Source organism: Pantherophis guttatus, chromosome 3, assembly GCF_059756535.1.
Source record: "Pantherophis guttatus breed Tessera chromosome 3, ASM5975653v1, whole genome shotgun sequence".
In the NCBI taxonomy this organism is placed as follows: Eukaryota; Metazoa; Chordata; class Lepidosauria; order Squamata; family Colubridae; genus Pantherophis; species Pantherophis guttatus.
The window spans coordinates 80435489-80507577 of NC_142065.1; the positions used below are offsets into that span (position 1 = coordinate 80435489).

The following is a 72089-nucleotide window of genomic DNA, read 5'->3' on the forward strand; positions in this document are numbered from 1 at the left end:
AAACCAGAAGTAAATACTGGTTCCAGCAAAAACTTTGCAAATCTCAGTCATGTGGCTGCAGGATGCTGCATTTGGCCAAATATGTGGGCCAATTACCAAAAGCCCAAAATGCAATTACACGATCATGGTGGGGGGAATGCTCAAACTTCAAATCCAGGTCGTAAATACATTTTTTGGTTCTGTCATAACTTTGAACGTTTGCTAAGCACTGTAAGCAGGCTAGCAGATATAAGGCTATCTGTACTATATCCAATTGAACACCCAAAGCTCTCAGATCTGGGCAGGAAGAATCTGGAAGGGCAACAAAGAGTTATGGAAAACAATGACCTGCTGCTGCCAGATATGGCAATCCTTACTGTCTCATAGGAGATTCATGGACCTGAGTGGGTCTCATTTTGAAAAGCTTGAAGTTCATAGAAGTTGAAGAAGCCCATCTTTCTTTCTTTACATGGGAAGGTCCCACAACTGACAAGCAGAAATTCAATCCTGCATTATGTTTGAGCTGTTTTGAGCATGGATGTGTTGCTTTGGTACTGCAGACAGGAGTCATTTTAGCTGTTTTCCATGTTCGGAAACTCTTTTCACTTGTAATTATGTCCTTCTGTTCTCTGTTTAAAAATGCTTGCAATAGTAGGAATAACGTATGAAGTATACCTATAGTAGTTGAAATTGTGACAGACATGGCTCTGGAACCTAGAATTACAAATCAATGTATAAAAGGGTTACGCCATCCCAATGGAGCCCAGGGAGATCTGTATGTTTGGATATTGCTTCAAAGAAAATGTTTTTGTTTTTCAAATAATCAAATTCCTGATGGATAGGCACAGGATTGGCAGCAAAGCTCTGTTTTCTAAAAGGCATGACTGAATCTCACAGCAAAGCCATTTCACAAGACTTCTATTAATGTCAGTGCCAGGGTTACCTCTAGGGTGATTTTGTAAAATAAACTAGCACATCTCAGTAAATTTACCTTGTAGGCCTATATTTTTCAGTATATACTGTAAATATTAAACAAAGTTATCAGCTGTCTGTTAGGGGGTGCTGCTTTTGGTTTAAGAAATGTTTCAGTAGAAAGGGTGAAATGTGGAAAATTTGGCATGGGCCACAATTTTTAAAGAATTTTGAGAGAAACAATGATTTAATTAAGCAGCAAGAACGGCGGCAGTCTCCATTATCTTTTAATAACCTTCTGGGGAGTCATTAAGCGTATCAAAGGAGAGCAAAACAAACTGAAAACAGCAACCTTTTACAAATAAGACTTCCACCATTCTGTCTCTTTTCACTTCGTCTACCTCTTTCCTACAAACAAAGAGTATGTCAAGTGAAAGTCAATGGACCAGGTTGCTGTCAATCAAGCCCATACTGTTTGTAAATCTGGGACATCTTCAAACACCCATGCCGATTATTTCCTCAATAGAAGGGAATATTTGTAAGTCAGGTTCAACTGTGAAGTCCTTGGTGCCTTCTGAGCGGGGTTGTTTTCTTCAAAACTTTTCATTACCCAACTAAGTATCATCTTCAGTGCTAGAAGAGAGTGGGGTTTCTTCTCTGTTTATATACGGTGGCTTTCCCTGTCAATGTTGGGGAGAATTTCTTGGTAGTTTCTTGATTAGGTTGTTGTTTACTGTTTGATTATTTGCCTGAGATGGTAATTCCTCGATTGGAATATTGTTTACTGCTTGATTAGTGATCTGGTATTAATCCTGGTGTTAATCCATGTTTATCTGGGTGTTGAATGCTAGCAAGGTGTTTTTGTTTCCTTTTTAACATTATCTGTTTTGAATTGTGTGTAAACGTTGTTTATCTCTATGTGCCTATTGATGGCTGATTTGTCTTTTTGATGGCTGATTTGTCTGAGTGCATATTCAAATATAGCAAATACCTTGAATCACGGATCTCTTCAACCTCTGCCTTACTACCAACCTTTGGTTTGAACAACTAATATACCAACAAATCAGAGCAACACCCATGGGATCACCACTCTCAGGAATCATAGCAGAGACAGAAACAGTAAACAACAACCTAATTAGGGTACTACCAAGAATAAAACCACACTACTACCAACACTGACAAGGAAAGCCACTATATATAAACAGAGAGTAAACTCCATCCCCTTCTAGTACTGAAGAATTTACCTAGTTGGGTGATAAAACATTTGCAAGAAAACATCCAAACTCAGAGAGTACCAAAGACTGCACCATTTTTTCCTTATAATACAAAAGTTATTTCATAAGTTGTCATCAGCCTAAGGATTTCTTCAATTTACTCAAGTATTTTTTCATGAAAGATACATCCTGGCATTGAAGACTATTATTAAACTAAAAATATCTGCTAACATTCATCTAGTACCAATGATAGCTCAGTATTTATCATGCTATTTTCTGGGGCTAGGGTATAAACATGGGATGGCTCCCGATTTCTGATCTGAGGTTACAATGAGATACAATCTGCCTTACCATTTCAAGTTTTTGGGTTTTTTACCTGTTTTCAACCTATTTCAAAGTTCAACCGAAAGCCTCTTCCTGTGATTTCTGATCAGAACCAAACTGATATTCTAGAAACATTACGGACTTCAATTCCCAGAGTTCCCTAGCCAATAGATATTCGTTTCCTGCAAGAGGAACCTGTATAATGAAACGTTCCCAGTAGAGTCATTAACTGATGACCATCGAACTTGATTTGCTTCCCTGAGGATGTGAAGACATTTGGGAGTGTTCTTGGGGGCAAGATAATAAATGTTGTCCTGCATCCTCACACTGAACTTTCTCTACAGAAAATAAGAACAACTGATCAATTGGGTAATTGGAAATAAACACACCATCAACAGCACCCTTTGCCACCTCCATATAAAGTGCATTGAAACAACACTTCCAATTTGGAGAAGGAATTACAATTATTACCTAAAGATGATCCTTTCAGATAGTTTTCAGATATTTTTAATTGTGACACATTTGGAAAAACTATGTATTCCTCCTTCCAAAAACGAAGACATAAACAAGCATTTAATCTGATTTAAATGCAGATACAGCTAAAAAAGATATAAATGATTCTAATATCCAATTCATCCTTCATCAAATTAACATTTGATTTCTGGAAGAAACATAACTGGAAATCATCTGAAAGTGGCACAGTGTTTGAAATGTGAGAAACAGACCCACAATCTGCTATATATAATAGGCACCCCTGACCTTAATTCATACAAGTATGTTACATAATTATTAAATAATTTCAGGTTACAAATTTCACTTGAATATGAGCTATCTTTGGCCAAGACGATGAAAATTGATCGATATACAGCTCACATATCTGAAGGCTAATTTGATGCAGTGGTTAAGGTGCTGGCCTAGAAACCAGGAGACTGTGAGTTCCAGTCCTGCCTTTGGCATGAAAGCCAGCTGGATGACTTTTGACTAGTTACTCTCTCTCCAGCCAATTCAGATTAGAGGATTGTTGTTGTGGAGAAAATAAGAGGAGGAAGGAAGAAATATTGTGTGCGTTTGCCACCTTGAGTAACTTATAAAACTAATAAAGGTGGGATAAAAGAAAAATTCAAATAAACAAAAATAAATACTTTGGGTTTATAAATGACTTTGGGTTAATCACTCTCTCAGCCCTAGGAAGAAAGATTATTTTCATAAGATTGTCACAAGTCAAGACTGACTAAAAGGTGCACACACATACAAGAAAATCTGTATCCAGAGATATGGCTCCTGTGGCTGTAGAAACTATTCATCAGTTTTTGTTTTGTCAGTGAGGTTATTTTACCAATCACCCCTGATATTTTTTCCATTGGTATGAAATGGGAAAACCAAACAGAGCAGTATGAAGTCAGGAAAAATAATTTATGTATAATAAAGCATCAGAAAATCGATCCAAAGCCGTACTTGCACAATTCCTTTATTAAGTCCAATCAAAATGATAGCAAGGGGTATGCAAGCTTTCAAGGTCACCAATTTTCAGGTTCTCTTCCTTCTGCAGAATATTCTGGGGAACTTGGCAGCTCACACACTCTTTTGTGTCATTGCAGTTTAACCTGATAAAGGTATTAACCAGCCGTATGTTTTGGATTTATTTTTTGTGACATATTATTTTCAGAAAAATCAAATTCATTTGGAAATACTACCAAGGAAAATTGGCCTCGGATCATGCTAGCATTCAAGTCTTTTAGGATGTCAGAGTTGGAATGGCAGCATTTTTTTCTGTCCCATGCATGACTGGGGTAAGTATAAACATCACTAACAACCAAACATGAATAAAAATGATATAGTTCTTAAACAATTCTCACTCTGACTTTCAAAAATACTGAAATCTACTGGGTTACAATTAAAGTAGTGCTGTTAATACACCAGTGGTGACATGTAAAATTTGTTACTACCGGTTCTGTGGGCGTGGCTTGGTGTGGGGGGGGTAATATGACTGAGTGGGCGTGGCCAACCTTTTTTTAAAAAAAACTTTTAGAACCATTTTTTCTCCAACCTCTTTGGCTTAAGAGGTTGTAAAAAAATGCTTTTAAAGCCTCTGACGATCCCAGCTGACTTGCCTGATCGGCAGAGGCTTTCTTTTTTTTTTTTTTAAAGCCTCTGACGATCCCAGCTGAGCCACGCAATGATCAGAGGCTTTTTTTTTTTTACTTTTAAAAGCATTGTTTCGACCATTTTTTCTATAGAAAAAATGCTTTTAAAAATAAAAAAAAGCCTCTGATGATTGCACGGGTTAGCTGGGCAATGGGGGGGGGGCAGGGATTTTTGCCACTGGTTCTCTGAACCACCCGCCTCTATCGCTACTGGATCGGGTGATCCGGTCTGAACTGGGAGCATTTCACCCCTGTAATACACTCAACAATCATGATCATACTAGATCAACTATTTCTTTCTTTCTTTAGCAAATTTAGCAAAAGATTAGACATAACATCTAACTTATCATGAAATGTAGTTTTCTTCCCTTCCCTTTAAGAAAATATATAAGTACTGTTTAAAGGTTAAAACCCTTCCATGTTTTTCATTAGAAATTCTATAACTTTGCAGCAAAGTAGTACAAGCATTTTTTTTTTCATAGCTCAGGAAGAGGGTTCAACTTCATTGTTTGGGATGAGTAACCTTTCTGTGACTGAGACTTTTAAGTGAAGCCAAGATATTTAAAATAACAGTGCGGGGCCAAAATGAGCAAGAGCTAAATTTAAATGTATATACTCATCCCCATGCTATATTTTTCTGCTTCAGTCTCATTAAAAATTCAATTTGGTGGTTACATTTGAAAGAGTCCGGGAATCACATCCTGGGTTTGGGGAAACTTTGTAGACTTGGGTCCATTGACAGATTATACTCCGATGTGTCTGAAGCAGCCCACAAAGATTTAGAAATGATATTACCTGAAGCTATTCTGAATTAAAACAACTTCAGTTGGATGACTTTTGAATTAAGGGAAACGAATCAATGGCTACATCTGAGTATATACAGTATACTCAACTCTTTAGTTTTAATATAATTTCATACTTCATTATTTTTCAATGACCTTATGTTCATACTTGCATTTCTACTCCAATAGTCATATATATCTCCCAGGGAATCTCCATGTTGGAAGTTAGACATATGTGCACATGCAAAACACATGACTCACTCATATTTTTTGTATTTCCATATATTACCATTACCGTTTTTACTGTTGAGACCCAACAGCTGGTTTGCAGAATGATGGGAAGGAGGCCATTTCATTAATGTACAGTTAATTTTGTTCACTGATTTATTTTATTCCGCAAATCTGCTGACAAAGTTTTTAAACAACAAAGCAATTATTAAGCGTTGCAGTGGGGGAGTGTGTTGTGAGTTTGCATTGAAAAATGATGAAATCAATGCTGTAGTCTACAGTGCAATAAAACATATCTGTTATCCTTTGATTAGAATTCAGCAGAAGGAAGGAAGGAAATTAAAATAAGGGCAATTAAGATCTTTCTTTGAGTGCCTGATGCTAATATCTTGCAACTAGTCTATTGCTTTGAGATTAAAAGGGACCGTGTTGATGACTCTTCCATTGAATAATAAAATGGAAGTTGGATATCACTGATTAACCATTAGGTTTAAATATCAGTTATTTTATTATTGTGCCACTGACAGTTACAATTAAATTATGCGAAGTGTAGGAAAAGAGTGGAAAATTTTCAGTGTTTGGCCCAGCAGGACCAATGGCAGAGCAAGATATGTTATCTCTTGTACTATTATAAATAAAACATAATGAAGATCATTAGTCCATAAAAGCATTGTTAATACAGGTAGTCCTTGACTTACAACAGTTCATTTAGTGAATGCTCGAAGTTACAACGGCACTGAAAAAAGTGACTTATGACCATTTTTTATACTTACGACCGTTGCAGTGTCCCCATGATCATGTGATTTACATTTGGATCCTTGACAACCGGTTCATATTTATGACGGTTGCAGCATCCGGGGTCGTGTGATCGCCTTTTGCGACCGTCTGATAAGGAAAGTCAATGGGGAAGCCAGATTCATTTAACAACCATGTTACTAATTTAACAACTGCAATGATTCACTTAAGAAATGTGGAGAAAAAAGTTGTAAAATGGGGCAAAACTCCCTTAACAAATTTCTCACTTAGCAACATAAAGTCCGGCCCATTTGTGGTCGTAAATCAAGGATTACCTGTATTCAGATGATCAGTGAATAAACTCTGGTTTAACTATATGTACACCCCATATATACATACATATATTCTTTACAGACATTCAGTTTGATGACTGTCAAGGACTATAATAAAAATGACACATACCTAGAAAGATTTCCTAGAATTCAACCAGAAAGCTTGGAGCATAACAGCGCCAGCAGTTCCAATAAAAATTTACCGCTATTGTATTTACTTTTCTTATGGTCACCCTGTGGAAGGATGAAGTTCAAAAAAGATAAGACGATGGTCAGGGCGATTTGTACAAAAGGGGCTGTCATGTTACATGCCATTGACATGGCTACCATATTGCCTTTTTTGACTCCTACATGGATTTTGATCTTTATTATTATGTTACATTATAATGTATACAACCAATATAAATATGAACCGGTTGCCAAGTATCCAAATCTTAGTCATGTGACCATGGGGATGCTGCAATGGTCGTAAGTGTGAAAAATGATCATGAGTCACTTTTTTCAGTGATGTTGTAACTTCAAGCAGTCACTAAATGAGCTGTTGTAAGTCGAGAACTACCTGTATATAGAAGCAACTCAGGCAGATTCACTGAATCTACGGGCGGTGACTGGGGAGAGTATACCATAAGAATCAGGCTTGCAAAATTCTGTTACTATACAGGGGTCTGCAACCTTAAACACTCAAAGAGCCATTTGGACCCATTTCCCACAGAAAAGAAAACACTGTGATCCACAAAACCTGGGTGGGCGTGGCCAACTCCATGTCACTCACTTCCACCAGTCACATGACCCGCCCCCCAGCCACGCCTACCCAGCTGGTCATTAGAGCAGAGAACCAGTTGTTAAAAAACACCAGGAACCACAAAACCCTTTTGACAACTCTCTCTTTCCCTCCCTTCCTTCCTCCCCCCTCTCCTTCCCCCCTCTCTCTGTATCTCTCTGTCTCTGCCCTGGCCGCTTCTCCATCCACCAGCATCACCCTTACCTTCTCAGGCCAGGCAAGGAGTGACTGGGAGGGGAGGGTGAGGGGCAGGGCCAGTTAGTGCTGGGATCACCTGACAGGGAGCCACAGCAGAGGGCGCAAAGAGCCACATGCGGTTCCAGAGCCACAGGTTGCTGACACCCGCTATAGCCAATCTGACTAGAACTTTTAGCCTTCCTGTGGAGTTGATTTCCTGGTCTGATCTACTTAATGGGATGGACAACAACTCATTTGGGGCTTAGACTACACTTGACTGTGGAGTGGTGTATGAGAACTCATGCTCCAAACTATAAATGGAGACAGGAAAAAAAAGAAGAAGTAGGCAGCACGAGCTTAATGATGATAATGATAATAATGGTACAGTTAAGATGATTAATGCCCATGCATTTAATGATCTTCTCCCTCTGCCACATTAAAAAAATTAATAGTAACTTTTGAAAAGGCTTTGAGAGCCACAGCCAAGATTTTTGAGGCTTATGTTATGCACCAATGATTTCAGATAAGATGGAATATTCCGACAAGATAGATGGTGTAGGTCCTAATAAAATTTAAAATATGGCTCCTTGAATGAAAATGCAAGCATATGGGGCAGCCCTACCACTAAGTAACAGCTTCATGTGGCAAATGCTGAAGGGCATAGTGTAGTAAGATAAAAGAGGACTATTTATTTATTTAGTGTATGGCAAATACATGGACTTATAGTAGTTCAAATGTTAATATCGAGTCCACCCAGCCATTCAAGGACAGGGCGGTATGTTGAAAAAAATCAGACATTGGGCTATTCTGTGTATCTTGTTCTGTTCTCATTGTCTTCATATGCAATAGACATCATTGTTGAGTAAGACCCAACTCCAATCTGTTTTTCTGGCAATGGGGAAAAGAAACAATGGACAGCAAAATGTTTTGGCCAGCCCCAAAGGCAACTGTAGTGACTACATATATTATTCCAGATGACACAATCATTGCAAAATGAGTGGAGCATAGATTTGGGGCTCTGGTCCTTCTGATCCTCTCATAACCAAAAAGCACTTGTGCCAAATGAAATTTTTATATTCCTTTTTCTTTTAAACTTGATGTGTTTGATACAAAGAGGAAAAATAATTACATGCTCTTTGTGGGAGGTTTTTTTTTAAATCTGAAGCCAGGATCCTTCAGATTTTTTTAAAATCTGAAGCCAATGCTTACATTTTTCAAAATTTACTTTAGGGACCATAAACACTCTGAAGCTGCATTTGATGTTTTCTCACACTCATGGTGACATAGTATCTCTGAACTGATGCCCAACATGGCATGTGTTTTCTATTTTTCTGTATTGCTCATTGTTTTAACCCTTTGGCCATAGGCGATTTAATAGCATCTTACTTCATGCATAAACTTGTGGCTACTGCGGTATTTTCAGTAAGAAGAGATCCAGATGTTAACACTTTCATTAACACTACAGAGGTTCTCCATTTACAATGCATAATTCTCTGGAATTATTTGTACATACTTCTGACTACATTAAACCAAACCAACTAGACAAATTTATTTCTCTGCAAAGCCAAGTTCTTCATTAAAGTTACTGCCGGTTAGAGAGTTTGGTTTTATTTTTAGATGTCTGTAATGATGATTTCAGTGCCATTATTTTTCCCCAAAAAATTTAAGTAAATCATGCAAAAGTCAAGAGCTTTGGTAGCTTTGGTAGTACAGTGGTCTAAGGCACCCTGTTATTAAACTGGTTATTAAGACCAGCTGCCTGCAATTACTGCAGGTTCGAATCTCGCCAAGGCTCAAGGTTGACTCAGCCTTCCATCCTTTCTAAGGTAGGTAAATTGAGGACCCAGTTGTGGGGGCAATAAGCTGACTTTGTATAAATATACAAAAGGATGAAGGCTATTGCTGAGCACATTGTAAGCCGCCCTGAGTCTCCGGAGAAGGGCGGCATATAAATCAAATTAAAAAAAAAGTAGATATATCTAATAATAGTAGTACACCAACCTTATCTGGTGAGCTACATAATTTTCCACTTTGGGAAGTACAAGATGATCTCCATCTAATATAAGATGGTGTTGTTGATGGTGTCAATATAATTCTTCGGAATGTTTCTGACACAACTTGAAGCCAGCATGGGAAATTTGTGACTTATAAACCCATAAGGTTAAGGATTTCCCCACCTCTCAATTCGCCTTATTTTTGTGACCAAGAAGGAAGGGAACAATCTGTTTCTGTCCTGAGTAAGATTCTGCCTTTCTGTGCTGAAAAGGAAGTTAGCAAAGATCACTTCCTCATCCTGAAGCCTTGTTCATTAACATCATTTAAGAGCAGAATATTATAACCCTTTGGATTCTCTTCTCCACCCATGTTCTAAGCTCTGATTTCATGTATGAATTATTCTTAAATTACATCAAAAATTGGGACACTCTGCTCATGTAAGAGGGTTTGTCCCTTGAAAAACACAATTTTCCTGCTGGTTCACTGCTGGTTTCTGATGTTGCTTGAAGAGACTGAGGGAGAGGCTTCATCAGGAAGGTTCACTTGTGAGGACATGTCCTCCCAAACGGACAGCTCAGATCTAGACAAGGAAGGTGTGTGGATGAGTGGTTGCCTAAGCCAGGACAAATGAATAAGCCAGAAATACATTATATGAGCATGCAAGTAGAAATCTTCCTCCCTCCCTTCCTTCCTTTTAGGAATATAGCCGCCTACTTGCTCACGGCGACTCTAGGTGGCTTACAGAAAATAAAAACACAATTAGAAGAAATAAAAATAATCAAAAAATAGCTTACTTACTTACTTACTCTCTCCTCCTTTCTTTTCTTCCTAACCACAGCCATGGCAAAAGTGCATAGGGGAAGTTGGAAAGAGTTAGCCCCCAGCTATCATCATTACCATCATTAAGCTTTATGTCTGTAGTAGATATTTTAAAACTAGGCCTTGCTAACAGTTTCAGAATAGGAGTAAATTCATACCTTGTTCTGAGTCTGGCCTCTGTACAATCCTTTTTTTTTTTTTTTTGCAGCCTGGCCCACTAGCAACCTTTAAAGGGAATGGGGTGTGAATAATTAAAACTCTGTACAGGAAATAAGGAAAGCTTTAGGTGACACCAGCCCTTTTCTTAAAAATAAACTTTTCAACCAATGTTTTATCTTTTCAAGAAATAGAAAAAGAACTAGGAAGTGATTGTGGGAAGGGAAGTTACAATATTTTAAAAACAAATGGCTTAAATCTATTGGAATATTGTCACAGTTATCCAATTAGCATATTGCACCTATTATAAATCTGGTTAGTTCTGTGATGATGGAAGAAGCTGAGGAAATCCTGTGGGATCATTTTTAGGTTGGAGGCTCAGACCAGTAAATATTTTTTTTTTAACTAACCTGGCAGAAACCTACAGAAATGTGCAGGGAATCCTAATACAAGTTGAATTGTCTTGACACTTCAATTAAATTGTAACCTTCAAGGGAAAAAAGATCCCCAATGGCCAATTTTAGTTTTAAAAAAAAAACAAAACCCTCAGAGATCTTCTCAGGTTGTAGCCATGTCCACCCAGCAACTCAGCCACTGCATGATGCAGTTTGGGACTGAACAACTCTAAATATCTTAAATATCTAAATTGTTTCCTAGGTTCCTAATTTAAAACAGATTTTGTGTAATTATTTGATGTATTGCGTACCAAGGGTGGCTGAGATTATAGACAGAATCCAAATTCTCCACCTTATCACATTGAGCAGCAAGATTGAAGAGAACTTCTACCAAGGGTGAAATCCAGCAGGTTCTGGAGAACCGGTAGCAGAAATTTTGAGTAGTTCGGAGAACCAGCAAATACCACCTCTCGTTGGCTCCAGAGTGGGGTGGGAATGGAGATTTTGCAATATCCTTCTCCTGCCATGCCCACCAAGCCACGCCCACAGAACGGGTAGGAAAAAATTTTGGATTTCTCCCCTGACTTCTACCCAGATAGATAGTTACTCTTTCTCAACCCAAACCACCACATATAGTTGCTGTTGTGGAAAAATGAAAAACTATAGTTTTTATAGTTAAACTTTATGCAATCAAAAATACTAAAATATATTATAAAATAAAATAAAATTTGAGGGTGTATTCATGGGCCAATAAATTCTTATAAAAGCCTAAGAAACCAAAACAAGCCAATGTCAGACATTTTATTAATATAGGGGCCAAATTATTTAATATGTTTTTAAACTGTTTTTAAATTTTATGGATATGTGTGTTTTATTGTGGCTGTGCACCGCCCTGAGTCCCTCGGGAGAAGGGCGGTATAAAAATTTAAATAATAAATAAATAATAAATAAACCTTGTTTTTATAGTTGTTTTTATAGTCATACATGAGCTACAATTTCAATGGCTGTGTTATTCCGCTAAGAAAATATTAATAGTGGACATTAGCATGTACTGAATGAGGATGAGGCCTGTGCCACTGAGTTGCTGTGAATTATGGGCAATACCATGTTGACTTGCAATGCAATTTCTGGATTAGAGATCCTAATTTAAGTAGAATAGAGTGAGCATGAATGGGGTAAGTTTTGGCTTTTGTTCATTGCATACTATCCAAAATCTACCAAAACCTGACTGGTATTCTCTTTATCATAGTGGAAAATGCTGCAGGTGGCATGAACAGGACTAAGGCTTGTAACATAATCTGCACCTTCTCTATCTTACTAAAAAGTATCACTAAAGGTCAATGCTTATGAGCTATCTGATGACAACCATGCCAGTGGTGGGTTGCCCCCAGTTCGGACCGGTTCGCAAGAACCGGTAGTAAAACTGGTGGGAGGCTCTGCCCACTGACCCGGACGTCATCATAGGTGATCTGTGCATGCGGGCGCGATGCGAACCGGTAATAAAGGTAAGTAGAACCTACCCCTGAACCATGCCATATACTGAAGAAGATTGCAATACCTACATATCAATGTCTTCCGTAACTTCCAGAAAGCAAACTTGATATTTATTAAATGCCAATGACTAAAGCTTTCAAAGCCTATAATAAACAGCTTCTATGTGCTAATAGTTCATTACAATGTTCAATGCCCATGGAAACAGGTCCTGCTGGAAGATGATATTGATAGAGGAGAATATTTGTAGCTCAGGGTTGAACTGATGTTGATATCTAGTTTGGTAATGAAACATCTGCAAGAAAACCACCAAGCTCACAGAGCACCGAAGACTCCACAGACAATGATATTATTATGATTAATCACATAGTCAACCAGATGTTTAGGCTGGATTTGGCATTGTTGTCCACCTATTGAATCCTTCTCAAGGATCTGGAATAGGCAGACATTGTTTAATAATATTAAAAAATATCGGTGCAGGATGCAAGCTGTTCCAAGTAAAGTGGCTTTTTGCAATTGACTGATGATGTGCAAATGGTGTTCCATATGTTTTTGAATTTATTATGATGATGTTTGGAAGCACAGTCAACCAGATGTTTAGATGGGCTTTGGCATTTTTATCCACTTAGTGAATCCTTCCCAAGGATCTGGGATAGGCAGATGCTGTTGTTAAAGATACAGTTGCAGGATGTAAGCTGTTCCAAGTAAAGCTGCCTTTTGCCATTAATGTATTATATTCATTATAATTATTATTACAAATCAAATTCAATGATGCTTATATTGGAAAATATAGCTGTTACTCCTTTTCCAAGATATTTATATTCCATAAATTCCATTGCTAGGATAAAATTTTACCAAGGGCAAGAAGAATAGATATATGATACATTTAAGATGCTCGTTAGTTCAGAGATAACCTTCCCATCATTAGTATGCAGATCGATAGATGTTGCAAACATATAACAACAGACTTTTGCCGGTGGGGGAAAAAAGTCTTGATTTTATTGCCTCTTATGTCCACTGCCTGTCTGGAATGAGCAACAAGTAGGTGGGAGAAAACACAACACAACACAACACAACACAACAAAACACAACAAAACAACAAAATAAATAAATAATAAGTACTAGAACATAGTTTTGCCTGCAGTTGTGATGATCCTTAATGTTTATTATACAAGTGATACCAAATGCTAACCTTATTCTAGCAGCTTTGCTCCCTCTACGTTTTTCATATAATTGCTTGCACAGCAAACCAAATTCCCGCATGTTCATTAGAATCTACTTGTTATTTATAGCATGTGCTCTTCATCTTATTCTTCCACTGAAAGGCCTAGAAACATTTCCTATGGACAGTGATAATTTCATGAAAACGTATTCGTTTTGTATATTTATGTATAAAAGTAGGAGGTAAGTTGACTACCAAATGTATTAGTTGCTTGAAAAATTTTTCTTACGTTTTTATCTGATGAATCCTAAAAACACTTCATCTATCAAAGACAGATTTCTATAGCAGTATAAAGTTTATAATACCATTTTTACTTCCATACAGTATATGTGAGTGTATGTTGCATAACATCCAAATGGCTTCATTATTTTCAAGGGTTTCAACAATTAGAAATGATCTTCAAGATACTTTTGAGGAAGGCACCCATCCACATTTTATTTGTTATCCTATACATGCATTTGGCATAAGTGCTGTATTTCTTATTGTTTTGGCAGAGAGAGAGAAAGAGAAAGAGAGAGGGAGGGGGAGGAAGGGAAGGAAGAAGATAGAAAGAGAGAGGCAGAGAGAGGGAGAGATAGAGATGCAACTTTATACTGTATGATTTCCCCATTTAATGTGCTTGGTGTGGACTACTTGGTGTGAATATGTCACTAGCATATATATTTATTTAACTCCATTCTTTTCTATCCAACTTTTAAAGAATAACAACCCTCTCGAAATGTCTACGGATGTTCTACATTTCCCGAACTCAATGGTTACTGATTTGCATCTGATTGTGAAATTTTGCATATATTGTAAAATGAAAAAAGGGAGGGTAGAGGAGGAGGAGAAGAGGAATGATGAAATGCAGAGACCTACGCAGAGAGCCATATGATTCTGTCACAGGAAAAGGGAAGCAAATGACACTACTAAGAAGATTACTAACTTATTAAAATCCAGGCAAGAAAAGGCAAGCAAAATATTTGAGAAAGGGCAAAGGGATAATTTGAAAGGGGATAAAAAATGCTCTGGCAATACCTTGACCAATGGAAGATAGAAGAGGAAAGGGAAGATTGAAAGATAAAAATGATCACATTGTGAACAATGCATCTATGAAGCTAATGGTGTCATTTGTTTGCTTCCCCCCCCCTCCCCAATTATATTCTGCCTTCAAGAATCCTGGAAGTAAGAATTTTCTGTCCTATTACATTTTACATTCAGTCCGAGATGCTCGTAGGAAAGTTTGGCAGAAACTGAAGCCAGGAAGTAAGAGTATCAGGACTAGAGAGGAAAAAAGTTATATATGTAGAGCAAGTGAGACATTATCAATAGCCCAGACATTGTATTGTTTATAATTCTACACAATGCATCCCATAGCATGAAATCAAGAAACTAAAATAATAGAGGGAAAACATTTGTACTACAAGCCAGATATCAAACAATTTGAAAGGAAATTTTCTATGTTCTTAACATACATAGGCCTCTAATGCCACTTGGGCCTGAATTATTATAAAGAATATCAGGATTTAGCACAGCTCTAAACTCTCAACATTCCTATTCGGGGAGGGAAAACATTGCTTCCCCTTTGTGCTTGTTAAGGGAGCATCACTGAACACACCAGCACTTTTCTCACAGTGATAACCTTGTTAGTGCTCCATCTAACTGCATGTAACCACCCAGCATGACATCTTTTCCTATTTCTCTTTATGAATAATTTTGTTATACCTCATCCATTTTCAAGTGCTCTTTATTACAGCATGGCATTACATTTATTAGATTTCCCATTGGAGGATTCTTCTTCGTGTTTTTCTTAATAGTGCCATGTACTACCTCTTTTCCCTATAAAGCTGGCATTTTTCCAAGGGCATTTATTAGTTCAAAATTCATGCCAGGAATTTCTTTCATGTAAGAGGAAGATTGCAATAAATGTTCCCACTTACGATCCAATGTAATCTTAAAAGGGAACAATGCTAAGACAACCAAATAGACAGGACACCTCCCCTACTTTCAGGTTCTTCCAGATTTTTCAGAATAATGATTGTACTCACCTAATACTTGCATTATCTATGGACTTGATTTTGACCAGCTTCTGTTGAAGAATATTCTACTGTAGTTACTTCTCTACTATTTGTGATGTCTTTGCAGTCCACCGATGAAAGCTAATTAGAAAAGCAGCAACAATTAAATAGGAAGACTACAACATCCTTAAGACTGGCCAGTAGAGGCTTGTGAGGCTAATGAATCATAACAGGCAGAAGTAAATCAACAATGAATTAATTTCTATGCAAGATGATGACAAATGCTCCACAATGCAAGACAGAGATCAAATGTCTTAGATTATGAAATATGGAGGAGGCATGACTCAAGACAGGCTTTACAAAGGGAAAGGCCAAAAGATTCACATCTCCAGATAGGGCTGGAAACACACTAAGAGGAAATCCAGAAAAATTGTGGCCAATCAGCATCAAACATTCTTGATTAAATAGTCCAATCATCTGACTCAGAATCTGCCAGTTTCCTATGTGCCTGTTTGGTTGTTAGTTGTGAGCAGCTAACCACAAGAATCATCCATACTTCAGGCAGAGGAAGCCAACTTGTAGCAATGGAAAGGAGACGAGATTGACATCTATCAACATCTGACCAGCAACTTACCCCTTGTTTTTATGTGAGTTGTTTTGTAAAAACGTGGGCCAAGAAAGATCGAATTTACTTGGCCAGCCAATGTGGCACCTCTATAATAGCAGACATGGAAATGAGATTTGACAATAGGCTTATCCCTCACTGACTTCCCATGAAATTATAAAAATAAAACAGTTTCAACAAAATGTTTTATTTTTTTGTTTCTAGACTATACCTTGTTTTATTCTACCTTGTTGCCTGATGTGTCTTTTTTGTGTGTGTGTGTATTTGAATGTTTTGCCCGCTTTCATTCTTTTGATTAAACTTGGGTCAGAGGCAGTGGTGAAATCCAAATTTTTTTTACTACCGGTTCTGTGGGTGGGGTTTGTTGGGCGTGGTGTGGCTTGTTGGGTGTGGCAGGGGAAGGATATTGCAAAATCTCCCTTCTCACCCACTCTGGGGCCAGCCAGAGGTGGAATTTGCAGGTTCTCCAAACTATTCAAAATTTCCACTACCGGTTCTCTGAACTACTCAAAATTTCCGCTTCCGGTTCTCTAGAACCTGTCAGAACTTGCTGGATTTCACCCCTGGTCAGAGGAAATTTTAAGCAATTGTTTTTCTGACAACTATTGTCAACTATTTTTAAACAAACAAAACATTGTTATCTATCTCTAGCCAAAGTGATTCATCTGCATATATTTTAAAATGACACAATAACCAGGATCTGGCAGAATCATGCTCGGAATTTCTGCCCAAAACTGCTCTGAAACAATATAAAACTAATAATTGGGACAGGATTTGAAAAAAAAAGAAGATCTAGATGACTTCATTAAGAACATGCTTTGAGCAATAACGTTTTTCCTCAAAAATAAGACCCTGTCTTATATTTTTTTGAACCCTGAAATAAGTGCTTGGCCTTATTGCCATGTTCTCAAAAGCCTGATTGGGCTTATTATCAGGGGATGTCTTAGTTTGGGGAAAACAGGGTATGAGAGCCAGCTGATGCTCGTTAGGATTTGTGGATCAAAAGCATTTTGCTGGTGACTTTTCTTCTATTATTTATATTCTTATAAGTACAGAACAGAATAACAGAGTTGGAAGGGACCTTGGAGGTCTTCTAGTCCAGGGGTGTCAAACTCGCAGCCCATGGGCCGGTTGCATCATGTGCTGGCCTCACCCCCACCTGGTTTAGCAAAGGGGGAAAATACATCACGTGATGCTGCTATGAAGATGCGAATTTGACACCCCTGTTCTAGTCCAACCTCCTGCTCAGGCAGGTAACCCTATACCATTTCAGACAAATAGTTGTCCAATCTCTTCTTAAAAACTTCCAGTGTTGGAGCACCTACACCTTCTGGAGGCAAGTTGTCCCACTGATTAATTGTTCTAACTGCCAGGAAATTTCTCCTTAGTTCTAGGTTGCTTCTCTCCTTGATTAGTTTCCATCCATCGCTTCTTGTCCTGTCTTCAAGTGCTTTGGAAAATACCTTGACTCCCTCTTCTTTGTGGCAACCCCTGAGATATTGGAACACTGCTATCACCCCTTAGTCCTTCTTTTCATTAAACTAGACATATTGACCCCCTGTAACATTTGCCACACCAGTCTTGTGACACAATATAACCTTTATAGTGCATGGAGCATTAGCATACTGGTTAGCAAGCAATTCATGTCAAAGAATAATTCTTTGTGGAAGCCTATAAAAGGAGGGGTGAGGAACTTTTATTGACTCAAGACAACACATTGCATCCAAGGATATAGGACAGATTGGTGGGGAGACTATAGAGATTGAATTTTGTGTTTTGATGATTTGTTGCTGTTCCAAAGTTCCAAACTTCAAATAAGGCTTGATATAATGGGCTCCACTCAGTCTAGGCTGTATTATTGGCAAAATATATGGCAACTTGATGAAACCCCAAAGTTCCATCTGCTGATTCTTCTCAACTTTAGGGAAATGTTGAGCTTCTGTTTACCTTGATTAAAAAAGGTAATAAAAAGAATATAGGACTGAATCTACTGGGCCTCTTCTTAACTTTACTAAAGTGAATTTTTAGAGCCATAGTGTAAAAGCAACTTCTGTAATGGATTGTTCCTTAGAAGGATAGGATTCCAAATCATAATGTTCCCAAGAGGTTTGTGGCATTCCTAGTTAGCAGTGCTAGGAGATACTACCACCTCAATTTGGAAACATTAAGCTGAGGAAGATTGGTAAAGAAGAAAGATACCTGTCCCTTATCCATATTTCTATGTAGTGTCAAGCCCCACAGTTAGACCTTGGTTTTGAAAATTCAAGATAGGTATGACTCAATTTTTAAGATTGGTTTCAGGACTGGATAGCAGCAGAAATTTCGAGTACAGCAGAAATTTCGAGCTGGCTGGGGAATTCTGGGAGTTGAAGTCCTCCAGGCTTAAAGTTCCCAAGGTTGGGGAGCCCTGAATTATACAGCATCTGTATATACAGTATAGCCATATCTATTGTATAATCTGTGACTCCAGGCATTTATTTCAATATTTCTCTCCCTGTGTCCTTGGGTCTATAGCCATATTGTTGTTCTTTTCTCAACATTGAGATCGGAACGCATCTATTTTGTGTTTATATAACGGTCCTGTTTAATTTGAGCAATGTTGGCTTTCATCTTATTAACTTTATCCTTTACAAGTTCCTTTCTCTCTACATATGTATCAACAGTCTTTGTCTGTACCACAAGCAAGATTGCTAATCCCAGATTCTGAGGGGTATTTTTTTTCCAGCTCAGCTGTCTATATTCCAGTCTGCTATCTGCTTATCTCCCTTATGACACCTCTTCAGTCCATCACTGGTCCCCTCTTGTAGCTGGATATTGCTTCCAATGTTTCCTTGAATTCAGATCCATTCGGGAGACCATGCTTCTAAACAGAGTCAGTACATTGGTCAGTGCCTTAATCTTTCCCAACCAAAGAAATTATTATGAAGTCATCAAAAATAACATGTGATTTTATTATAAAGCATTTTTTTATCAGTTTCTTTCCTTATGATGTCTCTTGCCTATAGAGCCCAACTGTATCCTCTCATTCTTTTGTCCTATGCAGCCCAGGAGATCAATATGTGACTCTCTTTTCAGTCTCTGATCATATTTATGTTCAATACTTGGATTTGGTGCCATTGAGGTTGACAAAAGCGGAGAGAAATGTAACAGCAAAATAAATGAGTGCATTTGGTTTTTCAAGAGAAATTTCCTGTATATTCTGGAATATAGAAGATTAAGACTATTCACTTTGATAAATACATTTCTAAATTCTAAAGCATATAAACGTTATCATATGATGATTCCTCCCCCTTGATAACATGTTATTTGAATTTATGATTTAGAAAAGGAAAGACTTTGAGCTAGATTAAAGGAAAGTTATTCCACCCCTAATGTTACAATAAATATTGTCATTAGAGAATAATATCAAATTACAGTGTATTATAATTCATATTCCCTTATCTTGTCTTTCAGGTTTTTTTAATATTGTGGTTCTTCCTTAAAAATTATACTATGGAAGCACAGTATTTTGACTGCGTCTCCTCAATTATTTCTACCCATCCCATCAGGTCCAACAGGAAGAACATGTTGTGAATCATGTCAACCAAGAAGCTTCATTTGATGGGATCCAGAAGGGGAGCCTTTTCTGCCATGGTCCTTGCCCTCCAGAACTTTATTTCCCCTGAGGTGAGATTGCCCCCATCACTGCCAGACTTCCAGAAGGCCATCAAAACGTAGGTATGCCATTAGGCTTGAATTGGGCCTGCTAAATTGTTATACCCCATATAATGAGATTGCATTTCTGTCTGTCTTTTTATTACTGTGTTTTTAAAAGTTTTTAATGATAGAAGACTATGATTTTATTTTGTTTGAACTGTATATACACCATCCAGAGTTCCATGCAAGTGAGATGGGTGTTTATATAAAATAAATAAATAATAAATAAAGGTTACTAATCATTTTTAAGCTGCCCAGGTTTACAGTGTATATGATGGGTGGCTGTTTCAGTCTTTTAAATAAATAAATAAAAAGAATCAAACTATGACCAACAAATATTATGTTAATCCCCACAGTGACATCTTTGTCAATCTCAATCTAACATACTTTAGAAGGTTATGAGCAAAAAGAAAAAAGAAAAAAAGAAAGACGGGATCTCTACATTCTTATATGATTGTAATTTAAATAGAGATGTATACATATAACTAGGAAAATAATCTGAGTAAGCAAAGTTAGTAGTAAATTGTAATACAGAGCACATTTTAAATCCAGCACAAAAAATATAATGAGTATCAAGAAAATTTATCTCTCTGTTTCAAATATTTCTAGCCTACCTTTCAATTTTAAAAATTTATAAAACTGTCTCTGAACATATTTTAAAGCAATGACAATAACAATTTAAAATCCTCAGCATAAATCTATTTCTGCAAGTCATCAAGAATTGACTATAAAATAATTCATAGATAGTAGTACACCCTCTTAAAATGGCATTATGTTAATCAAAGTTTTTTCTGTGTTAGGTTGGACAAGTTGTAATCAAATTGGTAAAATGTCCACCTATTAACTTTAGTCAAAAGCTTTTTTAGAAACAGGGAGTTCTTCATAACAAGTTTTGTTAATTCTACTTTGGCTAGACAGTAGATTAGTTCCCATTCGTCCCTTACCCACCCACTCCCAAAAAAACCCCCACACATGTGCAAAATGAAGCGACACATGAAAATTGAAATTCAATTGGTTTTGTAAATTGCCAGATTACAGTACTGAAAAAAGTTCATCTTTCATTGAATCAATAATATTTAAAATTGTGGAAGATAGCAGTGAAAAATTAACATAATAGCAAAGAATCTTTCATCTAAATAAATGCAGAACTCATATTTCCTTTCCCTTTTTTTAATTGTATTAACATATTAATCTGTAATAAGAATTACTACCTTATTAATAATTATATATTAATAAGGTATTAATAATATTAATAATATTATATATTAATCTTGGTATTTCTAGATAGAAGTAAAAAAAATACAAATTTTTAAAACTTCCTACTTCTCAAAATAAGAAATTCTCATCATTCTCAAATGAAGATTTTATATAAAAAATGGTATGATATATGTACTTATTATTTTATTACATTTTATTATTTTAAGTATTTTTTTCTTGATTGATGTTTAAATGTCAGTCTGAAACCAACATATGTACACAAGCACATACAAATAAACACACACCTCAATCAGATTCCAACTAGCAGACCAGAGTTCTAAGCTAATCATAGTAATATAAAGTATACATTAAGACCAACATATCACAGGAGGATATAATTTGTTGATGCATTGGCCCATCATTATGTTATTACTATAAACTACAACAGAGAGATGTAAAACATGAAACAAAAATATTCCTTTTTAAGATGTGCTTCCAAATGAAAATGCTTTCATCCACTATCAGTAATGAAGCACAGGGCAACAGCTTTTTCACCCATGTCTCTCTTGAACAGTTGACATCTCCATCACTTCATGAGGCACCAACCATCCTGCAAAGAAACTTAGGAAATCCAGTTGTCTGTGAGAATGAAGCTTAGAAGAACAATGAGATCCTCCTCTCCATTTTCCATTTGAATAATTCACAATATTGAGAATCAGCCTCATTGTGTTCTTGTATTTAATAAATAATCTTCCCTCAAGACGATGCTACACTGTCATATGCTCTAGGACAGGCCTGTCAAACTGGTGGGCCGTGGACCAGATGCGTCACATGCGGGCCAAGCCCACCCCAGCTCTGCAAAGGCAAAAAACATTGCAATAAGTCACAATACACCATCTGACGCAATTGAGTTCAACACCTGTGCTCTAGGGTATGAAACCAGGTAGTAGGGCTGTATTACTATTATCCTTCTCATCTTACATATTACCTATTCCTTTAGCATCTTATGAGTATCACTTTGTTGTTTGTATCTTATGATTTATGCTGGTTGTTTTTATTTATGATTATCACTGAGTGTTATGATTCATGATAATTGTATTTTATGATTATGATCATAATTTATCACTTGTTGCTTGTATGTACACTGAGAGCTTATGCACCAGAGACAAATTCCTTGTGTGTCCAATCACGCTTGGCCAATAAAGAATGGTACAGAAATACTTTCTTCTTTCAGGATGCTTCTTTAAACTATCACTGCGGCTGATCCCATGAATCTCCTCAGAATCACAGCGGGCAGACTAGTTCAATTCTCCTCCTCGTTGTCATCCTCATCCTGGAAGAAGTTAGTGGTTAATAATTTCTGTAACACTATTGATGACAATTACATGGAGTTGAACAGGAGTTGAGAGCGTCTTTGTTTGTATTTAACCCCCTGGGAAGCCATGCATGGGGGTCACGGACAAGCACTTTCTTTTTTTTTGTAGGTTTTCCTCTAGAATATCACCCAAACTTTCTTTCTCAGACACTTCCATAAGTGCAGCATGCGAAACACAGACCTTTTTGCAGTCCAATTAATTTTCTTAATAACCACCGCATTCATCTGCAATCTCTGTTCTACTACACTGTACTTAATTATTTTTTATGATGGTGTGTTAGTAAGCCAAGGCATCTTTCATAAATCTAATGTTATTATTTTCGCAGTTGTTACCTTTCTTCAAAATAAAGAATGAAACTGTAGGCATATGCAGGCCAGTAATATATTAATTTTGCCACAAGAGAACTGTAAACTGCCCTTGCCTCTACTGCACTGAGGATCGGATATAATTGCATATATGACTAAGGCACGTAAGACTTTGGGATGGGGGGAGATGCAAGTAGTGAGTTTTTGGGTGGCAGCTTATTAGCCTTAATGATGGAAGCAAGGCCCATTGCCTCTAGCAAAAAATCTGAAACTATTTTGAAACAAAGATATCTTAACAACCTCAGAAACGGCTCCTGCCACTAGTTAGTGAAAATATAGAATGAGCCAATTATTCTTCTACAGTGACATAAGTATGTAATTTGCTAGCATCACCTACAGGTGAAAATACAGTACTGTGGATTGTATGTATGGAAAGCATATAAGTGGGGTATTTTCAGGGTAAAGACCCATACAGTACACGATCAGTGTAATCAGCAACTAATACCATTTTTTTTCCTTGCAAGTTCTGGCCCTTGGAAAGTATGTGTTATGATGAAACTGGCGTCAGATAGCAAATTTTTCCACTCTGATTTTGAGTGGAAACAGCTGCAGATAAGAACATCTTTGTAATTGTGGGGAGGGTCAGATATGAATCTGAAGTGAGTAAATAGAGAAGGTCCCAGGAACTTTTCTGTCATATATCTTAGTCTAAGATCAGATCACAGCTACAGTTCCCTTACCAAGGAACTGAAAGGGAAGCAGCCAGCTATATATACTGTGCAACACAAAAGTTTCTGACAGCAACCAAATAAAATGTAGAGGATATTCACATCTGTACAGGACACATCTTTAATAAGTCATGTATGTGCTTTCTTAGAGAAGGCTGACAGAGATGTGTTACGATCATCTCTTATACATTATTCAGCCTCCCTCCCTCCCTCCCTTCCTTCCTCTAGCTCAGAGGTCTTCAAACTTGGCAGCTTTAAGACTTGTGGACTTCAACTCCCAGAATTCTCCAGCCAGCTATGCTGGATGGAGAATTCTGGGAGTTGAAGTCCACAAGTCTTAAAGCTGCCAAGTTTAAAGACCTCTGCGTCTAGCTATTATACATTGTAAGACTGTTTCTGTCTCATAAATTTTACCCTTCAGATTACGAAAATCATGTATCCACCTGGATTTTAAATAACCCATTTAATTCATTCCCCCCACCCCACCCCAGTACACTATGCTCCTATATCATTAGTTGTGTAGAAATTAAATTTGCAACTTGAGCTCATTTATAACAAAGTAAAGCTTAACATAATAAAATCTGCAAGGCAGGGTATATTTTTCCTCAGAGAAGTTGCGGAAGTTGGGGTAGGGGTGGTTTAAATGGCATGGAAAAAAGAAGGGAAAGGTGCTTTTTTCCTCTCTGTTTCTCTTTTTCTTCAACTCCTGAATTTGGCTACTTTCCAGTTTCATAGCATAATACCTGCTGAGCCTGGCCCAGCTTTTTTTTTTTTTAAAGTCAAAGTAACTCTTCAACTAAATTTACTTTTCTTTACATGCAATCATTTTTTTCTACCTTTCCTAAGTTCAGTGGAATATGGTTGTCATCATTATATTACTTATTTAAACATTTGTGTCATGCATTGCAAATCCATGTGTCCCACTAAGGGGACCTCTATGTAGTCTATTAGCAGAATGATTTTTTAAAAAAAGCATGGGTCTATCCAGATGATTAATGGGAACTCATGAATGGGAGGATATTTGCTATCTGCCCGTGCATCCCACTTCTCCTTCTGCTAGATTTCTTCTATCATTTCTTCAAACCTGTTGTCCAGATTTAAGATTTCTGTTCTGCTTTTCCTGGCTACAAAAAAGAAAACAAAACAAAAGAATCACAACATTTGTGCAGGAGATTTGGGAGGTTTGAGAAGTATCACATGCCATTACCAGTGGTGGGTTTCAAAAATGTTTACTACCAGTTCTGTGGGTGTGGCTTGGTGGGCGTGGCATGGCTTGGTGGGCGTGGCAGGGGAAGGATACTGTAAAATCTCCATTCTCTCCCCACTCCAGGGGAAGGTTACTGCAAAATCCCCATTTTCTCCCGATCAGCTGGGACTTGGGAGGCAGAGAATAGATGGGGGTGGGGCCAGTCAGAATTTTTACTACCGGTTCTCTGAACTACTCAAAATTTCCGCTACCGGTTCTCCAGAACTGGTCAGAACCTGCTGAAACTCACCTCTGGCCATTACCCATGTACTATTCTCACCTCATTAGCATTATGAAGCTGATTTGAATTGATAGAAAGTTATCCCTGATGATCCCATCCATGTCTGATCAGAATTACAACATACTACATACTTTGGGCACCTAATGAGAAGAAAGGACTCACTGGAGTCTAATGCTGGGAACGATTGAGGGCAAAAGAAGAAGAGGATGGCAGAGAATGAGGTGGCTGGATGGACTCACTGAAGCAGGCAGCGTGAGCTTAAATGGACTCCGGGGGATGGTAGAGGACAGGAAGGCCTGGAGGAACATTGTCCATGGGGTCGCAATGGGTCGGACATGACTTCGCAACTAACAACAACAACATTAAAATGAGATAGATGCATACACAGGCAGTCCTTTACTTACAACTATTCATTTAGTAACTGTTGAAAATTACAATGGCCCTAAAAAAAAGTGATTTACAATTAGAGCTCAGATTTACAAGTGTTGCATTGAACACATGGTCACATCATCAAAATTTGAGCCCTTGACAACTGGCATATATATACAATAATTGCAGCATCCCTGGCTCATGTGAACCCTATTGCAATCTTCTCAGCCAGATTCTGACAAGCAAAATCAATAGGGAAACCTGGATTCTCTTAACAACCATGTGCTTCACTTAACAACTGCAGTGATTTGTTTAATAACCTTGACAAAATGTTTTTAGAATTGGGGTGTGTATGTGTGACTTACCTGACAATCACCTTGCTAAGCAATGGAATTTCAGCTCCTAATTGTGGTCATAAGTCAAGGACTATCTGTATTGAACTTTCCTTGCAGAAAGATTATAATTTATCTCAACTTGGGCTGTTTTGCACGTAATTGCACAATGTACTATGATTGTTAGCATGTATCTCCAAATTAAAATTTCACATTTCTATGGGATCTAATCTTTAGGAACCTTATTTAGAATTGTTCCATTAGCTGAATGGTCTTCTGATAAGTAGCTGATTACTTCTGATAATGGGCATGTTTTACATATTGTAGATATTGTAGTTCCTCTCATTCATCCCAGAAGGACCAGAAAATGTAGCAAAAAATAAAATCAAATTAATATTGAAGTAATAGAACCTTATACTGCTGTATTATATTTCTTCAGCATTTAGTGATGTTGTCCTATGCTTTGAAGAGCAATTTTGGTTTTGTAGCACTTTGCTGTGTGCCTATTATTTAATTGTACCAACCAGTAGCATTTTAGGAAACCAATGGTACCGGAACTTCCTTCTTTAATTATATTCAGATCTACAGTAGGCTTAGGTATGAACTCTGTGTAAGTAAGTAAGTAAGTAAGTAAGTAAGTAAGTAAGTAAGGAAGGAAGGAAGGAAGGAAGGAAGGAAGGAAGGAAGGAAGGAAGAGTTTATGTGAAGCTGTGAGGTAATTTAATGAGTATAAGCCATGGATCATCTATTCACTACATACTTCTGGCTCTTGTCACTGAAGGAAAGTGTCATGGCACTCATCCTCTTCAAAATGTCCATTAACTGTGTATGTAATGCCTTAATTGTGTTTTTAAATTACATTTATTTATATACTTAATTAAATGTATATGCCACCTGCCTCTCTGCCCATAAATAAATGCTTAGTTATACATATACTGTACATATCTGACTACATACAGACCCATGGTGAATTATGTTCACCAATTGTTTAATTGTCAAGTTATGGCAAGCTAAATGGGTTGACATGGGAGAAATCACACTCTTTTAAGATAGAGTTGCTATTAGCCATTCATTTGCAAGGCCAGAAAAATTCTTTGTGTTTCATGACAAAATTCAGAAATCTCTGCTACACACAAGCTAGTATTTCAAATCCTGCATGACAGAGAGAGAGAGAGAGAAAGAGAAAGAGAAAGAGAGAGAGAGAGAGAGAGAGAGAGAGAGAGAGAAAGGGAGAGGGAGAGGGAGAGAGGAGGAGGGAATGAGAGACAGAGGAGAAAGATAGTGAATGAGGAAGGGAGAAAGAGGGAGAGAGCACACTTTCAAAGGAAGAGGAGAATGGTCTGCTGAAATGTGCTGGAATTCCAAATCAGCTATTTTGTTTCCTGTTTTCATTTACTTTGCTTTGGTCAGCATTTGGTGAAGAAAGTGGTGCTATGTCAGACCCCTTCAGAGAAGAAGCCGCCAGCAGCCTCTTCCTTTTGCCTCTTCCTCCCATCCAAAGCACATGAACACCTTTCTTGCAAACCCCACAGGGGTTGCCTCACACAGCTCCCAATGCGCAAACAGCACAGAGTGAACTTCGCATTGAACCTTTGTGCCTCACCGTTTGGAACATAATTCTTTGTCCAAATGCATTATATTTTAAAATGCATAGCACGCTTAATTTGAGGTAGGCAATTGATAGCTAAAAATATAAATAGCCAGAAGACATCTCTAACGTTGCAACTCACAAGTTTAATGTGAGCTTGCCTAAAAATAAGGGTGTTGCAAGACGAGCAGACATGCCCCTTTATTCAATTAAATGTATTTTTGAGAAAAAAGGGTAGGATTTTTTTCCCCTCTGTCTCCTACATTTTGCTGTTGCTCAGTAACTTCTGTACAGTGTTTTCCATCCATTAATAGCAAGGATGGAATAATAAAACTCTTCCAATAGCTTTAACAAGCCTTGTGGGAACATTTATTTATGTACATCATGTGATCCATTTTAGACTGCAGGGCAGAGCTGGCTTGCCTAGAAATAGATGAGAAGTGCATTTATTCTGAATTTTTATATGAGCTTAATTCCATTTGCACTCACTGAACCTAAGTAATATTGTTTTTCCACTATTTCATGATATATTTTTTTTTGCACTTGCAATAGTCTTTAGCTTTAAACCTTAATGTGGCAATTTGTTATATAGAAAAGCAATGTTTTCTGACTCACAATTGGTGTAAAGAGCTGGATTTTAACCAGAGTTTGCCACTTTGTATGAATGGAGTAGAGTAAAAAGCCATGAGAGTTGGTGTAAAAGAGAAGAGGGTATTCATCCAGGTGGGTAGTTTCTCATTTTGGTTGATCAATAAATAAAATAAATAAAAAACCTATTGAAGAAGCTTCTTCAATAGTTTTTATTTATTTATTTATCAAATTTAGAAACTACTCATCTCTCTTGCAGAACCTAGTACGAGTTCATTGGAAGCCCAGACTGGGGTTTACTGCTTATGCAGCTTCAAACATGAGTCGAGAAATAATTTTGGCAAATATACTTAACACAAGCAATATTTGATTCATTACACAATATAGATCTTAACGATTTCTTGTATATATTGGTATTATTTTCTGCAGACCAAATAAAACTGTTGCACCATTGATATTGGGTCTGCGTGTTTTAACATCGACTTGAACAGGCATCCAACCACAGGGGGAAAAAAAGAATATTTGTTTTATAACGAATCTGTGTTCAGTGCTAATGTCAATGTATATCAATGTCTCTCTGAATGATAAACAACTGTCAAGTAAGTAGCTGAAATATATCATCGATGCCTCTTATTGGCTGCCCTCTTATGAAGCTTTCATCAGAAAGGGAAGATGTTTTCATACACTTTTTTATAATTACAATTCAGATAAGTAAAAAAAAAAAAAGATGCAACAGCTTGCCTGGTTGTTCATGGGCCATTGGTGAAATTCAATTTTTTTTACTACCTGTTCTATGGGTGTGGCTTGGTGGGCATGGTGTGGCTTGCTGGGCGTGGCTTGCTGGGCATGGCAGGGGAAGGATACTGCAAAATCCCCATTCCGTCCCCACTCCTGGGGGAATGATATTGCAAAAACTCCATTCCCACCCCACTCTGGGGCCAGCCAGAGGTGGTATTTTCTGGTTCTCTAAACTACTCCAAATTTCTGCTACTGGTTCTCCAGAACCTGTCAGAACCTGCTGAATTTCACCCCTGTCATGGGCCATAGAAAGGCCCTCACCCACCTATTTCAATTGAATGTGGTCTCAATTTCTAAAAGCTGGATAAAACATGTTTAATCTCACACTGTTCTCATACTCCCACTGAAACAAGCAAAATCATTCAAACCAGCTGTTTCTACATAGTTGAGAAGGAGAAGGAGGAATCATCATAAGATTCTGTATTTTGTCTTCTGTCAAAAAGCCTTCCAAGTTACTGTAGAGAGAGATTGAAAACAGGAGCTACAAAGCAAACTCTTTTTTAAATGTTCCCTTTGCCTCATATTGATTTACTAATTTTGAGTCCTATGTTTGCAACTATGTTTCTTTACCAGAAGCATTCTTGTTGACTGCACACAACCAATGTTGTGTACAGTATGTAGTCCTGCAAGGGCTGGAAAAAATCAGAGTTATTCCTTCTATTCTGCCTTGTCCCAAAAATACTGGATGATGTTTGCATCACCTTACAGAACTTTTGATGATGTCTTTCAAGTGTCAATTTGGATCTAACTCATGTGTGTTGTGACATCAGCTAGTGAATTGTGCATATTATGTAACATGCATCAGTTACATCATTGTATGCAATGGCTGTCATCTGCTCCATGATAAATAAAATATATGTTATTTTTGATGAAAGGCATATAATATATGATTAGATAGATAGATAGATAGATGGATGGATGGATGGATGGATGGATGGATGGATGGATGGAGAGGGAGGGAGGCAGGCAGGCAGGCAGGCAGGCAGGCAGGCAGGCAGGCAAGCAGGCAGGCATATAGTATAAGTAGGATGGATGAGTTATAATTTATAAAACGTGTCCCTGAAATTTTTAGTAGTTGAAAGGAAACTTTACTTAAAATATATGAAACTATTTCTATATTTCAGCAATACACAGGGAGAAAGCTTGACAATCCACTATACTATTGTGAATGCACAGGTTTACAAACAGTCAAGTGAAAAGTATTTTATGCAAAAATAAGCATTAATAAATAAAAATATAATCAAGATATGCAGTAACTTATATCTGTGTTAATAACTTCAATTTTCATTTACAGTGCTTCTAGGGGCCTTAAGTAAAACTTCTGAATTCCATTCAAAAATTTATTCGATTAAAAAAAAACCCAAAACCTCTAGCAGTATCAGATGTACAAACAATGCAGGTGCATTTATAACCTGGCTTCTTTTAGATTCAGTTCCAAAAAAGGGGGGGCTTCTGACCCCAGGAGGTATGTACAGAACACCTGTCTGCATTTCTTTGCAGCTGCGGCATCTGTCCCCAGAATCACAGTGCACAGCCTGAGAAAAGATCCAGCTGCAAAGAGAAGCGAGACCTTCATACTCCAAGGCACTTTTTTGAAGTTGAATCTGAAAGATTGCCCGGCTTTCTTAGTAATTTCATGTGGCGTTTAAAAATGGCCTTAGCATTCCCAAGAGAACTGGAGGGCATGGCAGCGTAACTCTGAGCCTCCTCAGAGTGAACCGAGGCTTCTCTTTCTAAGGCTTTTAAATCTGTCATTAAGCTTGAGTCTCTGACAAGATGGAGGATAATCCTGGGCTCACCATTAGGAGATTGTAGGAAACAATTCTTCTGTTTAATTTTGTTTTTGTTTTTTAATTTAATTTTAAAATGTATTTAATTTAAAAATACTTTTTAAAAAATATTTATTTATTAAAAGTACACCCCACCCATCTTACCATCAAGAGTGACCTGATGCAAACCTGATGATCTGATACAAAACTGGAATTGTAAGTAGATTCAGGTTTAAATTATGAGGTGGGAAATTAAGGTACTTCATGATATGAGAAAATTTCACCACAGCCTTTTCAGTTTAAATCAACTTCTGGCCCAGCATTACTTAAAAAAAAAAAAAACAGTTAAAAGAGCCACATAGAAAGTTGAAAGAATTGGATTCTAACTATTCTCCCTCTTTACTCTGTCTCGTTCTCTTTCTCTCTCTCTCTCCTAATTTGGGTAGTGAGCAGTGGTGGGTTTCAAAAATTTTTACTACCGGTTCTGTGGGTGTGGCTTGGTGGGTGTGATATGGCTTGGTGGGCGTGGCTTAGTGGGCGTGGCAGGGGAAGGATCAGGGGTGAAATGTAAAATCTGTTACTACCGGTTCTGTGGGCGTGGCTTGGTGGGGGGTAATGTGACTGGGTGGGCGTGGCCAACTTTTAAAAAAAAAATAACTTTTCAAAGCATTTTTTCTAATGCTTTGAAAAGCCTCTCCGCTGATCAGGAACTCAGCTGGGATCGTCAGAGAGGCTCTTTAAAAAATGCCTCTCTGCCGATCAGGGAACTCAGCTGGGATGGTCAGAGACTTTTCAAAGCATTTTTTTACTACCTCTTCAGCCAAGAAGTTGCAGAGAAAAATGCTTTGAAAAGCCTCTGATGATCCCAGCTGTGCCGCGTGATCATCAGAGGCTTTTAAAAGTAAAAAAAAAAAAGCCTCTGATGATTGTGCAGCTCAGCTGGGCATGGGGGCGGGGGACGCAGGGATTTTTGCTACCGGTTCTCCGAACGACTCGCCGCCATCGGTACCGAATTGGGCGATGCGGTCCAAACCGGGAGCATTTCACCCCTGGGAAGGATACTGTAAAATCTCCATTCCCACTCCACTCCAGGGGAAGGATACTGCAAAATCCCCATTTCCTCCCAATGGGAATTGGGAGGCAGAGAATAGATGGGGGTAGGGCCAGTCAGAATTTTTACTACCGGTTCTCCGAGCTACTCAAAATTTCCGCTACTGGTTCTCCAGAACTGGTCAGAACCTGCTGAAACCCACCTCTGGTAGTGAGATAGTTGTCTTGGATCCACGTAAGATTGGTGTTTTTTCCTATGTAAATATTGGCAAACATTAAAAACAATTAACTAGCAAAATGCAGGAAAGAAAGGGCATGAAAAACCAATCAGGGATTTTTTTAAAAATGATTTAAAATGACAATCTGCACACTATTTATATAGAGATCTATGCATGTTTCAAAAGACAAATAATTGGCTTAGCATGGACAGCCTCCAAGGGAGTGGCTGTTGTATTTCTCATTGATTTTACAACCAATCCTCTCATTTACAGCCTCCACAGGTCGGTAAAGCAAAGGAAAGTTGAAATAACATTATAAACAGAGTTCCAGTTTCATTTAGCAGCCACTTTGCTCAACAACCAAGCTCCAATTGTGGCTGATAAATAAGGACTGCCTGTATTCCAGCTTCAAGCCTTTTATGTTCCTAGCAGTAGCAGAATAGAGATGAATGTAGCACACCAGGTGATATTTCTATTCTACCCCATGAAGGAAATCATTTGATGGATGAAGATGATATATCTAACAAAGGGAACATTTTTTGCCTAAGTTTTAACATCTTAAAAAAGAAGACTTCTCAATCTCCCATGTGGTAAGAAGTGCAAGCAAAAAGATGCTTCCCAATAAACAGTGATCACTACTTTTCAGAGTCAAATATATTGATATTCTGATGCAAAAATATGTGGATACTTCACAACATTGAGTGTTGTAAGAATGTGTTATTCAGGATTTTGGACACTGCCAACTTATTTCACTATGTACGGTATTTTTCGGAGTATAAGACGCACCTACCTTTTTTGGTGAAGAAAGAAGAAAAAGAAATCTCCCTCTGCTTCTGAGCAAAAAAAGAAAACAAGTTATTGAAAGTCATTCAGCTGAATAAACTACTTTCAAGTAAGTGCCATAAAACCCATTACATCCTTTCTTTACAAGTGGATCAGGTTCAAACAGACAATCAAAAGATTTTTTGGGGTGGGTGGCTTTTAGAATAAAGGAAGGAGTTGTGATGGTCTGGCACATTTGTAAAGGGGGAAAAAAGGATAAATTATCAGCCATGGAGTAAACAAAAATGCTTTTTCAAACACTGCAACAAATCCAGCAATAAAAAGGGAAAAGAAGAAGAAAATCCTGCTGAATTAAGTTGAGTCCAAATGGAACGCTGTATATACATAAATAAAAAAATCAGAAATCAATCTTATCTGTTGTGTAAATAAAATGGTCATTTCAAGTTAAAAATAATACAAATCTCCAAAATGGCAACTGAAACGGAGCTGTCTCGGGTGCAGGTTCCTTTTTCAGTTTCATGGAAAGTCCACATTTGGACTGATCATATTAATCAACCATTATTGCATAACTACATTTTATTTGTTTATTAATTGTATTTGGCTGCCCATCAGGGCAAATCTAATCTCAGGGGATAATATTCCTGAGGCAGGCACCAGGGTATATTATTTGATATTTTATGTTATATTATAATATTAATCTATCTCCAGGGATTTCCAATTTTTTTGCCATCACACTTCCCTTCAGTGTGATCTTACTGGTCGTGTCCTCTAAATAGCCAAACCCCAAAATGGAGACCAAGGAACATTGAAAACAGTACAATAAAACTTTGGGAAAAGGCATTTATTGTGACAATGTGAAACTGACAGGGTCTTCACACCTTTGGACTCTGTCTGCCACTAAACCTCATACTATGGGAAACCCTAGCATATGTAGCCACTATTTATTTATTAAACAAATTTATATAGCCGCCTAACTCACACATAGACTATTATAGTTAGTTAGAAATATATGACCTGCAAAGTCTTATATCCACAAAACACATAGTGTCCCTCTGCATTTGCATTCAACTGAGGTGCTTCTAATGCCGGTTTCTAAATCTTTTAGGAGCTGTCAGAAACCTCAGAAATCAAATCTAAACTATTTTAACAAGCATTAGGACCTCGGGGGGGGGATGGGCATTTTATTTTTAAGATGCAATAGGATCTGGATAGAAACACCTAAAACTTGAAAGATTATTGAAAACAAGGTTATCCTATCATAATTGTCAATCTGAAGGACACTGTCAGGTAAGTGAAATATAAGCTCCACATTGTATAAATGAAGTTTGACATTTAAAAACAAACTGGTTTTTTTCTCTCTCATAGCTAATTTCTGCCCAAAGTAATTATCTTCAAGCCCCATTTGCAGCCTCTTTTAGTACTACAGGAAAATGGTGCTCAAAAGAACAAACTACAAAAAAATAGTCTTGTTTCTATGAAGATTCTACGTTTTACACTGAGGAATATTAAAGTGGGTGTCCTGGACGAGCCACAGTGTAGAAAATAACTGCATAAAGTATTTTATTGTAGCACCCATCTTTCATGTTGCCCTGGATAAACTCCACCTTCATAAACTTTGCAAATGTAAATAAATACTACTGCAACGCTCTCTACATGGGGCTCCCCCTGGGGTGCACCCGGAGGCTCCAGCTGGTCCAGAACGCGGCTGCGCGGGGGATTATGGGGGCGACGAGGCGCTCCCATGTGACACCTCTCCTGTGTGAGCTGCACTGGCTTCCGGTGGTCTTCCGGGTGCGCTTCAAGGTGTTGGTGACCACCTTTAAAGCGCTCCATGGCTTAGGGCCGGGGTACTTACGAGACCGCCTTCTGCCACCAATAGCCTCCCACCGGCCAGTACGCTCGCACAGAGTGGGCCTCCTCAGGGTGCCGTCCGCCAGACAATGTCGGCTGGCGACCCCCAGGGGGAGAGCCTTCTCTGTGATGGCGCCCACCCTCTGGAACAACCTTCCCCCAGAGTTATGTACAATAACAGACCTCCGGATTTTTCGTCGGGCCCTGAAACCTATTTATTTCAACTAGCTGGGCTGGCTTGAGTTAAATTTTAAATTGATTTTAAATTGGGTTGTTTTAATTTACGGCCAAATATTTAATTATTTTAATACTGTTTTTAAATTTTGTATGCTCTGTTTTTACCTTGGCTGTGCACCGCCCTGAGTCCTATTTGGAGAAGGGCAGTATAGAAATTTAATAAATAAATAAATAAATAAATAATAAATATTTGATGGTTAGTTCTGATAACAAATAAAGTTTGTAAAGTAACAGACAATCTTTGCCTCCAAACATTCTTATGTATTGGGATTAGGTGCTGTCTCAACATGGTTATTTATTTATTTATTAAATTTATTTGCTATTTACTTGTTCCTCTCTGTTTACTACTGAGCTCCCAGCCAATATGATGTTGCATTGGTCAGCATTTGGTGCTAACCCTAACCCTAGCAGTTATATTTGATATATTTGCACTATTGTACTGTTGTTCAATATTGTACAATATGTTGTTCATATTGCACTTTTTGGGTCTTTAAAGATCTGAAGAAAAGTTTCAGAAATTTCTTAGTCAGTAAATAAAGGCTAGTAATTCCTGGCTCTGCAGTTAAAGACACCTGGAAAAGTCAGCAGTTAAAGTCAGCTGGAAAAGTTGACAGCCTGGATTGCATGATGCATGATCAGGTGAGCTCCTGTCCTCTTCCTAATTCCTGCCGACCTCACAGTTTGAAAACATGCAAATGTGAATAGATAAATAGGTACCACTTCAATGGGAAGGTAACAGTGTTCCATGCACTTTGGTGTATAGTCATTCGGGCCACATGACCACAGAAATGTCTTCGGACAATGTGGGCTCGCTCAGCTGGGAAACAGAGATGAGCACCACCCCTGAGTGTCAGACATGACTGGACAGGGGAATCATTTACCTTTACCTTTAATTGCCTTGCAATGGGGAAATTGTACTAATACCACCATGACCTTATTACTCATCTCAATATATGTACAAGTATTCTTGTCCAAAGCTTAGCAGGAAAAGATTACTAATGCCCCATCAAATCTGATTACCTGGACTATCCTATTACTCGCTTATTTCACAGGCCATTTTCCAAAGTGGTACTCCAGAGTTACACGGACTTTAGTTAATGAGGAGAGGAATAGGAAGGGGTAGTTGTTCTGCTATTGTACACCATTATGTTAGAGCTTTAGCAAACCAACTCCAGAATATGAAGATGATATTTTCTCACTGAAAACCTGTTTCTATGAGCATTATAAACTGAAATACTACCAAGAAAAGAAACTACCAGAAATTGTGAAAAAAAGATTGACATAAACGATGGAGCTACATTGAGAATTATCCAATGAGACGTATTGAGTTGAATGTGTGTCTGTCTCTCCGTCCTTCTACAAAGTAAAGAGAGATCTTTACTTTCTTCTCTCCCTCTCCCCCACTCCTCTCCCTCTCCCTGAGAAGATTTACTCCTTAGGGATAACAGTCTTGGCAGCATGATCACAGCTTCTAGTACAAGCATTTGCCAATGACACAAATAAAAAGATTTGATTGCAAAGACCTGGCTGTTATCTTGCCCTTTTGACACTTCTCCCCAATACTCCTCTACTATGAAAACATTGTGAATCAAGTGTGGAAATAGTCATGTGATTCCCTTCATTTTATTATTACCTTGTTTAAATAAGGCTCTATCTGGAAATCAGCTCCTTATGATGTATGTGTTTCTTCATTTCCACCCAGACATTTGAGATAAAGCAAAAGCAACTAGAGCTATTGAAATAAACATAGAATTTGCTACTCAGCAGTAACTTGACCTTCATCCCTGTAAGCATTTCCAGAAATGGGTGCTAAGAAAAAAAAAGTGCAACGGATTGGGGATTTCAATTTGGGAATTCAGCTCAAGCCGTGATCCAGGTCAATGGCCCACCATTCAGGGATTCACCGATTCAGACTAATGAAACATCAAGGAGTAGAAAGAATTGTGTCTTCATTTTATAAGATATTTAAGCATTTTTTTCCATTGGGCTGTTTACCAGTGGTAAAATGTAAAATTTGTTACTATCGATTCTGTGGGCGTGGCTTGGTGGGGGGGTAATGTGACTGGGTGGGCGTGGCCAACTTTTTTTTTTTTTTACTTTTAAAAGCATTTTTTTCTACATCCTCTTTGGACAGTTGTAAAAAAAAAATGCTTTAAAAAGGCTCTGATGATCCCAGCTGACTTGCCTGATCGTCAGAGACTTTTGTTTTCTTTTAAAAGCATTTTTTTTTTTGCTTTTAAAAGAAAAAAAAGCCTCTGATGATCAGGCAACTCAGCTGGGATCATCAGAGCCTTTTAAAAGCATTTTTTCTACAACGTCTTCGGCCAAAGAGGTTGTAAAAAAATACTTTTAAAAGGCTTTGATGATCCCAGCTGAGCCACGCGATCATCATTTTCTTCAGCCGAAGAAAAAATGCTTTTAAAAGTTAAAAAAAAAAAGCTTCTGATGATCGCGCAGCTCAGCTGGGCTTGGGGGGGGGCAGGGATTTTTGCTACCGGTTCTCCGAACCACCCACCACCATCACTACCGGATCACCCGATCCGGTCTGAACCGGGAGCATTTCACTCCTGCTGTTTACCCACAAGAGCTTTCTATCAATTATGTTTCCATCAATTATGACCCTAGATAGTTCTACTTCCTCATTCCCCAAATGTTTCTTGGGAGGCATCCAACCTAGCAGAGAGGAGAGAGAAAGAGAGTATGGATCCAGTCCTCCCTGAAATCCTTAGAACCTTAACTAGTTGTTCCCAGGAGAAAGCTGTCAGATTGGGGATATTCCTGTATTATAGGCAGATCATTAATAAACTAATAAGCTTGAACTCTGCTTATATGGGTCTGGTTGTTTATGCATTTGACAATTTTCTTCTTTAGTGATAGAGTCATTATGGACAACTTCTTCCATACTCTTGTTCTTGTATTAAGATATTTCATTTAAATTTTATTAAAGTCAACATGATGACAGGTTGTAGGTTATGTGTCCGTGTACAAGGATATAGGTAAGTGCAGTATGTGTGCACGTGAGAGTGAGAGTGTGTATACATATACACACACATAAACCCACAGAGCACGATTTATTTAGTTTGAAATACTGTAACTCACCCACAATCTCTGGGGCATATCGAGTTAGTTTCAATAAATACAAACTATGTTATTGTTAAAGGAATAGGTTTAGCTCTTGAGAATGAACAGTTAGAGTTCTGCTCCAATTGGACAGCTGGGAATGTTGTTAATATAAGAAAATCCCCCAGATGTTGCAGCAACATTAAATCTTCAGATTTAAGCATGTGGGATTGAGATATAGGCACAAGGAAAAGTTTGGGTACAAATGCACACTTACACACACACACATATATACATATAGAAAAAAGGTTTTATATCAAGTAATGCATAACTAGAAGTATTTGCAAGAGTTTTCTCCTGGACTGTATTTTATATCGGATGTGTTTACAACTAAACACGATATTAAAAAAAAAAAAAATCAGTTGTCGTATGGATTTGGGGCATATACAAAATACCCAGTTTTGTATTCCTTCCAGTTCTTTTTGAATGTTTGAACACTAAATGAGATGGTCAGAACCTATAGCAATACGATGGACTGCCATTTGGCATTCCAATCAACTGGTCCCTTCTCCAAAGGTATAAACTGAGATTCTGAACAGGAGCACTGAAATCTTGGTTGACTAAAAAATCTAGGAAATACAGCTAATTCCTAAATGAAGGCCATGCTCAGGGCCACTAAGGACTGGACTACAAAAATCCATATGTTTTCTTAGTCTCTTTTCTGCTGTGTAGTGGTCATCTCAGATTTTGCAGTCTAGCTCAAATAGCACCATGAGTTGAATCAAAGATACTAACAAACTCTAGCCACAAACTTTGCTGTTTTTTAAAAAATATTTTAACATCAACAAGACCCTTTTAATTCCCCCCCCCCAGAGTTTTTAAGCACTGAGGGGATTAGCCATTTTATAATGCTGACATATTATTGTTTGTAATGGTGAAATTCAATTTTTTTTACTACTGGTTCTGTGGGCGTGGCTTGGTGGGTGTGGTGTGGCTTGGTGAGCATGGTGTGGCTTGGGGGGCATGGCAGGGGAAGGATACTGCAAAATCTCCATTCCCACCCCACTCCAGGGGAAGGATACTGCAAAATCCCCATTCCCTCCCCACTCCTGGGGGAAGGATATTGCAAAATCTCCATTCCCACCCACTCTGGGGCCAGCCAGAGGTGGTATTTGCCAGTTCTCTGAACTACTCAAAATTTCCGCTACTGGTTCTCCGAACTGCTCAAAATTTCCACAACCGGTTCTCCAGAACCTGTCAGAACCTGCTGGATTTCACCCCTGATTGTATGGCTTTACTGATTTTTGCTTTAGTCTTTTTAAAACTTGCTGCTGGTGTTTGGAGAAGTCCTCTAAACCAAAGATCAGGAAGGGTTTGTTTCAGTGGTGGGTCTCAAATTTTTTTACTACCGGTTCTGTGGGTGTGGCTTGGTGGGTGTGGCATGGCTTGGTGGGTGTGGCATGGCTTGGTGGGCATGGCTTGGTGGGTGTGGCAGGGAAAGGTTACTGCAAAATCCCCATTTCCTCCTGATCAGCTGGGACTTGGGAGGCAGAGAATAGATGGGGACGTGGCCAGTCAGAATTTTTACTACCAGTTCTCCGAACTACTCAAAATTTCCACTACTGGTTCTCCAGAACTGGTCAGAACCTGCTGAAACCCACATCTGGTTTGTTCTCTAATAACCTGTGGCATGCTGTATTCCCTGAAAGAGGATTTTCAGTTCTTTAAAATCAAGTATAGGGCACTCGGTATCCAAAACACATACACTGTATCCTATTTATCATTGTATCCTACTCATTGCATCCAAAACAATTTAGTAAATTTCAGCCTTATGAAATGCAGGTTGAATGGGTAACTATAGCAATCCAATATTATGTTTCCATACAGTTTTACTGAAGACAAATCAAGTAAACCTTTCTTGAAATCCCTCCTGTTTTTCAAGTTTTGAAAGACAAAGAATGTGTTGAAATGTTCCTTCCTACCTTTCTCACCACGAAAACCGCACCGGTGAAACTGTCTCCGACTTAGTCCTATGTGGTTCTTCCTTCTTCAAGAATGATAGACTCCTTGTTGACAGGGTTATTGTTTGGATCATCTGGGGAGGCAAAGTCCTAGTCTCACTTTGGTGCCTTTCACCTTGAAGTTGAGTGTCTTTATTCAGAGAAAATGATGAGGTCAGGGAAAAGCTTACAGCAGATGCCTCAATCCCATCAGACAATTATGGGATCTTTCCCCCAGCACAACAGGTATGGATTACAGGTAGTCCTCAATTTACAGCTGTTTATTTAATAGCCATTCAAAGCAGCCATTCAAAGCAGGGTTTCAACATTTTTTACTACTGGTTCTGTGGGTGTGGCTTGGTGGGCATGACATGGTTTGGTGGGGGTGGCTTGGTAGGCGTGGCAGGGGAAGATAATGTAAAATCTCCATTCCCACCCCACTCCAGGAGAAGGATACTGTAAAATCTCCATTCTCTCCCCAATCCAGGGGAAGGATACTGCAAAATCCCCATTTCCTCCTGATCAGCTGGGACTTGGGAGGCAGAGAATAGATGGGGGTAGGCCAGTCAGAATTTTTACTACCGGTTCTCCAAACTACTCAAAATTTCCACTACTGGTTCTCCAGAACTGGTCAGAGCCTGCTGAAACCCACTTCCGATTCAAAGTCATGACAGGGTCAGAAAAGATGTTTTATAGCCTGGGCAACACTTCTTTAACCGTTGTAAAATGTTATGTCACCACTCTCCCATGGTCATGTAACCACATTTTGAATGCTTGACAATGACTCACATTTATGAGCTGTTGCCAAGCACCTTGTGATCATTTGACTGTCATTTGCAATGTTCTCTGCTGGCTTCCCCAAGAAAGTCAATGGGGAAGCCAGCAGGGAAGATTGCAAGGGGATAGTAAAGAGAGGAGTGGAAATCTTTTGGCAGGAATATAGCTGAAATCCTGAAGATGATGGGAGATGTAGTATGGCACCTACAGGTTCCCAGATTTGGAAAGCTTGCTATAGATCATATAGTAATAGCATTGATACAAGACAACTATATTCTGTTACTCCTTGTGCCTCAGCAGTCTAACAGCTGGTGGTATCTTCTTTAAAAAATTAACACACTCAATTTACACTACTTTAGACTTCTCTTGAGAAAAAGACATGATGTAGCCAATTTTTAAAGAAAGTCCTTGAGAAGAAATGTCTCTGAGCACTGGGCTATCTCCATAGACATCCTACCAGCATAGATTTGGCTGGTTGCCTTCCCTGGCTGTCTGCAATAATTACTTTTAAAAGCAAGTTATAGTGTTTGGGAAAGGGATGATTGGGTGGAAAGTAAATATTCCCTGTACATTCAAAGTTATTGTTGCGAATATCATTTGGCCAGAGAGTATCTGTCTTCTGCTTTTCAAATTACTTTGGTGAAGGCGGGGGGTGGAGGGGAAGGGAGAGATACAGGTATATAATAAATACAGATTCTTTTCATTTGGATTTTCATGGGGATTGCAAAGGGGGTGAAGAATGCTGATGTTTATGAACTTCAAGGTATGGCAGCCTTGGACACTGGAACATTTCATTTCAGCAGAATCCAGTTACAAGCCAGAAGCTGCTATGGCAAACTTCCCAGGCCAGGTTCCCAGGCCAGAAATGTCATCTACCTATGCTTGAAGGGATAACCATTTTTCAAAGCAAGAAATACTTAAGGGGAGTTTCTTTTGGAGACCAACTATAGTTTAAAGACCAAGAGTTAAATTGCACTGTCTCAACTGCAGCAATTTAAAAATATGATTTTATCTGATTCTCCCCATGTTTTTATCTCAGCAGGAATCCACTTTCTCCAGCTAAGCTGATGGACTATGTCCTCAGCCGGTGTGCATCATGTACACAGCATGTCCTTGGACTAGGAAAGCATCTTCCTTTCTCAAGATGCACCTGGTGTAGCAATTTTTTTGAGGGGTGAGGCTCTCAGCACATCACAAGGTGAGAAGTCTTTCCTTTGTCCTGGATCTGCATCTGACCAGCATAATTTTTGAGATTCTCTATTGAAAAGAGCCAAACGTTACAGCCAGACATTTGCTGTGCCTTTTGTCAACATTTCTTATTTGTTATGGTTGCTGTTGTGTCATTTCAACCATGTAAAACATTTTTTTGTGGCCAGAAATGTGTTTTCAAAAGGTTAATAATTATGATTTCTCAAATTCTGTTTTTAGCTTCCAGTTTTTAGAGGGACAGCAATCAGAGTAGACTTAATTTTTTAATTTCCAAGGCATGGCCCCAGGGATGAAATGCTCCAGGTTCGGACTGGCTCAGGTGAGTAGGTAGCAATGGCAGCGGGCAGTTTGGAGAACCGGTAGCAAAAACCCCTGCCCCCCCCCCATGCCCAGCTGAGCCGCATGATCATCAGAGGCTTTTTTTCTTTTAAATGCCTCTGACCAGCCAAGCTCTGACGAGCCAAGCTCTGACGATCCCAGCTGAGTTGCCTGCCAATCAGGCAATTCAGCTTGGATCGTCAGAGCCATTTAAAAGAAAAAAACTTTTTTTTCTTTTAAATGGCTCTGATGATCCAAACTCTGACGATCCCAGCTGAGTTGCCTGCCGATCAGCTTGGATTGTCAGAGCCATTTAAAAGAAATGACGATCCAGGCTCTGATGATCCCAGCTGGGTTGCCTGATCGGCAGAGGGTTTTTTAAAAACCCTCTGACGATCAGGCAACTCAGCTGGGATCATCAGAGCCTTTTGAAAGCATTTTTTTACATGGTTTTACATGTAAAAAATGGTTTTAAAAGTAAAAAAAAAATTGGCCACGCCCACCCAGTCATATTACCTCCCCACCAAGCCACGTCCACAGAACCGGTAGTAACAAATTTTAGATTTCACCACTGCATTGCTATTCTTATGGGAATATTTTATTTTATTATTATTTTATTATTTTATTATTTATTTATTTATTTATTCATTTATTTATTTATTTCCCGCCTTTATTATTTTGACAAATAACCTGAGATGGTGAATACATTCAGCACACCTTCCTCTCCTCCTATTTTCCCCACAACACCAAACCTGTGAAGTGAGTTGTGCTGAGAGAGAATGAATGGCAGATGGTCAACTGGTTTCTAGCCTTGTGGCTTCACCACTGGATCAAACTGTTTCTATAATAAATCTTAATAAATGAACTACAGCATGAAGTCTCCTCATAATGTGATCTAGTGAAAAAAACACCCATGCATTGTAAGTGTGAAAGGTTATTAGTTTGTAGTAGACAAAGTAAATGGCCTTGAGGGAAAGGAGGAAGAGCCATTCCTAAGACAATGGTCAGATAAAAGAAACCTGAGGCCCAAGCAGAACTGTAACCTGCGAAAATGTCTCAGGCAAGACCCTCCCTATCGTCATGAAAATAAAGGGAGAAGAGGAGAAGCTCATTCAGACCTGTAAGATTCTGCCAGCATACCATTATAATAAAATTAATGTTGGACTCCATGACTTTGAATTCCTAGAGGCCAAAGAGTTGACTTTAGATTTTTTTTTCTAACCCCACTATCACTTCAAGCTGCTTTTAAAAAACAAAACTGACAAAATGCAAGTGTGCAGGAATGCAAATTTGAAAATAAATGGAGTAGTTTTTCACAACTCAGCAGCTGGATAGATGCTCAGAGACAAATAGCCTGAAGAATCATGAATTTCTTGTCCGCAAATCTTTTCACCTGTCCCTGAGATCAAGGCAAAATATGGGGAAATGCTGACAAGTAGATTCTTCAGGTGAAGGAGCTCCCACCAATCAGAACTGTGCTACTATGATTTGGTATTCCTCATAATTCAGTAATCTAGAGAATTGGGGGTGGGGGAAGGCATTTTAAATTATGGGGGAGGGAGGTTAAAAACAATCCAGAATATAGAAGAACTAAAATCAGGAGAATGAGTTGGGGAAACCCATTAAATGCAACACAAGGAAGCCAGATGTTACAGTGTTATTACTGTTTTTAAATGCAGCATGTATTCATTTATTTAAAACGCATAAATGTATTTAAAATCTTATTTTTGCTAAATCATCTGTTTCAAGAAGCTACTGGATTTTATACTAGACCATTGAAAAGACACCAATTTAACAAAATGTAATTATCTTCTCTTGTATAAGATAAAACAAAACTTAAGCCCCAGCAATGTCTTTATCACTGCTTAGAATAACAACTGCAGATTACATTACTATTCTAAACTCTCTCAGTTCCATAACCTATTAGCTGGCTCCATATATGTCAAAGAATTACCCATTCATCTCTGTAAAGGGGAAAAATGAAAAATAAACTGTAAAATCTAAGCGATAACATTGTGGAAACTTAATTGCATCAAATCTGAAACATCATTTTTTTTTTCATTTAAAACAATACATATTACTAGGAATTGAAATAATATTTAATGTATGCAATTTAGTTATAATTGGACACACTCTGGGGCCATTTTTTTTTGGGTCAAGATTGATGCATGAATATGTACTATTTACAGATCCATATTTAGAACTTATATTAGGAACATGGAAAAAGGCAGAAACAACTTCAGATCGGGGATCCATCTGTTTCTCAAGTTTTAAATATGTAAGATATATATGGATAATTCCAGGAATGAGAAGATACAATAGAATTAAAGAAATTGGTCATTGGAAATTAGTTTCTGGGCACGTAATTTACAAAATATTTATATATAAATACCAGATAATTTTACACCTTTTATTAATCTTATCTATTAGTAATATTTAAGAAATGGTAAATATCTACTTTATTTAAAATTAAATGATCTCTTCAGTGTTATAGTCATGCCAATTACACCAGACCTTTTGGAAAATCCAAAAATATATGAGAATAAGTTTATGGATTTAAATTTGATGAATGGCCTTGAAAAATATACATTCTCTTCAAATATTTTTCAGTGTTTATTAAGACTGATTATAAATTAAACCACATGGAAGATAGTACATCCCACTGAAATCAGAGCTTTTCTAGATTACTGGTATGTTGGAGAGTTTGTAATCAGATTTATACATATTGACATCTCTGGTAGCCATGGCCAATTAATTATTCATTTTGGTCCAAACTTTTTGAGAAAACTGGGAAAAGTACTCAGCTATCTTTAGTAAATAATTCTACTATAAATTTATTGTCCATATTTCCCAAGACATACAAAGTGCTACAATACAAGAAATTAATTCATTTTGTCCCCTGTTAGCTGCCAGATTTTATTGCAAAATGCTAGAAAATTAAATAACTTCTTTCTCTGGATCAATAGTATTTTAAAGTGTAGGAAACTACATTAGCTAAAAAATTAACACAACTGTAAAAAAGTCATTTTGTCTCTTTTAACCCTTTTTTAAAAATTTCCATTGAATTAAAAGACGTGTTATTCATAGATGATTTACATTCCTCAATTTACTTATTTGTCAAAACTATTTGTCATCTGCTTAACACACACACACACACACACACACACACATTTCAGAGCTTTAAGAATTTCTTTAGAGCTAGATTTCTTGCGCATGGACACATTATTCTGTAGTATTATGTAGGTGAAAATAATTTGCTTTTCCCTTTTGTTTTTTGTTTCTTTTCAGATTTTTCTCTTATTATTTTTCTCATTTTTTTCTTACTTTATATGTTTCATTATAAATGAAATGGTGGTGTGAATTAGCCACATGTGTCACTCAGATTTTTTTTTTTATTAAAATGTCTACTTGCCCAATCAGCATGGACACCTATCAGTCATTAAGGGAAATCTGCAGGGTAGAAGGTTTTTATGAGCTTGATAGGAATATCAAAGTACAGATCAAGTCAGTTCCTTACCTTTTCTTACATATAAATACTTTCACACAATTTAAAGAAGAAATAAAAAGGAATGTGGTCATGTTAATTACATATACGCATTTGGAAACAATCAACTATAGCTAATGCATATTTGATAGGTTTCATTGGCAGACTTGATCTCATAGGTATTTGGTGCAAGCCAAGGTGGTGTTATTGTGTGATGTATTTGTGAAGATTTGGATTTGTTTCTACTCTATGCACTGTATGAATGAATGAATGAATGAATGAATGAGGAGAGGGAAGGGTAATAATCAGGTTTTATAAATAAACACTGGATAGGATCCATATGCAACTCTAGTTGTGGTTTGAGCAACTACAAAGTTGCTATGAATTCCTCCATTCTCCTTTTGCTTCTCCCATATATAAGTTTTTAATGACTTCATTGATATTAACCATTGCTAATTTCTTCACGCAGGATTTGCAAGCTACATTCAAGCTAGAGTTATGACACACTCATAGAGCGTGTTTGCAGGAAGCAAACACACCTATACACACCTATACAGGATTACTTTTGCACCTGACCATAATCCATTTTAATCAGTTGACTTTAGCATCATAGCTTGTTCATCGTTTGTTTAAATTACTAAAAGGATATCCCGTAGTGATTAATTATCTGGTGTATCAGCTACTATCCAACTATCTTTACGCCTAATAAATATTGTGTATTTATTTTCTAGCACGGCTAGCCTAGTTAACTGACAAAATTCACTAACACTGCAGTTTCTTTAACTCCTTGAACAATTGATGGCATCCTCTAGCAGTACCTTGGTAGACAAGCTGTATTGTGATAAGTATTTGGTCCCCCAGTCAGTGGAGCTCGAGATAAGTGCAGTTGTACATCAGGGTCCATCAGGCGGTGGCCATCAAACAGCTGTTGCCAGAGCTGTAGACTCCATATATTAGCACTTGGAATAGTTGAATCAGCACAGAAGTCCATTTTGTGAAAGTTATTAATCACTTTAAAGGGAAGAATAATAACTGCTTGATAGAGAAAGAGAAAGATACAGGCACAGAACAAATGAAAATTAGAGCTGTGGTTTGCTGTCACAAGAGAATACTGACTGGTGAGCTACAATTCTTTGAACTGCATTTTCCTTTGCTAGTAAGTCCTGCAAATCAGCTACCTTCTCCGAGCTGTAAACTACTAAACGTGGCGGGGGATCTAAAGAAAGACATTGCCTAGCATATCCTATCAAGATTAGATTATTATTGACTCTCCAGGAAAATGATCTAAAGACACACCTTTCTTTACTTTATTGATTGACTGATTACATTTATATGCCACTCCTTTAACCAATATGGTGACTTGGGGCAGTTCACAACAATAGAAAGATAAATAAGAAGGATGAGATGAGATGAGATGAGATGAGATGAGATGAGAAGAGAAGAGAAGAGAAGAGAAGAGAAGAGAAGAGAAGAGAAGAGAAGAGAAGAGAAGAGAAGAGATCTTTTATTGTCATTTTTTGTGACCACATTGATCCACATTAAAAATGAAATTCTGTTGCCTGCTCTCAAGAGAAAGTATATATCTGCCCAAACACATACATAACACACATAGACACATGCTATATACATACATAAATATATTCCTGCACACCTAATACATATACATATACATATACATATACATATACATATACATATACATATACATATACATATACATATACATATACATATATATATATATATATATATATATATATATATATATATATATATATATATATATATATATATATACACATACATATATGCATTAATCACTGTCCATTTTGAATACATAGTGAAAAGAGGAAACCTGAGAGTTCACAAGGTTGAAATAAAACCTTGTGAACTCTCAAGTTTCCACTTTCCACTAAATGGACAGTGATTAATACATATATGTATATATATACACACACATACGTGTATACACACATAGAGTGTGTGTGCAGGCATATATTTATGAATGTATATAGCATGTGTTTTTGTGGGTTATGTATGTGTTTGGGCAAATACATACTTTCTCTTGAGATCAGGCAACAGAATTTCATTTTTAATGTGGCCAGTGTGCCCACACATAAAAAAATGACAATATAGAATATAGAAACAATTTAAATTACAATTACAAAACTATATAAAAACTGAATCCAAGGAGATAGATGGCATGGGGACCTTCTTACTCTGTCAGCCACTTCCACTGGTGAATTGCATGTTTTACTTTTTACTGCATGCTCATTTTTCTTCTTTTCATGTGTAATGAAAAGTAATGTAATGCAAGTAATGAGAGCACTCAGGTCTCAAACCTGGACTGTCATCTTTCCAGCTGACAAGCTCAGCATCTTTAACCACTGAGCCACAGTGCCCCCCCTTATTAATATTGCACGAAAACAGTTGGCACATAGCTATGTTCTTGGCAGAAAAGCATCCATACTTTCCCCTCTTTCTATTCAAATGGCACAATTGAGGAAAAAAACCCATTTTTCCTTCTTTAAGAGGAAAATATGGGGAATTCTTCTCTTCATACTGCCCTTAAACTGTATCCCTGTACTTTAGAAAATGTAATAAGTTCCAATGCACACATGTGGAACTCGGCTGCGTTTTGTGTCAGCTTAATTTCCTGGCCACCTTGAAAATGTGTCGTAAGGCATATAATAGCATCTACAGAACCTGGACATTTTTTCTTTGTACTGTACTTTTTTTTTTTAACATTTAAGAATAAACTAGCAATTAGTATACATGCACAAGTCAGCTTCAGTTCATGGGAACATGAATTTTGCATTATTTTTAAAGCAGGAGGAAAAGGACAGGCAGCTCAGCAAACTAATCAAAAAAGGAAACCCTCCAAGCCCATAATGGATCAATTAACACAAGTTTACTGTAATGTGATTTTGTTCAGAATATGAGTTGACATTTGAAAGACAAAAGGATCCTGGCAAAGGCTTACCAGAGCAATATGGATTCCTAGTTTATATTACACAAAGACTTTGGCAGACTATAACAAACCATTGTCAGTATGATTACCATGCCATGTTAACTTTGTTTGAAGGCTTTCCTATATTGCAAGGAGAGGAGCTTTCAGAATGTTTATACTTCAGAAGACATGAAACATACCCTTGAATATATTCCACCAGTATCAAAAGCAATTCTTGGGTTCCCTTAACAGGCACTGGAGATGGACATTATCCACACATCTCATAACATGGGCTAGTTAAGGACAATGTCTCCAAGGGCATATGTGCCTCCACAAGCCCAATTAAGACCAGCACAAGAGCATAATTGTTTCCGGGCTGTTGGTCTGAGTTCTGAGCTTGGCAATTTGGTTACAAACGTTTCATCACCATTCGAGGAGACATTGTCAGTGCGCTTTGAATTGTGCTCGTCTGTCAGAGCACTGGCCTTTAAATACCTTTTTATGTGACGCATGTGATGTTGTTGCGTAGTGGGGTGCCAGTCTACCGATCGCTGACAATGAAAGAACTGCATCAACGAAGATAGCATTTAAAATGAACAAAAGGCACCCCTCTACGCAACAACAAAAATCACAACCCATCAGCTCACAAGAAATCAGACCACGTCTCAGTAACAACCACCAGCCATTCAAACAGACAAAAACCAGACCATGGCTCAGCAGTATCCGAACTAAAATACTAATTTACATCATATAGACGGTACTTAAAATCAAAGACCATGTTTCAGTAACAAAAGCTATCCAATCAAACAATCCAAAGTCAGACCATGAATCAGAAGTAGCTGAACAAACAACACCCACGCTAATCTGCATCACATACAAAAAGTATTTAAAGACCAGTGCTCTGACAGACGAGCACAATTCAAAGCACACTGATGACGTCTCCTCGAATGGTGACGAAATGTTTGCAACCAAATTGCCAAGCTCAGAGCTCAGCCCAACAGCCCAACTACCAACTCGAACTACTTATATTCAAATACATTTCACAATTGTTTCTGTTTGGCAGTGATATCAACAGATTGGAGTGAACATAATTTTTGAGACACATGTAATTTTTAAAAACCTGCTCTGGATAGTTGGGGAAACCTTCTAGCATAGGAAAGAAGGAGAAATATGAAAAAAAGGGGGGGAAGTCTCCAGCAGAACTGTTCTTTCTATTCCACCACTCAATTTGCAAGCTTTGCTCTCATCCCCACAATCTTCTTAAAGGCAGAATGATCTAACATTTATTTAAATGTGCCTCTTAGTTAACCTCTCAGGACTAATTTTAATAATCCAATTATTCTTAAATAGCAGCCTGGTCAGCGTTTTTTATTATTATTATTTGATAATTCCATAGTAATTATTCTGAAATCACATCATTTTTTTCCTTTCAACACTTAGTGCTCTTGTAATATTTATGATTTGCAAACTGAATAGTTTTACATGCCCTTGATTGCCCAAAGCATTAACAAGAGGTACGTGTTATGTTTAGCTCAATCCCTAGATAGGAATGTCAAGATGAACCAGAGTCCACCAAGGAGAATTCCCCAAACTGTCTATTATTAAAACTTTGGGGTTTTATTTATTTATTTATTTACTTACCTTTATTCCACTTTTATTATTTTTATAAAAAATTCAAAGTGGCTAACATAGTTAAAATTCCTTCCTCCTCCCACAACAACAACCTTGGGAGGTGACTTGGGCTGAGAGACAGTGATTGGCTCAAAATCACCCAACCAACTTAATGCCTAAGGCAGAATTGGAACTCCTGGTTTCCAAATTTCTAGCCTGGTGCCTTAACCACCAGCCCAAATTGGCTCTCATTTACTTAAATCTTGATGTACTGAACTCAAAGAGCAGGAGGATTACATAAACACCTATTTTGTGTTTAAAACCTTCTCCAAATTCTATGTAAAGTCAATAAAAAGATAAATCACTTTAGCCCCATCTGTGCTATATCAATATATGTCTCTGGAGCTGAAACTTAGTTTTAAAGTATAAAGTGCAGTCTATGGCTGAAAAAAGTATGTCCATAATTTTATTTTTGTATAATCTGTTTTTGGTTAATGGCCATGGTAAAAATGACAACAACAACAATAGGGTGGAATACAGGGTGGAAGCAAGGAAAAGTAAAGAGAAAAGCAACACTGAAGGATTTACAAGGAAATATAGTAGTGCGAAGTACTAGACTAACATTCTGTGTAAACCAGAATCATAAAGCATGGACCATACTAAAAATTATCAAGGTTGTGCACACAAATCTTCAGAGGAGAGCTTTGTCGAAAATGTAGTGCTGCTTGAAGAGGCTCCATAAAGTACTTTTGTGTCTCATTTTTAACCAGCGGTGATACAAATGTCTAAGTCACATGAAGCATCTAAGGCTGGATCATCAAGGCTCAGGATAGATGCTTTTTGCTCTTGTCAGGTAACTACTGGACTTCAAGATTTAGCTTCTCTCCATAGGTATTGAGCTGCAGAAACCAACCAAATGTGATGTTATGTGTCATGAAGCACATCCAAAGTTAGAGCATGGCTCCAAATCCCTGTTTGAAGACCTCCAGTAAGACAGAAGTTACTGTCCTTTACCCAAGTTATTTAAACAGGCTGGTTGTCATCTTTTAGGAATGCTGTAGTACTTGATGGCTATGTTGGGCAGGGAATTGGATTAGCAACATTAAGATATATGAACTTCAACTCCCAAAATTCCCAGTCAGCCTTGAAGTCCACAAATCTTAAAGTTGCCAAGGTTGAGAAACACTGGACTCCAGGGTCCCTTCCACTCCATTCCTTACAATCTATGATGGATGATACATGACAGTACATGTATAAAAGTTCTAGAGATTATAAGAGAACCCAAACTAATCAATGTGCTACAGTAACAAAGATAAACTGGATTGAAACTATAGGGAGTTTGAGGTCAGATCATAGGAAATAATAATACCCCACTGTGTGTGTGTGTGTGTGTGTGTGTGTGTGTGTGTGTGTTTGGCTCTGTGTTTCTTTGAGTAGTAACTTCTGAAGATTGCCTGAACAAGTCCCTGCTGTTTTACTGACAAGATTTTTGAAATGATTTGCCATTGTCTCCTTCCTAAGGTTGAGAAACAGTGACTGACCCAAGGTCCTCAATTGGCTTTGTGCCTAAGGAAGACTAGAACTCACAGTCTTCCATGTTCTAACTTTGTTCCTTAACCAAACTGACAGTATCTGTTAACAGATAACAGCAACTCTATGCATAAAAAGTTTGAAGGAACTGTATATATCCAACAAGAGACAGTTAAGTCTACCTTTGAATACTTGAAGGACCATCACACGGAGAAGATGGAGAAAATGTTTTTTGTTGTTGCTGATGGTGGAAAAACTAGGATGAACTAATTTGATTTACACGATAAAAGATTGAGACTAAATTTAGAATACATTTCAAGGGGTTTGGGCTTTTTGCTAATGAAGGAGAATGCCTTACAACTGTACAGTCTGTTTAAGAAAATTCTGAGAATGACCAAATATTAGGAGTGATGTAGTAATGGTCTCAATAATGAACAAATGAAAAAAATATGAACACATTTTCCAATATTACGATTTTCTGCTTCAATTCCAATTTAGTGTTGTCACATGTTGCTATATGATCCAGCACAGTAGCCTACATTTATTTGAATTCTGTGGAGCAGTTTGCTGAGTTTGACCAACAAACAACTCAGTTAACTTTCAGATGTTTTCCCTTGCCCTTTTTCACTCTGTCTCTTTCTCTCCTCCTAAACAACTTTCACCATGCATATCGTCTCAGACTCTTTCATCTGTTAGAAAAACTCCAGTGAGTTACATTCTGGGTATTTTATAATGGATATTTCCTAGTAGTTGTATGATGTTGTAAAACAGAGCAACTGTGTTCCTTCCACTCAACCTTAACTGACTGAAAGTACAAGCCTATAAAAATCTAATGATCTCCAGTCAGACTGAACATTTATTTGATACGCCTTGCCTGGTCAACACTGTCCATTTGCTCCTTTTATGACAAGGCGTACTTCAAGAACTAGAAAGAAACTTATGTCTTTTAGATTAATTGTTATATTATAACTTTGGTCAGGCTGCTAGTTTGACATCTGATATTCACTCAGATCTCGACTTCTTAACCAAAGCTTCAACTGTGTGCTTGAATTTAAATTTTAAATTTTAAATTGATTTTAAATTGGAATTGTTTTAATTACGGCCAAAATATTTAATTATTTTAATCAGTTTTTAGATTTTGTATGTTTTGTATGTATGTCTTGTTTTTACTTCGGCTGTTCACCGCCCTGAGTCCTATATTGGAGAAGGGCGGTATAGAAATTTAAACAAATAAATAAATAAAAATAAATAAATTTAATGCAAAACAAGAAAAAAAAAGGAGGAGAAAATTGCCTAAAAATAATTTTATCTAGTTTTAAACAGAGACTACCATCCAGGGGTGGGTTTCTATTGGTTCGCCCCGGTTTGGGCGAACTGGTAGCGGTGGCGGCAGGAAGCTCCACCCACCCGCCCGGACATCATCACAGACGCTCTTTCTGCATGCGCAGAAAGTTCTGCGCATGAGCAGAAGGGTTACATGCAAGCAAAGCAAGGGCACACGTGTGCTCACTCACAGTTCCGAACCCAGTAGCAAAGGTAAGTGAAACCCACTACTGCTACCATTGCTTCCCCACTTTTAAAGTCCAAACCTGAGTGAAGAAAAGAGAATCGGTTTCCCTTTCTCTCTCTCTCCTTCTCTCTTTCAGATCTTCATTAAAAGAAGGCCGTTTTGCTCCTCTTTTAGCAAAACCTGTTATCTGATGACGTGAATTAAAGTCTCTCAAATGACTAATAATCATATCAGAGCTGCCATGTCAGCTTGTAGATTTGAATAAGAAGGTCTGAAAACGTTTGCATGCCTCAATGTGCCGGTGCTAAGAAGCTAATGTGATAGGGCTGTCATAAAGCGCTGGGAAGACACGTCTTAATGTAATCTGTCATGTCATATGCTAATCTTCAGCCATTACTTGAGTGCAGTAAGTAAGTAGAAAGCATTTGGGAGAAATCCTTTTCAATTTCTCTGAGTACCACTTCTGCTGCTGGTCAGCTCAAATGGGTTTTGTACATTTAATGCCAAGCTCTAGTCAGGTTGGTTTAGGTCACACTTAATTAACCAGCAGGCTGATGGCAAGAGCTGGTACAGCATTATGGAAAATGGGTATCCCTGATGCTGCCTTGCATATAAATATTTCACATGCTGAAAGGGAAAGGAGATTTTCTCAGCTTTTGATAGCGGCTAGGTCTTTCCGGGAGCTCAGGGAAGAAAACTCTGCGCCAAAACCACGCAGTGACACTTTAACAAGGCAAGTGGGGCAGGGAAGATGAGTCAGGCTTTATCCCGCTTGTACACGTGAGTGCAGTTTACCCAAAGATGATTATAAATAGTTTAAGAGGTTTCCTTTTGGTAAAGATGAACTTTGAAATCCCTCCATGCAAGCTGCCACTTAGCCAGCAGTGAGGAGAAAGGCTGCTGCTATTCAGCCTGATGCAGTGATGAATAACAACAACACAACCGGTATCAAAAGGGGGGAGGGGGGGGGAATTCACCTGGCTTATTGGATTTAGCAAAGTGGCATAAATGTTTGTCCAGGTACAGGAAAACAACGCTGAACGCAAAGTTTTGTACTGCGGGATGAAAATTGCAAGTGATTTAACGGTGGGAATTTCAGCCCAATTTTGGCAAAAGGATTTTGAAGGAAGTATTCAAAGGCTGCTTTAGTACAGATTTGAAGAGTAAGAAAGCTGTGAACTAAATGAGAGCCTCAAAAGACTTTTATAGCGTTTAAGAGGAAGGAGGGATAAGAAAACTATAATTCTCTGTTGAAAAGAAGGTTGGAAGCAGTGGTGGGTTTCAAAATTTTTTACCACCGGTTCTGTGCATGTGGCTTGGTGGGTGTGGCTTGGTGGGCATGGCAGGGGAAGGATATTGTAAAATCTCCATTCCCACCCCACTCCAGGGGAAGGATACTGCAAAATCTCCATTCCCTCCCCAATCCAGGGGAAGGTTACTGCAAAATCCCGATCAACTGGGACCTGGGAGGCAGAGATTAGATGGGGGTGGGGCCAATCAGAATGTGTACTACCAGTTCTCTGAACTACTCAAAATTTCCGCTACTGGTTCTCCAGAACTGGTCAGAACCTGCTGAAACCCATCTCTGATTGGAAGTCATTTATACATTTCTTAACTTTAGTTTTCTCTTCCTTGTTCTTTCCCTTTTGTTTATTTCCTTGTTTACTTTCGATTTTTCTTCTGTTGTATGAGAAAATTCTTAATAAATGCAAATAAAAAAGAAAAACAAAGGTTCTTTGAGTGAGTCTTAATTAAAGCATGGGCCTAAAGCACTACAGCTTGACTAAAAGCATGCTCAAAAGAGAATTGTAGGCAAAGCTGGGGCAGTTTGCAGTTAAGGCTTCCAAGTCAAGACTTGGGAATCATTCAGACCAGCCCTTGCCCTACACAAATAAATAGGGAATATTCCACGTATATTTGGGTTATGAATTATGAACACTTCCTCCTTCAGAGTTAAGAGAGACCTAATTTAAAATGGTCTCTCTTCTGCACACACACACACACCCACTCCACATGGGACGGTCCTTAAATTAGGACTGCTGCAGAAGTCAGTGTGATGAAGTGGTTCGAGTTTTGGACTTTGTCTGGAAATAACTCCTAACGTTGAGCTAGTCATTAATTACGTCTCAGCAGACCATATCCTGCAACACTGTTATGAGAATAAAATGGAGAATCATGTTGGATGCCTGGAACTTTTTAGAAGGATAGAAAATGAGTGCAATAAATTAGCACATATATATTAACAATAAACGCCAACAACGTATGTATTGTTCTTAGCTTTCTCTAACATATTTTGGCTTAGAATATAAACTCTCTTTACAGAGAGTTATATTTCCCCAAATGCCACACATCCTTTGAGGACCTCACTTTTATACATGAATACATACATACATACATACATATGCATACATTTTCAAGTAGAGAAGCAACCTGGAATTAAGGAGAAACTTCCTAACAGTGAGGACAATTAATCAGTGGAACAGCTTGCCTTCAGAAGTTCTGGGTGCTTCATTACTAAAGGCTTTTAAGAAGAGACTGGACAGTCACTTGTCTGAAATGGTAAATCATCTCTTGCTGGAGTAGGTGGCTGGACTAGAAGACCTCCAAGGTCCCTTCCAACTCTGATTGATATGTATACATGCATACCAGGGTGAGTTCTAAATTTTTTTACTACCGGTTCTGTGGGCGTGGCATATTTTGTGGGCGTGGCTTGATGGTCATGTGACAATTCTTTAGGATTTAGCAGAGATACTGGTCTACCAGGCTTTTAACTGTTTGCAGAGCTGTACTAGTCTACCCATTTATTCTTGGAGTGTCCTGGTCTACCCATTTGTTTTTCGAGCGTCCCGATCTACCCATTTGTTTTTGGAGGCACCGGTCTACCACCACACTGCCTTTTAACACTGATCAGCTGTAGGGCAGCCCTTTGAAGCCCCGCGGCAAGAGTTTAAACACTTTTTTTCCTTCTAGCTGATCAACTGAGACTCGGGAGGCAGAGAATAGATTGGGGGCGGGGCCAAATAAAAGGTAAGAATAACGTGGGCAGGGCAGCTCCTGAACAAAGAGAACTGGTTCGGTGACGTCATATCGTCACTACTACCGGCTTGGCCGAACCGGGCCTAACCAGGAGGAACCCACCACTGATGCAAACAGGGATTCAGGTATATTTGTGGGGGGACGTGTACAATACCTTTAAACATTATAATTACTCCCACGTTATATTTGTTTGCAATATTTCAGTATTTTTATAGTCGTACCCACCCAATGACATAGCTCAATATCTGGATCTTCAATACCTGGATTTTTTTTTTAAAAAAATGCCATGTGTATACCGTATATTCTAATTTTTTAAGTGAAGAAGGAAAAAAAATCCACTCTCAAAAATATTACTGTATATTTGATAGAGTTCAGGAATAGGCATATTAATAAATCTGTTACACCATTCCATAGGAAATCCATTTAATCTCAGTATTCTACCATTACATGTGATTACATCCACAGTGAAGAATGTGACTAAGAATTATTGTGGGGAGGAATCTAATTGTAGAAGGACAATTTTAGCTTTATAATCCTTGATATCTTTGATCAGATAAATTATTTTCTATGTACCCATAAAACAGTTTGGGTTGAGTGTAAAAGGATTTGTTTGAAGTTACAGTGAGTTAGTCTGAAATAGAAAAAGCAGATATGAATATGCAAACAAACAAACAAACACACACACACACACATACACACCATATATATTCAGCCATAATACATATGACTGTGGATATGAAGATCTGTGCTGTTCAGGTTTTGCTCAGTTAAGAATCAGAGGTGGTATTCAGCTGGTTCAGACCAGTTTGGGCGAACTGGTAGTGGAAATTTTGAGTAGTTAGGGTTAGGGTTAGGGTTAGGGAACCGGCAAATCACACCACCAGCTGGCCCCATCCACCACACTCACATTTTCAGCGAACCGGTAGTGAAACGGTTTTGAAACCCAGCACTGGTTAAGATTATTCCATGTGCATTTTTTTCAGCTGCACCACAACATTCAAAATAATACACAGTTCAAAGAGCAACTTTGACGAGAGGATTTAACAATGGATTGCATGTGGAAGCTTAGCTTTGGTGTCAAGTTTTTAATGTCTATGTTTATAATAGATATATCTATCAAGTTGTTTTAGCACTGATCTTGTTATAATTGTTGGGTTGGGAGTTATCCAGAGTTTGATATAAGATGGGCGGTTATATAAATGTTTTTAAATAAATAAATCAACTGCACCCCAATCTTCATATTAATCTGGGAAATGCACTTGATTTTAAGCTCTTGATGCTTAAAATCACAGACCAATTTAAATGTTATAGCTTCTTTAGTTGGTGTAGCATTTGGATTGTGGTCCATTCTTTGCCTCAAAGCCTTTGTAGAGCATCTCAGTATTACCTTATACAGCATGAGCTTGATAGCTTAGCTGGAGAATTGCAGTTGGAAAGTATTATTGGTTTATTGGTTTGATTTATATGCCGCCCTTTTCCAGAGACTCAGGGCGGCTTACAATGCGTTAAGCAATAGCCTTCATAGTTTTGTATATACCTGCTTAGTAGGGCTTTCAGCCCCCCTAAGTAGCAAAAAATCCTTCTGGTATCTTTTGTATTGATGCTTCCAACCCAGTGGTGAGTTCCTCCTGGTTCCGCCCAGTTCCGCTGAGCCGGTAGCGGTGACGATATGACATCACCGAACCGGTTCTGCCCCCCCACCCCTCCCCCGCGTTATTCTTACTTTTTATTTGGCCCCACCCCCAATCTATTGCTGCCTCCTGAGTCCCAGCTGATGGGCTATAAGGAAAAACTGTTTAAACTCTTGCCGCGGGGCTTCAAAGCTGCCCTACAGCTGATCAGTGGTAAAAGACAGTTTGGTGGTAGACTGGTGCCTCCAAAAACAAATGAGTAGACCAGTGCCTGCAAAAATAAATGGGTAGACCGGTGCCTGCAAATATAAATGGGTAGACCGGTACAGCTCTGCAAGCAGTTAAAAGCTTGGTAGACCAGTACCACTGCTAAATCCTAAAGAATTGTCACATGACCATCAAGCCATGCCCACAAAATAAGCCACACCCACAGAACCAGTAGTAAAAAATTTTAGAACCCACCCCTGTTCCAACCCCAGAAATTGTCCATCTTTTTCTAATTCTGCTACCCAAAAATTCTGATTACAGGGATATGAAAATCTTTAAAAGAAACTTATATAGGTAATCCACAACTTAGCACCATACATTCTGGTCACTCAGTGATGTGATCATGGGATTGGACCTGATTTTATGACCACATTTACCATGGTTGTTAAATGAATCACCACAGGCATTAAGTGAATGATGTGGTTGTTAAGTGAAGCACGGGTAAAGTGAATTTAAGCGCCCCCATTGACTTTCCTTGTCAAAGGCTGGCTGGGAAGGTGACAGATTGCAACCACATGACTGCAGAACTTTGCAACCATCATAAATGTGAGCTGGTTGCCAAGAGCCTGAACTGAGATCTGGGGTAGTGGTGGTATGATGATGATAACTTTGAGGGAAGGTTTTACGTTGCTTTTTCCAAGGCAATTGTAACTTTGAATCATCATTAAGAGAACAGTTGGAAGTCAAGGACTACCTGTAGCACACAAGCCAACTTCAAAACATCCTAAGCAAACCAAAAGGCCCAGGAACCCCAGAAGAAAAAATAGGAGTCATCTACAACATACAACAGAACTGCAACTACTATTTAGGACAAACAGGCAGAAGACTGCAGAATGCATCCGTGACACCAACTGGCATTCAGAAGACATGATGAAGATTCATTAATTTCACAACATGTAGACAGATTTAACCATTGTTTCAATTGAGAAAATGTGACAATCCTAGATCAGGCCAAGTCCAAAAATGCCAAGGAAATTCTAGAAACCTGGCACTCAGACAAATCCACCATCAATAGACACATAGATATTAACAACATCTATAGACTATGCAAAAGAAACAATCAACCAACCTAAAAGAGAACTAAAAGACTCCAGTGTCTCTCCACCAGTAATCAGCACCAGTAATCATCATAGATTAACTCCAAGGATAAGTTCAGACCAGTGGTGGGTTTTACTACAGGTTCTATGGGTGTGGCTTGGTGGGTGTGGCATGGCTTGGTGGGCGTGGCTTGGTGGGCATGGCAAGGGAAGGATACTGTAAAATCTCCATTCCCATCCCACTCCAAGGGAAGGATACTGTAAAATCTCCATTCCGTTCCCAATCCATGGGAAGGTTACTGCAAAATCCCCATTCTGTCCCCAATTCATGGGAAGGATACTGCAAAATCCCCATTTCCTCCTGATCAGCTGGGATTTGGGAGGCAGATAATAGATGGGGGTGGGGCCAATCAGAATTTTTACTACCAGTTCTCCGAACTACTCAAAATTTCTGCTACCGGTTCTCCAGAACTGGTCAGAACCTGCTGAAACCCACTTCTGGCTCAGACCAACAATCAAGTAACCAATACCCCAATCAAGAAACTGCCAGAGCCATCAGTACACAGCCCAACCAAAGAATCTCTAAGACTGCCCCCACCTACACAGATAGGCAACTCACCAGAATATAAACTAACAACAAACAACATTCCTTACTAGCACTGATGATGATACCTAGTTAGGGTAATGAAACGACTGTAAGAAAACAAGTAAGCTCAGAGAGCACCAAGGACCCCTAATTTCAACCCTGAGCTACAAATATTCTCCTTTATTGGAAGGACTACCTCTATGAGGAAACTGTTCCATAGTATAAAGTTGTGTTTGCATGTTGACTATCATGAATTTTCCATTATATAGATGCTGCTTATTTATGTCATCTCCAGATTGATAAAAAATCAACTGTTCCTTTCCAGAAAAACCAGAATCATAATGCAAACAAGGCATTTATCAAAGTTTAGATCAAATAGCATAGATAGACAGCACATCAGTGAACAAAGAAAAAAAAAACCACCAACAAAAAAATGGGTAAAAAATTATTTTCAGAATCTTCACTGAACTTTTTAAGAAGAAAAAGGAATAGATCCTAAATTTGTCGTGGTTTTTGTTCAATAGCCTATAGGAAATCAACCCCTGGTGACAATATTAAACTATGAATGTATTTGTGAGTACTGCTGTAGATAACTATCTGAAATAAAGAAATCAATAGTATAACAGATAAGAAAAAGAGAGTTTATTTTTCCATGCAAATTGAAATTCACTTAAATAAGTACAAGGCGCAAAGTAAGTCCATGCAGCCAGTACAGGCTCTTTGACACAGAGAGAACAAAGAAAGCAAAAATACCAAGCAGCTAAATTGTTTTTTCCCCCCTTAAACTAGGAAAACACCTATAATCATATTTTAGATACAGGTAATCCTCAATTTACGATTTATTTAGTGACCATTTGGCACAGAAAAAAATGACTTATGACTATTTTTCACACTTATGACTGTTGCAGCATCCCCATGGTCATGTGATCAAAATTGTGGCATTTATTTATGATGGTTGCATTGTCCCAGGGTCATGTGATCACCTTTTACAACTTTCTGACAAGCAAAGTCAATGGGGAAGCCAGGTTCGCTTAACAACCATGTTGCTAACTTAACAACTGCAGTGATTCACTTAACAACTGTGGCAAGAAAGGTCATGCAATGGGGTAAAGACTCTTAAAGCTCACCTGATCAGTTTCACATCCAAGTTTTAAGTATACAGAGGTATGATGAAATGACACATCCACCCACATTACAGCATGACACCACAACCAGTTAAAAAGAGCAGTCCTTTCCTCTCCTCTCCTCTCCTCTCCTCCTCTCCTCTCCTCTCCTCTCTTTTATCTTTTTCTCTTTTTGTGTTGCGTTAGACAAGAGGAGGGGTCTCCAACCTTGTCAACTTTAAAACTTGTAGACTTCAACTCTCAGAATTCCTCAGCCAGCTTTAGTTGAAGTCCACAAGTCTTAAAGTTGCCAAGGTTGGAGACCCCTGGACTAAAGTCCAATTCAGTGATCCCTGAGAAGGAAACCAATTAATTATTAAATGGCATAGTTCCTCTTTTGTCTTTGTGGAGAAGGAAATTTGCTTAACTGGGGGTAAATATACAGGGCTGAAACTCAAACACTGGAGAAGAAACAGGGAATGCCTTGAAGAATATAGCATGGTGTCCCGGTCTGATTTATTAGATACTGATACTCAATCTTATAGATGCTAGTCCAACTCATATTTGAATTTGGTGGTCATCAAGATTTTTTTTAAAAAAAATAAGTTTTGTACCACAGCATTTTGCCCTGTTAAATGTCCTTGCCCATAAAAATAGCAATAGCAATAGTATAGTACTAGCATTAGCACTAGAATTTAGATTTATATACCTCTCCATAGTGCTTTACAGCACTTTATGAGTGGTTTACAATGTCAGCATATTGCTCCCAACCATCTAGGTCCTAATTTTAGGTCCTAATTTCAAAAGGATGGAATGCTGAGTCAACCTTGAGCCAGTCAGGATCGAACTGCTAGCAGTGGGCAGAGTCAATCTGCAATACTGCATTCTAATCACTGCACCACCACCGTTCCTGGGTAGACCTTCAATTTCACCATCACAGTCTTTTTTGCCCACCTCCTATGGATGTCTCTGCTTGTAAGCATAACAAAGTGATATCTTCTAACCACTTTTTCAAAATTTTCTTCAACTTATGTGTGTTTGTGTGTGTGAGTGTGAACTAGTTTGAAAGACCCAAATACCAGATTGGAATTCTGTCCTACAAAATGGACAATAAAGCAGACCAAAGGTAATGGATTTGTTCTCATTCCTTGACCACGATTTTTCTTCGCGTGCTCCAGTGGGATTGTTGTTTGATTTTGATTTTGAAGGTTTAAGACAATAATATGGCAATAACTAGCATTGGTGAGGGGTTGAACTATATAAGTGAATATGTAGCAAGTATCTTTTTTCTGTTCAAATCCTATTATTTTGGAAGATTCTCGATGGAAGCCCAAGATTTTGATCAGCTCTAAATTGTTCATGACTTATCCATCATTTCATTAGTAACATCACATTAAACTTATTTATTACAATATTTTCAGGAAGTCACTTTTGAACAAATTAAAGGGGAAGGTTTTGATCATGGTCATCTTATTAATTAAGGGGGGGGGGGCGACGAATAAAGGAACCAAAATTGAATTTCCAAGCATACAATGCTGCTAAAATTGAAGGAAAGAATGAATTATGAGGATCAGCATAATCAGATATGGAAGCTTTTGATTTTCAGAGTTAAAAGATGTTAAATGCAGTTCAGATGAAGTAATAACCCATGAAGGAAACAAAACTTTTCAAAATGATAAAATGCTACAGTCTACTGATCAAGGAAGAATGATATGTTTTACTTAAATCCTCTATAGAAAATAGATTTGCCCAACAAATCAGGTGCACTAAAAAGCCAGTGGTCTGCTCTCCTTTTATTAGATTAATGATATGTTTATACAATGTGGCTATGTGAATATTATTAGCTATGTCACCCAATTTCATAATGAGCCAGACTGAAAGATACATTTAACAATATTCTAAGCTGGGCCATTGACCCATACATCTTAATGCCCTTTTTATAACTGGAGTCATAAAATAATTTCCCCGGGGTGGTGGGGGAAAAGGGAGGAAGAAGAAAAGGAGAAAATATTAGTTCCCAATGTTATCATCCAGTGGTTTTAAGAATCTATAACGCTTCTGTGGTTGCAGACTTAGACTGTCTTAGACATATATTGCCTGTCTGTCTGAAGGCACATTTAGACTTCATATTACACAGTCTTGGATTTATACTAGGGGTGGGAAGCAATGCTCCTTTGCATCATTGAGGTGAAAATCAAAGTGAGGCTGATAAAATTGATCACACGCTTCATCCTAGTGAAAGGGGGCCCTTCCCATGCACTCCAATAATTGTAAGTGAAAAGGGGCATCAATTAAAAGCTTCACAGGGCAAACCACCCCTATTTTATTTGGTGCAAACATCATTTAACAATTTTCCAAAGTTCTCCTTTTTTAGGAATTTAAAACAGAAATCAAAAATGTTTTTCCTACAGTATCATAGCTTCTGTCTCTCGTTTTACATTTGGAAGTACAGGTCACAGTAACCTTAGGAAAAAATAAGGAACAAGAACAAGAAACTGCCTTAGGGTGAGTCAGGCCACAGAGCCTTTTCAGTCCTATCTGGAGATACCAGGTCAAGTCTCGGACCTCCTGAAAGAAACTGAAGTTTTATGCCATATATAATGTAATGGAGTTTTATAAAACGAATCACCCTTAAATATCTCTAATTTTAGAAATAGTGTGCACTGGCAAAGGCCAAGATTTTCTCAGTGGTAATGTATGGCTAGGAAAATTGGAGCATCACAAAGGTTGAATGAAGAAAAATGATGTAGAAAATTGGTGAGACTACTTTGGCTTACAAGAACAAGTCATTCATGCTAGATGAAGTTTAAACAAGACTTGGAGGGACATGATTTGTTGATGGGGTGGCATGCCTTTTTATGGTATAAAGGAATAAAAATACAGGGGTACTTTAGAAGGCACCAGATATGAGAAGCTTTATTGTTGAACTGGGAGAAAGTTAAAAAACATTATTATTTGAAGATTCCAGTCTGGGTATCTACAATTGAAGCTTTTTCGTATTCAGTAATATTTAAAAGGGAACAAATTGTTAGATATAGTGAACTATTGGATGAAAAGAGTGAACTCAAATTAAAGCAAGAACTAGAAGATCAGGGATGTAAGATGGATTGGTTTTCATACATGCAAATACGCTCTAGATATGAAGAAGATCTCAAACAAGAAGGTTTCTATAATGCTTTGACTAATTTAGATAAGATTTTAATGGGTTCTGATGATCATGTAATTAAAAAATTATATGGATATTTATTAGAGATAAAATTGGAAGAAGAATAAGTTAAAGAATCAATGCTAGCATGGGAGAAAAATTTTGGTCATGGTATTGATTTAGAGAAATGGCAAAAATTGTGGTCGCATAACTATAAAATGACAATGTCTACAGCATATATAAGGAGAACTTGTGTAAGATGTTTTACAGGTGGCATTTACCCCCAACAAGGATAGCCAGAATGTTCAAAAATAAATCGGAGAAATGTTGGAAGTGTCATCAGACTCCAGGATCTTATTAACATATTTGGTGGACATGTGCAGAAGCTAAGAGATATTGGACTACGATACACATGTGGTTGGAAAAAATGATAAAGAGACATAATGACTTTAAACCAGAGATATTTTTATTAGGGATCCGACCAGAGACATATAATAAAAAACTGCAATACTTAATTGTGAATGTTTTAACAGCGGCTAGAATTGTATTTGCTAAAAACTGGAAAGGAGAAAAGTTACCTACTGATGATGAAGTCATTAAGAAAATGTTGGATTGTGCTGAAATGAGTAAATTGACATTTGAAATTAGAGAACAGGAAGATAAACAATATTATTTGATATGGGATTTGTTTTATCAATGGTTACATAATAAAACATGGAGATGAAATATGAAATATGAAGTTGATGTAAAGATAAAATATGTAAAGTTCTTTTTCATGGGAAATAAGCTTTTGTCATATATTGATACTTTGAAGATGGGATTGAGCACAAAAGAATGTTAACCAATTGACACACTGTCTGTAATTGTTTGGAATGATGATAGTTTTATGTTATGTTTTTGTTTTAAAATAAAAAAAAATATTCAAAAAAAAAAGTTTAAACAAGAGTCCTCACTAGAAGCACTAATAGTGAACTTAAAGCTTTGATATTTCAGATGCATTATGCAAAAGGAGAGGAGAGGAGAGGAAAGTTAAGGAAAGTTAAGGAAAGTTAAGGAAAGGAAACTGGAGGTAATCCTAGTATTTGGAAAAAGCGAAGATAAGCAGAAGCAAGATTTCACAAGTGGTTTCGCCATTGGTTGCTTCTTGGAGCTGAGAAAGAGTGACTGGCCCAAAGTCTGGCTTTCTGCCTAAGGCAGGACTAGAACCCACAGCCACTTGACTTCTAGCCTGATGCCTTAACTACTATCCCAATGTGGCTTTCAACAAGAGCTTACAAGAACTCAAAGACACAGTCACTAACATTGATTGTTGGTTCAAAAAAGTGGGCACAGGCTCAATGACTGAATTTAATGAAGCAGATTAGGTAACTGCTTAAGGCAAGGATGTTGAAACTTTAGGTCTGCAAGTGTTGCAAACTAACATCTCCAAACAGGGGCAGTCATGATGAGAAATTCTGGAGACCTGGAGCAATATTTGGGTAGCAGCAGGTTTCTTATCCTTAGCTTAAAATTTTCATTGGGATCAGCAAGAATAGTATTCAACATCAACTGGATTGCACTTATTGCTTTCAGAACTGGAAAAAGAAAGAAAGAAGGACAGTAAGAAAAAGAGAAGTCTAACATTTAATATAAAAGTAGAATTAAACTGTAAAAATTCATTTTTAAGCAGATGTCCTATATGGCTTGCTTTAGAAAACTGTGCGTGAATTGCTACAATATGAGTAAATAACACTGACAGTAGTGCAGATATTACAACAATAGGAATAGTAGATGGAGATTCCTTATGATAGCTCACTATTCTACTAAATAAAATAGTTTTGTAAGCTTGCATTAGAGACACCGACATTTCAAAGAAAAAAAAAGTGTGATTGAGTAGAATTCCCAATATGAAAAGAGTTCATTTAATAGCTGAATTGCAATTGACAATAAATATATTTTTAAGCTGGCCTTTTCTTTGTTATTAACTTTGCTTTCTGCATGGTACTAGAGAAAACCCAAGAGACAGAAAGAGAAGCTGAAAGAATGAATCTCAATAGGACCAATGGAGCTAAAATAAAAAATGCAATATTTTAAAACTCATTCTGTGCTTTCTCTTTCCAAAAGGCAGCGCTCAAATGATAAAGGATGAAAAAGAAACAAAGCCTATTGTCTTTGTTCTGTATGCATTTCTCCATAAATTTCTTTTATTCATCCAGTGCCCCATCACATTCTGATCAGTGGCTTATTTTCTCCATATATATTGTCATTCCACCCCCACCCCTATCAGTGGACACCTTCACCTGGGTGGGGGGGGGGAGGAATGACAAAAGCAGCATTATGGTATTTTCCTGTAAGCCTCACCCCTTTTGACAGGTAGTCCTTGATTTATGACCACAATAGAGCCCAAAATTTCTGTTGTTAAGTGAGACATTTGTTAAGTGAATTTTGCCCCATTTTACGACCTTTCTTGCCACCGTTGTTAAGTGAATCACTGCAGCTAACAACAACCTTACCGTTGTTAAGTGAATCTGGCTTCCCCTTTGGCTTTGCTTGTCAAGAAGTCTCAAAAGTTGATTCCATGACCTTGGGATACAGGAATGGTCATAAATATGACCCGATTGCCAAGTATCTGAATTTTGAACATGTGATTATGGGGATGCTGTAAAGGTCATAACCGTGAAAAATGGTCATGTCACTTTTTCCTGAACGGTCACTAAACGAACTGTTGTAAGCTGAGGGCTACCTGTATGTCGTGTCATTGCATGAGTATATGAAAAGGACAAAGTTCCTGTAAATGCTCACGCTGAAACAGATGAATTACTCTCTATTGCTAAATAGTATTTTATTTATTGTGAATTAACCCAGGTGAGTCCATACAGGGCACATGTAAAATTTCTGTGGTCTACTTCTAAACATCTCTAGTTTTAAAAGAATTAAGCCTTTGATATCTCACAACACTGAAAGCCATTAGCCAAAATATTAAGGATTGAGCCAACCTTGGGAAGATCTCTTTCACTTACGTAGCATACAGATGATACCTGAGATTGGTTCAACATGTTTTTGAACAGGTAACTTTCGTGTCCAAGATAATATATTCTATGAAATGACTATGTTCTACTTTGCAAAGCTTGGGTGAATACTGCAGAGCCTGTTTGGCTTTTCCATCTTGCTAGATTGACCAAAAGCTTTGATGAGTCATGGCAGAGAGTGTATCTCTCTCCCTTCTCCAGCAACTCTTTCTAAACCCCGAAGAAGTCTCTTCTTAGGAGCTGTACCTTGACAGATTTCACAAATGATGAGGGGAAGCGCTGAAACAAAATGAGGTACTTCGTTGAAGCAATTTGCCTTGCCTCTTTCCTTTGATGAAGAGCACTGGGTCATCTCCATAGAACATCTCCATTTGTTGAATCAAATCCTGGTTTAGTTTATGTAGAAGAAAACGGCGAACTAATACACTGTAAGCTTTTATTTCTAAAGACTTGCATCACTCAATTCCATATGAAATCCCATATGAAATTCTATTCCTTTAAAAAGCAACTAATGAACTTATCTCGTGTCATTAGGAAATTCATACGAGGTCTACCTGAAAGTATTATCCACAGAGACATTTTCAAGTTTCAGTAGAACCATTGTTGCAGAAGACTCCCAAAGCAACTGAAGTAACTCCTATGCCTTCTACTAATTTACTGATACTGTGTACGACCAAAAAGATGTATACTATTAATCTGAACTGAGGATGTGCAATACTATTGCTGTGGCCCAGTCTGGTGGTTCCGCTGGGCTAAAAGAGCGAGGCTGAAGTCCCAAACTCTCCAAGAACATTTGGTGGGCATGGGCAACTTAATGTCACTGATTTCATCACATGACACCCCCCCCAGCCACGCCTATCCAGATGGCGATGGAGAAAAAAAAATGGTCCTTTTCTGGCTGGACACGCATATTTGTAGTTAATTTTAATGTCTTTACGTGTTGCCACAAAGTAGAGTATTTCAGGGAAGCATTTATTTCATCCGCTGGTGTCGATCGAGGAATTACAGGTAATGTTTGTCTGAAATCTCCTGCAAGCAATATTAATGCGTTTCCAAATGGTGTGAGATTTTCATGCATAACTTGCAATGATCGATCAAGAGCCTCGAGCGATTTTTTGTGCGCCATTGTGCATTCATCCCAAACAATAAGTTTGCATTTCTGCAATACTTTTCCCATGCCGGATGCTTTGGAAATGTTGCATGTGGGAGTTTCAATGAATTGCATGTTCAATGGCAATTTCAAAGCGGATTGAGCAGTTCTTCCACCTGGTAGCAATGTTGCAGCTATTCCGGACGACGCAAGAGCTAAGGCTATGTGATTTTGGGATCGAATTGCTGCTAGAATCAATCTAATTAGGAAAGTTTTACCAGTTCCTCCTGGCGCATCTAAGAAGAAGATTTCTCTAATCCCGTTATTGACAGTTTGCAGTATTTGATGGTAAATGCCTTTTTGCTCAAGTGTTAGTTTAGGAATATTTGATTGCAGATATGACAAAAGATCACCTGTGTTGTAATTTTGTTCACGACGCAATTCTACATCGAATGAAGCATCAGCAGATCAATTTGGTGATGGCATTCCCAATTGATTGAGAACTTTGTTTGCAATTTCTAAGCACAAATCTTCAATCATTAGCAATGCTTCGTTGTAGATTTCTGCTGTGAAATCCATGTTCATATTTGAATTCTCCTTGCATATTTGATGTAAAATATCTTCAGCCATGTGCGACTTATATTTGTCCCATAACTCTGTTGGAGATGAAGGAGAGCAGGCGGTCAATATGATTGCAAACAATGCACGAATTTGATTGGGATGTGATGTGTTGCACACATCATTAATGCATACATCCCAGTGTTGGTCGTTCATCAATAAATTCATAAATCTCAGTAAAAACACAACTGCAGCTGTGGTGTAGTATGTTTCCTCAGAGAACAGAGCAACAATTTTTATAGCATTTTTAAACATGTAAATGTATGTGCTACCTGACTCTTCTGTATCTGGACTGCTGATATTTTTTGTTGATATATTTTGGAATTATACCTAGTGAAAAATTTGTGATTTAATTTTCAAAATTCATGTGGTAAAATGTTCATTTTCTTTCATGGCATTGCCAAGATTTGTTACTAAGTGTTTTATCTATCCTGGAAATTATTGATGGAGTGACATTTCATAACCAGTCTGCTTTTCCCCAAAATTCCCTTCATATGTGCTTCCTATAAGTATTCAGGTATATATGTGCAAATGCCCATTTTTAGACATTTCATTCAGTAAAAACACAACTGCAGCTGTGGTATAGTATGTTTCCTCAGAGCAACAATTTTTATAGCATTTTTAAACATGTAAATGTATGTGCTACCTGAGTCTTCTGTATCTGGACTGCTGATTTTTTTTGTTGATATGTTTGGAATTATACCTAGTGAAAAATTTGTGATTTAATTTTCAAAATTCATGTGGTAAAATGTTGGTGCGTTGGTTTTACGTCCAGCAGATGGCGCTGTTTTTCAATGTTTGTCAATGTTTGTCAATGTCTTTCAATGTTTTTCATGTTTTTACCTGTCACAGGTGTGACATGTATATAATATAGGTATATAAAAACATACCCGTAGTCGAATGCAATGTTGTGTCAAAATTTGAAAGCAATCGGTGAAGAACTTTAGGAGATGTGCGGTTATGTACAAACGGACATTTACATTTTTATTTATATAGATGTGCAGTGGCTTTTATGAAGGGTATACCTGAATTTAGAGTAGGCACATTTCAATTCAGAAGAGAATGAGAGGGTGGGGGAATCGTAGAATAGGATAGGATAGGATAGGATAGGATAGGATAGGATAGGATAGGACAGAACAGAATAGAATAGGAATAGAACTTTATTGTCACTTTAAATGTACACTAATCAGTATACATTAAAATGAAATTTCATTGCATTCAGCTCTCAAAATATAACCATTATACATATACCCACATACACACATATGACAGAGAGAATGTAAAAAACAGGAAAACCCCATTACCTTTTTAAAGAGGAAACAGAGACCAAAATAAGCATAGGACAGAGTTTATTCACTTTGCAAAGGGCCTTTCTCTCTGGAGGAGAGAAAAGACGAAAAGAAAACAAATTACACGGGTTATATAGTCTTCAGGATACATCAGAATACACGTCAATAAAGTCCCTTGGGAACCAGTTTCAGATCTTATATAACATATGTAGTACATGATCCACCCTGGAAATTCCCCAATTCCCAACAGAAATACCCCTCAAAAATATCAATTGCATACTTCCCTTTTCCTAGAACAGACAAACCTTAAAACAATCTCATTTCAGTACTTTTCCCAGAACATCAGTTTCCGTCAAAACAACTGCATGATACATATTTCCTTCAAGGTAATCATTTCAGAAAATCCTTATTATGTTCTTTTTGTCTAGTTATATAATCAGGTTATACAAGGTAAAATAAGGCACTTAAAATGGCGTAACTCAGGTTATGCTTTTACAGGAATAATTTTTATATCTCTCACAGAGAAACATCACAGTTTTGTTTGAACGTATACATATACAAGGCGGTGGGGGGAAAAAAAGAATCCTGTGAATTTACAAAAGGGATGGCATAAGGAACAAAGCTATTACAGAATATAGTAGTGCTGCTGAGTACTGAATTTTTATTTCTGTAAGCGTCCTGGAATCACAGTGAGGTGAGTTGGGCAGCCCTATACATTTTCTTAATAAATACATAAAAACAGTGGAGAGATAGATGAAAGAAATAAGAAGCAAAAGGGTGTGGAAGTTCACAGAAGATGGTTGTAATAGTGCATGGAAGAAGAGATCCTCGAATTGCGGTGGTACAAATTAGCAGAATCCTATGCCAAGCCCCATGCCGTGCAGTATCCTCCAATATCATCCAGGAGATTTCAAGAGGGATGGTTTTAAGTTCCCATCTGGCTTCCCTGCTGCCTCACCAGGCTCCTTGCCATAATGCTCTCTGGTTTCCTTGAGACAATTGCAAAGTCAGTTCATGACCACCTGAGGGAAACCATACCATCTGGAAACACCCAGAGAAAGATGCTTCGCAATTCTGATGTGGTTTCACTGAACTAGAACACATTGGATAGTTTATGAGAAATCCAATGTGCCAGTAAAACTACCCGCTCCACATAAACCTCTATGAGCCATCAGAAAGTAAATGGAATGATGATATGAACTGTTTATTGAAATGACTGAGGGTTGCCAGATACGGCATTACTAAGTTAACATTTTGGTTACTGAGTTATAAAGAACATTAAGGAATCTGCGTAGCTTCAGAAAAGCTGGAAAAAAATGCATTGCACTTTGATTGCACCCACAGTTTGAAAGGGAAAAATTTTGGAGTGGAAAAAGAAACCCATTTCACAATCTCTTGACTAATTATGAACCAGGCTCCAAATGTTATGAAGTTCAAACTCAGCTCATAATTACTTTAGCCCATACTTAGCAAAAATGTGACAGACATGGAAAAGGCTTCTCTTGGCACTTTGACAATGCCCCACAAGAGCTAATGGCTGTTGGGCTTTCACAGTTTTTAGAGCTAGTCTTACTAATGTTCCAGAGATGGCGGGAAATTATTGTTGCCAGCGATTTTTGTTTCTTGTTGCAGGTAGTCCTCAACTGATAATTGTAATAGGGACCGAAAAATTAATAATTGAGAATTAAGCGAGGCATCCCATGACCACACCCAGTTTGATGACCTTTTAAGCCACAGTCATTAAGCAAATCACCATGGTTATTAAGTGAGATATCAGGTGACCATGACTTGCAACAATTCCTGCTGGCTTCTCCATTGACTGTTTGTTGGAAACAAGCAGGGAGGACAGTGATCACATGACCGCAGGGTTGCTGTGAAAGTTATGAGTGCAAGTACTGGTCATAAATCACTTTTCTGATACTGTTTGTAATTTCAAACAGTCACTAAACAAATGGTCAGAAATCAAGGACTACCTATGTTCTGTAAGTCAGGAGCATCGGGCTTTGTTACTCTAAATGACCAGGGACAAATTATCCAACTTCACATACATTATGAGAAGAACTCACTGTCTGGAGAAAACTCTACTGCTGGAAAAGGTGGAAGGAAAGAAAGTAGAGGACGACAAGTAGCAAAGTGGAGAGACTCAATTA

At 37.9% G+C, this 72089-nt stretch overlaps 1 long non-coding RNA gene across 1 annotated transcript; it reads right to left on the reverse strand.

Annotated features, from left to right (window-relative positions):
- Positions 1–10610: 10610 nt before the first annotated feature.
- On the reverse strand, positions 10611–15879 carry LOC148114645 (uncharacterized). Its single transcript, XR_015732871.1, has 3 exons — positions 15714–15879; positions 13657–13804; positions 10611–10647 (listed from the first exon to the last, which is right to left on the reverse strand). It is a non-coding gene; the product is annotated as an uncharacterized LOC148114645 (long non-coding RNA).
- Between the last annotated feature and the right edge of the window lie 56210 nt (positions 15880–72089).